General features: G+C 37.8%; 4 protein-coding genes across 9 annotated transcripts; 1 reads left to right on the plus strand and 3 right to left on the minus strand.

Moving 5' to 3' along the window:
* Window positions 1–17,174: 17,174 nt before the first annotated feature.
* Window positions 17,175–22,411, minus strand: LOC140819870 (uncharacterized). 6 transcript variants are annotated; one of them, XM_073180117.1, is made up of 10 exons: window positions 20,604–22,408; window positions 20,438–20,497; window positions 20,208–20,345; window positions 20,026–20,117; window positions 19,737–19,949; window positions 18,818–18,910; window positions 18,577–18,684; window positions 18,230–18,493; window positions 17,644–17,760; window positions 17,175–17,554 (listed from the first exon to the last, which is right to left on the minus strand). In XM_073180117.1, the coding sequence occupies exons 4-10, from the start codon at window positions 20,110–20,112 to the stop codon at window positions 17,267–17,269; spliced, it is 1,170 nt and encodes a 389-aa protein (XP_073036218.1). In that variant the 5' UTR covers window positions 20,113–20,117; window positions 20,208–20,345; window positions 20,438–20,497; window positions 20,604–22,408; the 3' UTR covers window positions 17,175–17,266. The 6 variants fall into 6 exon arrangements, 5 of the variants coding, with proteins under 5 accessions (XP_073036218.1, XP_073036219.1, XP_073036217.1 ...); XM_073180118.1 differs by having other exon boundaries at window positions 20,026–20,345; window positions 21,445–22,408; XM_073180116.1 differs by having other exon boundaries at window positions 20,026–20,345.
* Window positions 22,412–22,444: 33 nt separating this feature from the next.
* LOC140819869 (uncharacterized) lies at window positions 22,445–28,526 on the minus strand. The gene is made up of 2 exons (XM_073180115.1): window positions 28,339–28,526; window positions 22,445–24,167 (listed from the first exon to the last, which is right to left on the minus strand). Exon 2 carries the CDS (start codon window positions 24,147–24,149, stop codon window positions 22,458–22,460), a length of 1,692 nt encoding a protein of 563 aa, XP_073036216.1. The 5' UTR covers window positions 24,150–24,167; window positions 28,339–28,526; the 3' UTR covers window positions 22,445–22,457.
* Window positions 24,163–28,312, plus strand: LOC140819871 (choline-phosphate cytidylyltransferase 2-like). The gene is made up of 3 exons (XM_073180122.1): window positions 24,163–24,980; window positions 27,420–27,530; window positions 27,637–28,312. Exons 1-3 carry the CDS (start codon window positions 24,921–24,923, stop codon window positions 27,772–27,774), a joined length of 309 nt encoding a protein of 102 aa, XP_073036223.1. The 5' UTR covers window positions 24,163–24,920; the 3' UTR covers window positions 27,775–28,312.
* A 37,052-nt stretch (window positions 28,527–65,578) lies between the features above and the next one.
* LOC140819122 (uncharacterized) lies at window positions 65,579–65,944 on the minus strand. The gene has a single exon (XM_073179132.1). It carries the CDS (start codon window positions 65,942–65,944, stop codon window positions 65,579–65,581), a length of 366 nt encoding a protein of 121 aa, XP_073035233.1.
* Window positions 65,945–72,089: the final 6,145 nt, after the last annotated feature.

Consider the following 72,089-nt stretch of genomic DNA (forward strand, 5'->3'; position numbering starts at 1 on the left):
TAATCTGATAGGATTATTGATTATGAATTGATATAATTAAAAACGGGCTATTACGAAACCATATTTGACCAAGCATATGAATTATGATATTGTTTGGGCAGAACTGTTGGCACCCGAGCGGTAAGTAATGACCGCCCGAGCGCCAATGCTCAACAAGAAATGTGCTCGGACAGAATGTATGGCGCCCGAGCGGTAGAATATTACCGCTCGAGCGCCAGGGGCTAATAAGAAAATGTTACGGGCAGAAGGAGTGGCGCCCGGGCGGTAGTTTTTGACCGCCCGAGCGCCAATGGGTAAATTTGAAACTCTTGGACAGAGAGTGCCGCGCTCGAGCGGTACTTTCTAACCGCCCGAGCGCCGGCTGAAAATGGTGAAAATGATTGCCACGTATCATTACATGCAATAGGATATATATATACGAAATCCTTCAGAATTGAGAAGGAAGAAAGAAAAGAATCGTAGAGAAAGGTTGCTGTGAAAGAGCTAAAAATACTTACGCCTTTTCTGTGAAATCCGTCCGTCTGATTTTAAATCTGACTTCAGTACCGAGTTCCTAGCAACGTAGGCTACAACTGGACGTAAGTTTTACTACGTTTTGACATGTCTTGAAATTATGATGTTGTCAGAATTGAATATGATTCATATATGGTGTTCTGGACATGTTAAACATCGTAGAATCGAAGTCAGATTGAGAAATGGACTGATTATGAAATTATTATGAATTTTTAGGGAATATTGATTTATACCAGACATATTTGAATTGTGATTGAATTACAGATTGTAATGGATATGAGTTATGATCGGTAAGTGATGTCTGTTGATTTGGTATTGACGGGGATACTGAGATTGTACCGTTATGCCGTTGGTTTTGAATTAAATCCAGATTGATCAGATTGTTATTGATTCGAAAGGTATATTGATATGAGATTATTGGTATTACCATTGTCAGATTGAGGGATTGACAGAGTTTGGATTTCAGACCGAAACTGCAATGAAAGGTATAAGTCAATGTGTATTGGGACATCGACTCAAGTAGGATGTACTTGAGTTTCCCTAAATCACATACTTACTATTTGTTTATCATTGTATTTAATGATTTGATTTAAATGTTTGTTCTATGGAGTCATAGGAGCATGCATTAGACGAGTAATCTTGTGACAGAAGTACCTGATAGTGGCAGGTAACCACGGGTACATTGCACGATGTCACAAGATATGGCGATAGACCATAGTCTATGACGGATGCGTCTAGACACTGGATGTTGGTTATATCGACTTGGATAGAACTGGAGTCTTTTCTATTACTGTTTGTCGATATAGGAATGCCACATCTGGACACCGGGATCCCTAGGCTAGGATTGAGTCTAGTCTGAATCGTGGAGTCACGAGCATTGTCGACAGATTGATATTGTTTACATTTCTGAGTTTGATTTGTATTACTGTCATATATTCATGCTTTATATTGATTATATGATTGCATGTTCGGTGATTTATACTGGGATTTATTCTCACCGGAGTTATCCGGCTGTTGTCTTGTTTGTATGTGTACTTGACAACAGGTGGGACAGGTTCAGGGTCCAGGAGATGAGGAGAGATCGTGATTAGAGTGGAGGCTCCGGACTTGGATTGTATATAGGGTGTGGACACTTGATAATAGTTGTTGAACCTTAGTTTGTACTTATTTGTAGACGGTACAGGACTTGTACTCTATTATATACTGAGTTGTATATTAGATTGTTGTCACTACGTTCCGCAATTTTAAAAAAAAAATTAGACCCTGTTTTCTTGTTGATTAATTAGTCCCAATGACGATTATGACTATGATTAGCGTCCGGGTCCCCACAACATATAAAATCTTCTGTTTCAAATACCAATCGTCATCATCCGACGTTGGTTTCATAAATCTGTCCATTCTGAACTGTCTTAATAACTATTGTCATACAGTAGTTCATACAGTGACAATAAGTCATAACATCTAGTGCTAACATCCAGCACTAAAGCTGTACCAAGGTCTTCAAATATCTGGATAACACATTTTGACTGCCTGTCAATCTGTGAAACAATCTAAGAGAGAGATCATGATATACTCTGTCACACGTACCAAATCAATCCAATCACAATCTGATATATTCTACTGTGGCATTCTGATTACTCTGACCACTTCTCTGACATCGATCTGTGTCATTTGGTCATGTTTGTACGTTATCTGGTACAAACTAATAAATATAGATTGAACAATCTATCAATCATAATCATATTATATCACGATCTGTAGAAAATGGCGGTAATTTCATTACGAAAGCCATAGAAATGTACTCCCATTTCTATTTAGAACTATACAATTCTGTAATAAATCTTTGATTTCTATCTTTCTGTCTTTTCTGTTAGCGATTCATACATATCAGTACAATTTCTGCCAACATTTCAGTACAAATTCTGTCATAACTGATCTCATCTGTCTATATCACGACTATCTGTTCGAATACAATATATTCTCAATCATCAAACGGAAAACTGAATCCACTATGGTTCATTTCTGTCCTTATCTGTGATTTCATATTCGAACTATTTGATACAAACAAATCAGTTAATAACATAAATGAGAGAAAATATACCTACATGGTATTTGGTTCTGACTATCGATATCAAATTTTGTTGTACAATTCTTACACATTCTGATATCACAAGATAATCAATCTCATACAAAACACAGAATCACATATCTGTTATTCGGTTCTGATTATAAAATCTAGTTCTGAACATTCTGATCACATTCCTGAATTACTGTAACTCTCGAATTCAGTTCTAATTCGATTGAAACTGTATATACTCTCGCTGGTTCACAATAATCTGTAGCATATACGGATTCAAAACAACATCAATATCAAATCAGAGACGAAATATCAATATCCTATACAGATCTAGTGAGTTCAGTGAACTCATAAAACAAGTGTTTCTGATAAATATCTTCATGTCATTCTGATCAACTGGTATATATCACATCTGCAAATAAAATATGCTCCCCAAAACAATATAAGATGTCTCAAATACTGATTTAGAGCAATAACAATACTCAGCAGATATAAAGCAACAGTCGAATAAAATAATCTGTCAAATCAGACAAACTATATCTCTGACAATTCTGACATTTCTAAACTTTCTAGTTTTTCTGATATCGGTATCTTATCAGTCACTGATCGAAATCTCAACGGTATCGAAATCAATCTGTATACTAACTTCAGATAACGCATACTCTGAATACAATCTGTTCCACGCGGGATTCTTATCTGAATAATTTTTGTATACAATCATCACAGTTCTTAAAATATTCAATAAAATCTGTAGATATTCGATTCAATCAATCAAATGCTGCAATTATATCAAAATCTCATGGATATAATGAGCATAAAATCATCAGAACATCTCTGAATATACTGAAACATGCCAAAGAGCAACACTAAATCAGATGTAACTCTTGGTCGGTACTCTTTTACTAATCTTTCAATTCATTCTGTATCATTCTGTAAATTCATTGTTATTCTGTGCTGAACTCTAACATACAATCAATGTCTGATCTCAATTCAATTCTGAACTCTATCTTTCTGATATAACACACAAATCTGAAATCTTATCTGGGCTAATGTCTGCCAACTCGTACATTTCTGGCAAATTTGCCAATGCTACGCTCGATTTCAGTAAATCTACTGAATACATAAGGATACCATTTGTTCCTTTCTGTAACAATCGAGTCATATACGACAATATCAAAGGAATTCTAAATCTAGAATCCTTATCGTGGTATCTCCACTGAGCAGTCATCTCTGGTCTGACTCTTACCATTTCTGGAAAAATTCTACAATATGTCTGTACTTGTTCAGCATATACATATCAATAATGCGTTCAAATCAGAAAACACAAGTACATCATAATCTATTTCTATTTCATTCTCATCTTACTGTAGTATACAATATATACAGAAATCTCTGATATCAACATTTCCTCAACAAGCAAGGACATCAATACTACAGTACATACAAACCCAACAGATACAGCATATTCCCATGCAACTCAGTCAAAGATATTCTTAACAAATGCATTAGTATATATCAATACATATGCAATAGATTCATAAAAAGTAGTACATGTTGTGAATTCTGGATCGGTGTTTTCAATTGAACTCTGTTCCCTACGATTTTTGGGAACGCTTCTGGGGACAGACTTTAGCAAAGTGTCCCGGCTGTCCACAATTATTGCATCTATCAGTCACTCCCTGGCATTGCTCTGTGGGATGTTTTCCTCCGCAAGTTCTGCAATACACTCCAGTATAACTCGGGCTAGAACCACTGGAGCTAGAGGAACTACTCCCCAACTTCTTGAATGGCTTCTTTCGAGCTTTTAGCACCTCTTGCTTCCCACTCGTACTGCCGTGATCATATCGGAGAGGGGATTGCTGTGTCTGGGGTTGCTTCACACACAACCTTGTCAATTGTCTAATCAGACTCGCCTCAGCTCTCTTCGCTCTACTCAAGATATCAGCAAAATTGTAAGGTCGCTGCAAATTCATAAATGCAACTACCTCCGAATTCAACCCTCTGATGAGCTGATTTACTATAGCTTCATCATTCCCAGCTATGTGAGGAGCAAAATGCAGTAGAGTAGAGAATTTGGCGGTATATTCATCAATATTCAACTGACCTTGGCTCAAATTCTCAAACTCTGCTTTCTTGTCCTCTCAGTACGAGACTGAGAAAAATCGTCGATAAAATTCAGTTCTGAATATTTCCCACGAAATCACTGTACCTCTCTGTTCCCACATTCTTCTACTGGTAATCCACCAACTCCTGGCGGCTTCTCGTAACTGATAAGGTACCATTTTTACTCTCTATTCATCTGTACAATCAAGTAAATCGAACAATATTTCTATGTCATCAAACCAGTTCTGACAATCTTCGGACGTTTCGATACCATTCAGAGTAGGCGGCTGCAATAACTGAAATTCTTTCATCTTTACTTCCAGCTGAATTTTTGATGCATCTATCTGTTCAGAAGAAGTACTACCCCTTTCCGGAATTCTCCGAGGCGGTATATCTGAATATCAAACAATATCAATATACAATCTATATAATCTGTCTCAGCCCTCCTCTGATCATATACCTCTGATTCAGACTCGGTTCAGATTCAGTCTTGGTAATTACATGCTGTAGTCAACTCAGATAACAAACAACATGTAATAGGGAAAGCAATAAATCATGCTAGCATACACCATGTCAATCAACATTACAATAAATCTCCTGCTGGCAATCACATGCAAGGAAAGAAAATTCAATCTACCCCGCTCATTCTCTTCTATCTCAGTCTAAAGGATCTATCAGTTCTGACTATCTCTATCTAAAGGATCTATCGCTCTGATACCACCTGTTGTGGGGACCCGGACGCTTATATTTTTCTTAACCTTCTCTTGGGATTTAATTATCCGTTAAGATAAAACAGGGTCTAAAAATTTTTCTTTTTAAAATAAAGTGCGGAAGGTAATGGAATCATGCTATTATACAAATCTGTATAATAATACAAATCTCGTACAACATTTATCTAGTTCAACTAAGGTTCATCTACTATAATCAAGTAATAAAACCTACTCTACAATAAGTCCGAAATCACCACGCTAAACTCGTCTTCTCTCATCATCTTCTCGACCCCGTTCTTGTCCCACCTGTTGTCATGCACACATACAAAACAAGACAACAGCCGGATAACTCCGGTGAGAATAAATCCCAGTATAAAATATGGTAAGCATGCATATAAATAATCTAAATCACAAAACATGCTATCATGAACATATTCAAAAGTAATAGATTTCATAATCTATGAAATCTACTCAAAATAAGCATGCAACTCAATTCAGATAAACATGCAATTTATATCAAATCTTATAAACACAGGCTATTATGTCTGAAAGCAATAAACATGGGTTTCATAGTCTATGAAACCACATCTCTAAACACATGCAGTTTTAGTCAAATCATGTCTAGACTCGACTTAACTATAACTCTAGGGATCCCGGTGTGAATAAGACGTCAATGGTTGTCACCTACCCTCCCACTCGGGGTGACTGTACGTCTTATTCCTAGACTTCGGTCTCAGCTGTATCGAATAATCTACAATAGGACAGTGTTTGCTCCTATGTAACGATAAACCGAACGTCTAGAAGTCTGACTGTTTTTGTCAAACTTTCCTATCTCAAATGCAATGCATAACCATCTGTAAAAAATGCATAATTATCTCAAAAGATTCGAATACAATTCTATAAACAAATCATAATCATATCAAAAGATAAACAATAAGTCTAGTATGTGATTTAATTGGGAAACTCAAATAAGATCTGATTTGAGTTATATCTTCCCAAATATCACATGAATTATACCTTTGTCGTCCCTGTCTGACGAAGACGATGACCTGTATTCAACTTTGTCCATATAAAATCTGAAATGACAATATCGAATACAGCGTATCAGTAAATAACTCAATTCACAATCTGTTCTGATCAATACTCAACTCAGTACATAATCTGATCAATATCTGAATAAGATACAATTCAATTCATGTAATCGATTTCCCCATACCATCTGAATCATAACGAAATCTGATTAATCTAAATCAACTGATGTTTCGACGGCATAATAATACAATCTGAATCACCCCGTCAATCTGAACATCACAAATATAATACTGGACTTTATAATCTGTGTTAATATAATTAATACTCTGAATACTAACACAATTCTGATATAGAATCAAAGTCAATATCTTTCAAAAATCATAACAATTACAGAAACGGTCTGTTCTTTAATCTGACTTTGATTCTATAATGTCTACGGTAACAGAAACACCATATCTAAATCATATTCAATTCTGACAATATCATAAATTCAAATTTTGTCTAAACGTAACAAAACTTACGTCCAGTTGTAGTCTGCGTTGATAGGAACACAGTACTGTACTCGGATTCAAAAACAGACGGACGGATTTCTCGCTCAGTCAAATTACCATCTTCGAAAGCGTTTCCTCTCACTTTTGTTTCCTTCCTTTTCTCGTTTCTGATGGATTTCGCATGCTTATATATGTATATATATATATATACACCCGTTTCATGATACAAGGGCAAGTGGCATTGTGCATGTTCTGCACGTTTCGCACATATGCGCGAACAATGTCGCGCATATGCGCCAGTTATGCAAACTAGCACTTTGTCTTCTCGCGCATATGCGCCACCCTTCTCGCGCATATGTGCCGAACCTACTTCCCCTCCCGCACATGTGCGCCATTACCATCGTGCATATGCGCCAATGCTACTGGACGTTCCGCGCATGTGCGTGCATTCAACTTGCGCATATGCGCGCATGGTTCTGTCTTCCTCGCGCATGTGCGCCGATACAAGTCGTGCATGTGTGCGGGGACTTCTCTTTGCATCTCTTTAATTTTCTTTCATCTTTCCCCGTCCGATCCGTTCCGTCTATAATCATATCAATTATCATCTATGTTTATAATAATCATTTCCAAATCTTTTCAGATTAACCGGATTAATTTCTCAGGCCTTACAATGCCTAGTACAGTCGAGAAGAAGAACTCCCGAGTCTACACGGACCATGCTCCGGACCCCTACACGGAGATTATTTTGCCGAGCACACAAGGACCCGTACCCGGATGCCTACACGGGGTCCGTGTCCTTTAGTTTTAGGCGAGAATAGTTTTTTTCCTATTTTAGAGTTTTTATTATCTTGGCAAGTAGATTGCATATCTTTTTGATTTGGTGTCAATATATAGACGAATTTTATTGATTGTAAACACATTGATTATTATTCATCTTTTATGATATTTTTATCATTGAGAATTCTCTCAAACCAAGCTTAAGTTCGTTATAAATTTTGCGTCGTATCAAATCAAACTTATCAAAAGATTTATCTTTTGTGGCATTTGTCGATCCATTTTCACGAGGGTTGCCAAGGGCGGGTTCTTTGGAGGTTCTCTTGAACGCGATTGTTCCTACCGTTGAGCAATTGTTGCTAGACTGCATGATCTAGAGGCGATTATCACATCTATCTCAATTACTTGTCTCAAAGATCGGGAAAAATCAAAGATCTCGTGGGCGGGATCGCATCACAACCCCAAAATAAAGTCCATAGAAATGTCAATCCAAGTTCTTTTTAAGAATAGCACGCAAAAGTGTTCCCAAAGTTCTATTGACAACTTCAGTTTGTCCATCCGTTTGAGGATGACAAGTAGTAGAAAACAACAATTTTGTGCCAAGTTTAGCCCATTAAGTCTTCCAAAAGTAACTTAAGAATTTAACATCGCGACCAGAAACAATAGTCCTAGTGATGTGAATCTGGCCGGGCAAGGTGTTCAAAGGATTGATGATCAAGGAAGTAGGTCTCGTGATGCATGAAAGTGCGTGGGAAAAGCCCAAAGGAACATCATTCAAGCATTGTTCAAAAGAACCGAGGCTGCACGGACCCGAGCACGGACCAGTACACGGGGTCCGTTTCCTATACACTTGAGGAAGAAAAATCCCGAGCATACACGGACCCTGATCCGGACCCATACACGGGGTCCGTGTCCTTTGTTGCTGGAGAATATTTTGGCCGAGTGTACACGGACCCGTACCCGGAGGCATACACGGGGTCCGTGTCCTATGATTAGCTGCAAATAGTTGCAATGATTTGGTGCTGATTTTGTTACCTAGTTATCTTTTTGTTATCTTTTGGTTTGGTATCTATATATAGACGAAATTTATTCATTGTAAAAAACTTTTGTTTATTATTGATTGAGTTTATAAAATTTTTCTTTGAGAATTCTCTCAAAAAACAAGCTTAAGTTTCGTTATAACTTTTGCGTTGTATCAAATCAAACATATCAAAAGATTTATCTTTTTTGGAATTTGTCGATCGATTTTCACGAGAGTTGCCAAGGACGGGTTCTTTGGAGGTTCTCTTGAACGCGATTGTTCCTATCGTTGATTAGTTGTTGCTAGACCGCGTGATCTAGAGGCGATTATCACACCTATCAATTACTTGTTTCAATGATCGGGACAAATCAAAGATCTCGTGGGCGGGATCTGTTAAAACGTGTTTTACATATAGCAACTTTAGTCCAAGAGTCAAACAGTATAAATAGATTAGCTTTGTTCTTTGTACTGTAATTTTCAAATCATTTTGCTCTAATAAATTTGGTTCTTCATTCGTTGGAAGCTAAGAGCTTCATTTCTCAATATGGTATCAGAGCCACTAACCGCCGAGTTCTGAGATCTTCAGCTCGAGCTTTTTTTCTCTTGATTTTCCTAATCGATCGCAGTGGATCGATTGTTATTTCTCCTTCTTCTCGAGATTCTGATCCAATTTTTTTTTCAAAAATGGCTTCTACCAATGCTTCCCCATGGGGATTGAACAATCATCAAATTGATACATATGATCCTCTGTATGTGAATCCATCTGATACTCCTGGTCTCAATTTGATCAATGAGCAGCTCCTCAGCACTGACAATTATGGAATCTGGAGCAGAGCAATGGTTATTGCCTTACGCGCCAAAAACAAATTAGCCTTCATTGATGGTAGCTGCTCTCGACCTGAATCTGGAGCCACTACTCTATTGCAGTGGGAGCGATGCAATGCTATCGTATTATCTTGGTTAATGAACAGTGTGTCGAAGGAAATATTTGGGGGCATTGTGTACTCCACTGATGCAGCTACTGTTTGGGAGGATCTACGAGAACGCTTCGACAAGGTGAATGGTTCCATAATTTTTACACTACACCGGGAAATCGGACAACTGGTGCAAGGTAACAATTCTATCTCGATTTACTATTCGAAGCTTAGGCAGCTGTGGGATGAATTTGGGTCCCTAGTTGTCCTGCCAACATGCTCTTGTGAAGCAGCAAAGAAATATGTGGAATATATCCAACAACACAAACTACTCCAGTTTCTAATGGGTTTAAATGATAGCTATGTTCACATTCGTAGTCAAGTGTTGATGATGAGCCCCCTTCCTACTGTAACTCAAGCATTTGCTATTATTTCTCAAGAAGAATCACATAGAAGTATATTGAGTCCCATACCATCTCAATCGGGAGTTCCTTCCTCTGGTTTTTTCTCCACACAAGATCGGAGGCGTGGTCCCTCTCGATGTGATCATTGCAATATGCTGGGACATACTAAAGAGATTTGTTTTAAATTGGTTGGATATCCTCCTGGCCATAGACTGTACAGGGCTCCAACTAAAGGGCCAAATCAGAGATACAATAAGGATTGGACTGAAAGAGGAAAACCAATGGCGAAGGCAAATACTTCAGTAACTCCACCTGTCATGGTTGATCAGGTTGACACACCTTCTGGCCATGGAACTTGAAATTCTTTCACTCCAGCTCAATATGCAGCTATACTTAAAATGCTTGAGAAGGATCAACCAGCGGATGATTCGGGCGTGGCCTCGGCTAATATGGCAGGTAACAACTCCCTTTTTGGCTCTAAATGGATAATTGATACAGGGGCCAACGATCACATGGTTGGTCATCACACCTTGCTGCATCATTCTTTGCCATATGCTGATGCCACGGGATCCATTCAACTGCCAAATGGTCATACTACCAAAATCACTCATGTAGGATCAACTGACATAACCAATAACATCACCCTCGATCATGTCCTCTTTGTTCCTGATTTCAAGCATAACCTCTTATCCGTTTCAAAATTTACAAAGCACCATCACTGCTGCGTCACCTTTTATCCTAATGTTTGTGTGTTTCAGGACCTCTCCAATGGGAAAATAATGGGGATTGGTAAAGAGGAGAATGGCTTGTATCATCTAGACAACTCAAGTTTTCACCCCAAGGTTATAGAGCGCCATTTATGTTCTTCAAATACTTCAGTACATTTGTATTCTTCTTTGTTTTCCGCTGTAAATAATCAGGCTTCTCATGACAATAATGGAAAACGTTGGCACCAAAGACTTGGCCACATTTCTATATCTCGAATGAAGTTGCTTTCTTTTTTATCTCATGAGTTTAATATGCCTCATTGTGGTATTTGTCCCCAATCTAAGCACACTAGATTGCCCTTTCCTTCCAAGCGATCATTTGAGTCCAGCCATCCCTTTGAATTACTTCACTTGGATGTGTGGGGGCCTTACAACACACCAACATACAATGGAGAGCGTTATTTTCTCACCATAGTGGACGATTTTTCAAGAGCCACATGGGTCTATCTCCTACACTCCAAGCTTGATGTACTCCCCACTTTCAAAGTTTTTTTGCCTCTCATTCAAAATCAATTCTCTGCCTCTGTAAAATTCATTCGGACTGACAATGGCACTGAATTTTTTCAGTCTGACTGCACCACCCTTCTCAAGTCATTCGGCATTATTCACCAATCCTCTTGTCCTTACACCCCACAACAAAATGGTCTTGTGGAACGCAAGCACAGGCATATTCTGGAAGTGGCCCGTGCTTTGAAAATTCAGGCTTCACTCCCACACAAATATTGGGGTGATTGTGTTCTCACAGCAGTATATCTCATTAACCGTATCCCCACTCCTCTTCTTGCCAATCACTCTCCCTATGAGACCTTATTTCATCGCGCACCCTCATACTCTCATTTGCGGGTGTTAGGTTGTTTGTGCTATGCTTCGGTGTTGCCTCGTGGGGACAAGTTTGGAGCCACTGCATGTGTGTTTCTTGGCTATTCATCTACTCAAAAAGGTTATCGACTTCAAGACCTTGCCTCTCATAAATTCTTTATTTCTCGAGATGTCCAGTTTCATGAATCCATTTTCCCATTTTCCCACATCTCTGATCCTCCATCTATTTTCCTTCTTTGCCGATCTTACCTCCTGATGAGGATCATCCTCTTCCTTCTCCTTGCATTCCCGCACATATTCCTCCTCAAGATGCTTCCTTACCCCCACCTATCCGAAGGTCATCCAGAGAGTCTCGTCCTCCCATTTGGACTCAAGACTTTGTGTGCTCCTCCTTACACCACTTACCTTCTTCTCCCCATTCCATCACGAAATCTGTTAATTACTCAAATGTCTCCTCATCCTACAGAGCTTTTCTCTCCCACATCTCTACCATCAAGGAACCACATACCTACAAAGAGGCCGTACTTGATCCTCGTTGGCAAGAAGCTATGGCCCAAGAATTAGCGGCATTGGATGCCAACCACACATGGGATCTTGTTTCGTTGCCTCCTGGTAAGATTCCTATTGGCAACAAATGGGTCTACAAGGTTAAATACCATGCTGATGGACGTGTTGATCGTTTCAAAGCCCGTCTTGTTGCAAAGGGATACACCCAACTTCATGGGATTGATTACAATGACACATTTTCCCCGGTAGCTAAGATCACTACCGTTCGTTGTTTGCTTAGTGTTGCTGCCATTTGTAATTGGCCTCTTTACCAAATGGACGTTACAAATGCTTTTCTCCAAGGGGATCTCGATGAGGAGATTTACATGGCCTTGCCCGAGGGCCTTCGAAGTCACAGGGGGGATTCTACTAGACTTCGAAGTGAGGGGGAGATAGTGTGTCGGCTAACAAAGTCTTTTTATGGTCTCAAGCAAGCTTCGAGACAATGGAACATGAAGTTTGCTCGACATATGGAGCATGCTGGTTTTAAACAATCATCACAGGATCATTCCTTATTTGTAAAACAGGAACATGACTTCATAACCATTTTATTGGTTTATGTTGATGACATAGTTATAACTGGGAATCATGAGCCTTCAATCTCAAGTCTAAAAGATTATTTGCATTCAAAAATAAAGATAAAAGACTTGGGAACCTTAAAGTATTTTCTGGGAATTGAAGTTGCTAGGTCGAAGGATGGAATCTGTTTGAATCAAAGGAAATATGCCTTGGAACTCATCTCGGAAGCAGGACTTGCTGCTGCTAAGATTTCTAACACGCCCATGGAACAAAATCTGAGGCTCACTACAAAAGAATATGATGACAGCAATGGACAGGAGAGTTCACTTGATCCATTACTTGATGATTCTGGTTCTTACCGAAGATTGATTGGGAGGTTGATATACCTTACAGTCACACGTCCAGACATATGCTTTTCAGTACAATTGCTGAGTCAATTCATGCATAACCCCAAAACATCACACATGGAAGCTGCTATAAGAGTTTTGAGATATTTGAAAAGTGCACCAGGACAAGGAATCCTACTGTCTTCACAGAGTTCATTCAACTTGACAGCGTTTTGTGATTCTGACTGGGGCACTTGTCCTATGAGTAGAAGGTCAGTGACTGGATATTGTGTCAAATTGGGTGAATCGCTGATATCTTGGAAAACAAAAAAACAGCCCACGGTCTCAAGATCCTTGGCAGAGGCCGAGTACAGGGCAATGGCAAACACAACTTGTGAAGTGGTTTGGATTGTTTAGGTCTTAAAGGACATGGGAATGAAATTGAATCTTCCAGTCAAGCTATATTGTGACAGCGTGGCAGCATTACATATTGCGGCTAACCCATTATATCACGAACGAACAAAGCATATAGAAATCGATTGCCACCTAGTTCGAGAAAAGATTCGGGACAAGTTAATCAAGACATCGCATATACATACGGAGCAACAACCAGCAGATTTGTTTACAAAGGCATTGAGCAAGAGCCAACACCAGTATCTGTCTTGCAAGCTTGGAATATTTGATCTATTCCATGCTTGAGGGGGAGTGTTAAAACGTGTTTTACATATAGCAACTTTAGTCCAAGAGTCAAACAGTATAAATAGATTAGCTTTGTTCTTTGTACTGTAATTTTCAAATCATTTTGCTCATAATAAATTTGGTTCTTCATTCGTTGGAAGCTAAGAGCTTCATTTCTCAATAGGATCGCATCAGGTGGTATCAGAGCTCAAGGTTTTTGATTCAAGTAAGAGTATCCATTCAATTCTTCATAGAATTTTAAATGCCGATTTTCGTGTAGCGATTTCTACGGATTTGTCGAATCTACAAAAAAGAAATATTCGCGGTTACTGTTCCTCGCCGACACTGTTCATCTCGGATTTACTATTCTGTCGGAATTACTGTTCATCTCTTCCGGTTTTACTATTCTTGCCGGAGTTACTGTTCATGTCAGGTACTGTTCATCGAGTCGGAAATTACTGTTCATCTGCCGTAATTACTGTTCATCCGACGGTAATTACTGTTCATCTGCCGGAAATTACTGTTCATCCTGTCTGAAAGTTACTGTTCATCGCGATTACTATTCATTGCCGGAGTTCGCGAGTACTGTTCATCGTGATTACTGTTCATTGCCGGAATTACTGTTCATCGCCGGAAGTGTTGGATCTGGTTTTCTACACGCCCAAACGCAGCGGAAGATTTAAAATTTTTATTTTATTTTGAAAAACAAAATAATATTGCTTTGGACGGTCGTATGATTTAACAAATTAAACATGCATAGGATGTTAGAAATTATACCTTTGTGAATTTAATTCACTTGGACACCAACCGATCCGGTATTACAGATCTGACTCTTGATGATTACCTACGAACTTTCTTCAAAGAAATCCTCCTATCAAGTCCACGACTAGATAGTATGTTCCTCTTCAAATTTGCACTAGAAAATATGGAAGATATTTGCGTAGGAGAGAAAATAATTGAGAGAGACTGCCCAATAATTTTCTTTCCCAAAACCAAGTGGCCGATTTCTTGTTTTGAGTGGAGGCTCACGAAAACCTTTTGTTGTGGTGGCTAGGTTTTTGTGTTTTCAAATATTATTTATAATAAAATAATAACCTAATTACATAATTAACATTAATGGGCTTGATTTAATTAATTGGACTAGTCCAACTAAATTAATTAATTCAATCAAGGTCCATTAAAACTTTAAATTATTTATTATGTTTAGACTTGTACTTCTACAAGCCCATTAAACATAATACCCACCATATTTAATTTATTAATTTATCAACTCAACTTTGAGCTTAATAAATTAAATACATTATAAATTCAACACTTGAATTTATTATTTAAATTAAATTTTGGAGGTAAATCTCCCACTTGCCCTAGAGCCAACTACCCATTAACTTTAATCCCATTGCTTCGCGATGCTTCTCAAACAATGGTCCTGGCAAGGGCTTCGTAAGTGGATCGGCAACGTTATCTGCAGAGGGGACTCTTTCGACTGATATGTCTCTCCTTCCCACAATCTCCCGGATGATGTGGAATTTCCTCAGTACATGTTTGGATCGCTGATGAGACCTTGGTTCTTTTGCTTGCGCAACGGCACCAGTGTTGTCGCAGTACACCGGGACTGGATCAACTCCATTAGGAATAACGCCCAACTCTTGGACAAAATTCCTCATCCAAACTGCTTCTTTCGCTGCAGCAGATGCAGCAATGTACTCAGCTTCAGTGGTGGAATCCGCAACGGTGTCTTGCTTGGAACTTTTCCAAGAGACAGCCGCACCATTAAGCATGAATACAAAACCAGAGGTCGATTTCGAATCATCTACATCACATTGGAAGCTAGAATCAGTATAGCCTTCCAATTTTAATTCTCCACCCCCATAAACCATGAAAAAATTCTTGGTCCTTCTTAAGTACTTAAGAATGTCTTTCACGGCCTTCCAATGCATTGGACCTAGGGTTCGCTTGATATCTGCTTGTAACACTCAAAGCGTAAGCAACATCAGGACGAGTCGATATCATACCATACATAATACTACCAATAGCTGACGCATATGGAATACGTGTCATCATCTCTATCTCTTCATCAGTTTTGGGACACATAGCTTTAGATTGAGTAATACCATGACACATTGGTAAGTATCCTCTCTTGGACTCTTCCATAGAGAATCGTTTTATGATGGTATCGATATATGTTGCTTGGGTGAGCCCCAACATCCTTTTTGATCTATCTCTATAGATTTGTATTCCTAATACATAGGATGCTTCACCCATATCCTTCATGGAGAATTTACTGGCTAACCAAACTTTAGTTGATTGCAGTAATCCTACATCATTCCCAATGAGCAGGATATCATCAACATAAAGTACTAGGAATGTCACTGCACTCCCACTAACTTTCTTTTACACACACGGTTCCTCAGGATTTTTAGCAAAACCAAACTCTTTGATAGTGCTATCAAATCTGAGGTTTCAACTCCTTGATGCCTGATTGAGACCATATATTGATCTCTGAAGTTTGCATACCTTATGCTCACTTCCTACTGATGTGTATCCCTCATGTTGAGACATATAAATTTCTTCTTTGATGTCTCCATTGAGGAATGCAGTCTTTACATCCATTTGCCATATCTCATAGTCATACCATGCTGCTATGGCTAGTAGTATTCTAATGGACTTAAACATAGCTACTGGTGAAAAAGTTTCCTCATAGTCAATTCCTTGCCTTTGAGTGTAACTTTTTGCAACCAGTCTTGCTTTGAAGGTCACTACCTTCCCATCCGCCCCAAGCTTTCTTTTGTAGATCCACACTACAAGAAAAGTGGGTTTCCGCAGCGTGCAATGTGCGTCGTGGAAAGCTATTCGCAGCGTGCGTCGCACGCTGCGACGCACGCCGCAAAATTGAAAGCCGTCTTTAGTTTCGACTATTCGCAGCGTGCGGTTTACGCCACGGTTTATAATGATAACGACGTACAGAGTGTGCTATTGATAGTTCTCTTTCGGCGGCGTGCACAGCGCGCTACGACTAAAAGCATTAACGACGTGCAAAACACGTTGTCGATATTTATCTTTTGGTAGCGGGCATCGCACGCTATGGTTAAGATTATCAACGGCATGTAAGGCATGCTGTTGTTATGTTGAAGAATTGGCAACGTGCATTGCAGGCGGCGGTTAAAAGTATCCAAGGCGTGCATAATATGCCGTTGATAATTGATCTATTGGCAGCGTGCAAGTGCACACTGCGATTAAAAATAGTGATTTATTTCCAGGTTCCAATGCAAGCGCTAATTGACATATTCAACATTGTACAAAGCGTGCTATCGATTTGGTTTATTAGCACGTGCAACACATTAACGTTATTTTTATTATTATGAACCAAAATTGAAACAATTATATCGAATTTATCACACCACATCCAACCAATTACCAGAATAAAAGCATGTAATAAGATAAAAAACTAAGTAATTAATGTAAATTCTCCTTTATCCAATAAAACAAAAAACTTGATAAAGTAAACAAAATACTCAGTAATATGAAGGTTTGATGCAATATTGTCTCCAATTCTAGAACCAATAGGAACTGTATCAGTCACACAAAACGATAAATTTAGAAAACCATGCTACTGTGCTTCCAACAGCATCATCCAAAAATATCATTTCAGAATTCGGTCGAATCAAGTCTACCTGCTCCACAAGAACTTTATCAACCCAAACTTTCCAACAAGACCCACCAAGAGGAACGCGATGCACTTTTACCGTTGAATCTGTGGATGCAATTCGACCTTCAGCAACAACTCCATCACCACACCAATGAAGCAACTTACATTTAGTATTTTCAGGGATATCTCCATGACTCACATTCTTTAAATTTGACTGCATATAAACAATACAAAGTATTAATTATTCCATATCTATTTTATAACAATTGTGGTTTAGATAACACAAACTTTTAAGATAGTTACCCGAGATGCAGCTTGATGTTGGTTCACATTATCACCAGTACCATTTTTTTTGGGACGATTGATATCACAACCGCTACCAATATCATTCCCAATCCCAATACTGCCACCACTACCAACCTACATATTGAGATAAAGCAAAAAATATCTCAAACAACAAATCTCCAATGTAAGAAGCTTCATTAAATTACTTCTGCTGTGAGGTCACTAGAAAATCTACTGTGGAGAATAAGCACATTGACAATCACTTGCACAATAAATAGATCATTTTTTTAACATCAGCAATCAGCATGGGTGCTCTACTAGAGTAATCCAGCTGAATCAGGAAAAGTATACGAGATGTGAAATTATCAAAGTATACATCATGGAAATTTTATGTATTTATTTGTCAAGAAAAACAAATGAACCTCTAAAGGCAGTGAATTTTACTCAGACAAATCCCAGAAGGCATTAATAAAATAAATCTTAAAGGATAATAAAGACCAAAAGGTAGTTGACAGAAAAGCAAGAAGAAAACAAATGGTTTACATCATTCAGCCATAAAGAGCACACAATAACACAAGCGACAGAACTTTGTTTAATTACTAACTTGTTCTTGCTCATTTTGTTGCCTCATATTTTGGAAAACAATGGACCTCATTTGTTGCACTTCTTGTTGAAGGTTGTGCATCATACTTTGAAGTTGTTTAATAGTTCCATTTTGTTTCAAAGATGCTCCAACTTTTGAAGGTGTAACTCCAAAGCCCATTCCTCGCACTCTACCTCGAATTTCCTTCCCAAATACAAGGCTAATTGCATCCTCAGCAATGTTAGCAGTGTTTTGAGATTCAGGTGCACATTCTTCTATTTCTTTCTGCAAATTACAAACAAATAATTTTTGAGAAAATAATGAATTTAAGTTGACCAGTTTTTTTCTGACAGAAATAATTTTACTACCATTTTTTCTCCAACAGCTTCACCACTAGGTTGTCCATTTTTCTTCTTATGGCCTTCCACCCATACTTTTGTTCTTGTAATTGGTATATCAGCAGAACTTGTTTTCTCCTTGAGTATGAGGCATATAGAAATATATGAAAAATTCATTAGGAACATAATTCAAAAAATGTATCATTACAATTAAAAATAAGAAAACTTTGAAAAGAACTTTTCATAAGTTTTGTCAAATAATAATAATTACCATAATGTGAGCTAAACAGGCATAACCTCTCCTGCTCATTGTGTGGTTGTGTCTTTGCTTTTCCCTCATTGCCTTAAATTTTCCACTCTTTTCCTGAAATTAAAAAACATATAACATATTCATATATAATGGATTAGTCACATGATTACTAAATATTAAAGAGCTAGAATACTTGGCACACGAGCTCTACAGATAAGGTTCAGTTTAAGCTTATTGGTATCTAGGTTGCAATTTTTTGTTTATTTTGATATATTGTGAAGGGTCAATTACTGACAGCCACACAAAAGCTAAAAATCATCCAAAATTTATAAACAAATCCCTATCCAAAATTTGTGGGAATCTTGAGATGTGAAAAACGAAATGAAACACAGATATGTATTCACCCAAATATTATTTGATATTGTCTTGTGGTTGTTGACTGTATTTTCTTTGGTTTGCCACAGCTATGAAGATTGGGGGTGAATGAATTAATTGTGGAGGAGTACTCCTGGAGACAATATCAAATAATATTTGGGTTAGTGTATCCACAAACTTAACCTATAAATATTTAAAACCTTGTCCCCAAGATTAGCTGCACTGTTTTAGCAAAGAGAGTATATCTGATGTGATCTTAACAACAATAGCTAGAAAGACAGGAAAGATTTATATTTGAACCTCAGCAAATTTGAACTTCTATATGATTACAAAACTAGCATGAAATATGGCTCATTACCGTATGCAGTGATCCTTAGCCTAATTTTATATAAACAGATTCCACTTTCTTAGTTTTCATTCTTCTATCCTTTCCTCTAGTAAACTGTTCATACACCAACCATGCAGTAACCAAACAGTAACCACAAATCACACTTTGCTTAAAAAACTCAAATGTATGCATGTATCAAAAAAGTGAAGAAATCCATAACAATGAATTGATACTTACTTGAAATGCTGGTGATAGTGTCTTCTTTACAAACAAGTCCCATTGGTTTTGATCCATAAATTCGGGCTTCAAAAGACAAAGATCTCGTGAAGCCACTCGACCATCATGAACTTCTCGTATAAGTATTTGGAGTTTGGATTTTCTATCACGCCACAATTTACCTAACTTTTGAAAGATTGAATGTTTCTCCCACTCCTCAACTTTATAGTTCAACTACACATTAAAAAGCATAAAAATATTTTTACATTTTGTTATAAAATAGGAATACAAAAACAGTGATAATCATTACCTGAAGACAACGCCACATCTTATTCTTCATTTCCTCGTTTAAGTCATTCCATCGATCTAATGTATATGGCACAAATTCTTTTACCATGCAACCTAGAAAAGATGCGTACTTGACCGAATTATCTCCAATTGCCTGTCCAAACTCATTACGTTCCAGATCTTTGGCTGTTGTTGGCCACTAACCAAATTAAACTTTGATGAACCTCGTCCTTTTTTCTTATTAGTTTTGGCGTCATCAATTAGCTCTTTATCACGCAAATATTCTGATGAATTAGGTGGAGTGTTGGAGTCCCCTCTCGATAGCTTATTAGCTATATTTTCCTACAAAATATCACAAAGACATATTAACATGTAAGATTGAGACTTTATTAAAATTAAAATAATCATAAATTAACAAAATAATAAAATATCACCTGAACTTCATCTACAGATACCTTGCTGCGTTTTTGGCCCAATCTGCTCATTTTTTAATGCTATATACGAAGAAATAATCAAACACGTAATATAACATGATAATTCGCTGAAAATAAATTGAAAACGAACAAATATATTGCAACAGTAAATAAAGTGTAATGGAACCTTTTAAATTAACTATAAAATCTAAAACCGAAAATTTCAATCACGGATCAGTCACGTCAATTCCCTCACACTCATTTCTCGCATACGGTTCTTTCTCAGTAATGTTAATCTCAAGTGTGGACACATCAAGAGGTGTTGATGATGTATAGGCTTCCTCTTCAAGCAAATTCATGTTATGCATACCCCGAGGCGGCGCTTTCAACAACACATACCAGTTTGATTCGTCATTGTCTCTAGAATAGAATACTTGTTTTGCTTGTGACGCTAAAATGAAAGGATCGCCTTCAAAAGTTCTTAGACCTTGGTGTAAGTTGACCAGTGTAAAACCATCTTCCATTTTGATTCCAGTTTCATGATTTGCCCAATCACACCTAAAAACGGGAACTTTGAAAAAATAGTAGTCTAGTAAAACAATATCTCGTATAACTCCATAGTATAATACTCTTCCAACAGTATGTGAATAATCATTCGCACTAGACTGACAAACAGTATCTGCTTCAATCGAAACACCACTATCTTGTGTCGACCTTTCAACATCAATTGTGTGGAATCGATATCCATTTATAATATAACCCATATAAGATATAACATGTTTTCTTGGACCATGTGCTAGCCATTGAATTCTGTCTGATGAGTTATCACAAACATGTTTTGATAACCATGGAGCAAATGTTTCCATATGTCGCTTTTGTAACAATGTTTCATTAATTAAGAAACGACGATCTGTTTGTTTAAGCTCCTCAATGTGCATCCTATTTAAAATCATTAAAGGGTGATTATTAGAATATATGAATTATGTAATAGACAAAGGCTAATATGATATGTAATTAACTATACTCACTGTAAGTAAGGCTCAACTTCAGCAGTATTGAACAACACATATCGATGCGCAGCTTCCAACACATGGTCTTCTAAAATTTTTTCTTTTCCTTGAGAAATTGGGCGACCTTCCACTAATCCATTCTCCATATCCTGATTCCGATTAGAACGGATACCAATACTCGCCGCTTTTTCTATATAAGCACTACAAAATCGCATTCGTTCTTCTGCAAGGTAACACTCAGCTATGCAACCCTCTGGCCTTGCTCGGTTCTTCACATACTCTTTAAGTGTTTTCATAAATCTAAATAACAAAACAAATTTCACATGAAACTAATGTTTGTAGAAAATATAAATTCTTTGTATAACATAATATTGGTCTAAAAATAAATTAATATCTATTACCTTTCAAATGGATACATCCAACGGAATTGGACAGGCCCACACGAGCGAGCCTCTCTTGCTAAATGAGTTGTCAAATGAACCGAGATAGTGAAGAAAGCGGGTGGAAAATACATTTCCAACATGCATAGAGTTTCAGCAATATTCTCCTCGAGTTGTTCTAAACGGTTCCTGTCTAACACTCTTTGACATAATTCATTGTAAAATGCACACAATAAAAATAGAGCACTACGTGGACCTTTAGGTAAAAGACTTTTCAATGCTACTGATAGCAATTGTTGCATTAGAACATGGCAATCATGAGATTTCAGCCCAATAAGCTTATGATCTTCTAAAGAAACACAGTTACCAATATTTGAGCTATAGCCATCAGGTAACTTTATTTTCTTCAATCTAGAGCAAAATATATTCATTTCTTTTTTAGACAATGTGTAAGGTGCAGCAGGCAAGTGAAACATATTTTCCCCTTTCTCTTGAGGATGTAATTCTTTTCTGATGTTTAAGTGCATCAAATCTTTGCGAGCATTCACACCATCTTTGGATTTTTTCTTCACGTTTAACAATGTGCCTATGATATTTTCGCAGACATTCTTTTCGCAGATTTCATAGTATTAGTTCAGGATTCATAAAAGTTTATGAACAAAAATACAAATTTATAAAACTTGATGAATAGAGAGCAAAATAACTCACACTCCAGTATGGCAAACTGAAAAAAATTGACTTCTTCTTCCACATTTGATCTGATTTTTGTACATTTTTTGAAATATCATGTGTTTTCCTCTTTCTCTTTGCATTAATGATATTCTGACTCTTTTTCTTTTTCCACCAGTCATTTTCAATGACTTTTACCGCATTCAAAATTTCTAAGCCAGTCAAAGTCCTCGGTTTTCCTTTTCTCTCTTTTTTCCATTTAAACCACTTCTTTTTCTCACGAAACGGATGATCAGGAGCAAGAAATCTTCGGTGGCCTAAGTATGAAACCTTTCTACAATACTTAAGCCACATAGAACATACGTCTTCACCACATATTGGGCAACCAAATTTCCCTTTTGCGGCACATCCAGCTAGGTTTTCATAGGCTGGAAAATCATTGATTGTCCACATCAAGATAGCCTTCAGATTGAACATTGACTTGCTAAATGCATCAAATGCCTCCACACCTATGTCCCACAACTCCTTCAAATCCTCCACAAGAGGTTCCAAGTACACATCTATATCATTTCCCGGTTGCTTTGGACCTGGTATTAGTAATGTTAACATAAGATTTTCCTTCGACATGCACTTCAGTGGTGGAAGATTGTAATTTACGAAGATAACTGGCCAACAACTATATCTGGAACTAAGGTCACCAAAAGGGTTGAATCCATCAGTTGCAAGACCAAGACGAAGATTTCTAGGATCTGATGCAAAAGTAGGCCACTTGTGATTTATTGTATCCCAAGCTACTGAATCAACTGGATGACGCATCATATGATCTTGACTTTTGTGATTGGAGTGCCAAATCAAATCTTCAGCCATTTCTTCTGATTTAAACATCCTTTTAAATCTTGGTATCACAGGAAAATACCTTAGCACCTTTTCAGGAACTCCTTTACGAACTTTGAAGGTAAATTTGTCCACCTTCCATCTTGAGGAACCACATTTGGGACATGAGTCTAATTCTTTGAGCTCTTTTCTAAATAGACAACAATCATTTGGGCAAGCATGAATCTTCTCATATCCTAAATCAAATGGTTTCAACAACTTTTTCATTGAGTAAACATTTTGTGGAAGTGTGGTTTTTTCTGGAAGCATGTCACCTAAGATCTTAAGGAGCTCATTGAAACTACTGTCAGTGTGACCATTGGTAGACTTGTAATTGTATAATGTGACAGATGCTGACAACTTTGTATAAGTCGTACATCCAGGGAAGAGAGGAGTTTCTGCATCTTCTAATAAATCAGCAAACTCATAATCTCTTGCGTCAGACGTAGTGTGTCCAACCTTTTCATCTGAGACAAATACATCCCTATATAAGTGAAATTCCTCTCTACTTTCATCCTCCGCTTCTTGAACTCCTCCTAAACTACCTTCACCTTCAAATTGTGGGGTATCAGTTTCACCATGGAAGAACCAAATTGTGTAAGAAGGATCGAACCCCTTGATAATTAAGTGCTCATAAACTTTTTCAAATGTCATATACTTCTTATTTTTACAACGTATGCAAGGACATAATATCACGTCACGTGTTTTGGCGTAGTCCTTGGCTTGTGCAAGAAATTTTTGAACCCCTTCTTCATACTCGGGTACAAGTCTTGAAGGCAAATGAATCCATTCTTTATCCATTTCGTAAATGACCCAAACCTTAACATTCAAATTAATATATGACGTCAAATAATTTTCATTACTTCATAAATAAAATGAGAAAATGAATAAAAATATAACCTAAAATTCTGCCATAAAAATTTAAAACTAGCCACAAAACTGTTAAAGTAGATTTAATTCAAATCACAAAATAAAATTATATGAAAATATGAACTATATGTCTTATTTTTAAAATTCGCAAATTTTTAATGCACTTTTCCTTATCAAATTATATGATCGAATTTATCAAATTAACTTATTACTCATGTGATATTGTTACTTGCAATTGTTCTTAAAATTCAATAACAATATCTTTGCTGTTCGAAAAACACAAAAGTCATGCAGTACATATCTAAAACTCCTAGTTAGAACAATTACAAATACGGGTAAATCGAGAAAATAACATAAACAGTTCTCTCAAATTTTCTATTTTTTGTTCTTATAATTATTCAATTTTGAATTATTGTAAAGTAGGTTATACAAGAAAGGAATTAATGTGTTTTTTTTCTCGCAGTTAATGTTGTGCCGCAAAAAACCAGATTTCTTGTAGTGGTAGCTATACAAGAAAGGAATTAATGTTAGCTATGTCAAGGCATGGTGATTCAGATATATTTTTTCTGCTTTGTTGTATATTGATTCTTATACAGCTTAATTCATCTTTGTTCTGGTATTTAATTACCACAAAACTAATGTGGAATATTTTAATTTTGGCAGTTGCTAAATTCTTATATCGAACATGTGCAGGAAAAACGAATGAGTGTGAATTTTAGACTGAAGAAGCTGCAAGAGAAAGTTAAGGAGCATCAAGAAAAGGTAGGGGGAAGGTGTAAGGCCCGAGATTATATCATTTTAATCCGAGATTATTTAATTACGAATTTTGGAAGTATGAATTAAATTCCATAAATTTTGTGATTAATTAGGATTGAAATGGAATTAAAAAGAGTTTTGAGGACCAAATTGTAAATAGTGAAGAATTCAGGGGCTAAGTGCAATATTGGATTTAGTGGGACACTTGTCACCACCATATAACTTGATATATATACAACTCATTCTTCACGAATTCAGAAGCAAGATCAGCGAGAATTCCCTTCAAATTCCCTTAAGCTTTATTTGAGTTTAATTTGAGATTTTGTTCGATCCGATTATCAGAATTTGAATCCAAACGCAGTTCTGTACTCCTCTCGCTAAGAGCTACTACAGGACGTAAGTTTTATTGATTTCTGGTATCATTTGAAAATATGATGTTGTAGGAATTTGATATAATTCGTGTATGGTGTTCTTGACATGTTAGACACCGTAGAATCGAAGTAAGATCAGAAAACAGATTGATTCTGGAATTGTTATAATTTTCTGATTATATTGATTGGGAATTGAATATATTTGGATTATAGAATGATTACAAATTGTATTGGATATGGGTTATGATTTGTAATTAATATTTGTTGAGATGGTATTGACGGAAATATTCAGATTGTTCGGTTATGCCGTTGATTTTGAATTAAATCAAGATTGATCAGATTGTTATTGATTTGAAAGGTATAATGATATGAGATTATTGGTATTGTCATTGCCAGACAGATTGTGAGTTCAGGACTTCAACTGAGCCAGAAACCGACGAAAGCAAGGTATAAATTAATGTTGAGTTGGGATTGCACAACTCGAGGGAGGTTTGACTCGAGTTTCCCTAAATCACATACTTTACCTTATTGCATTGATATTTGCATTAAGTTGATTGATGTACTTGTTCTCTTGATATTAGATGACAGGTATTAGACGAGTTATCTTGTGACAGAAGTGCCGGATAGTGGTGGTATCGCCACGGCACATTGCACGATGTCTCAAGATAAGATATTGGCGATAGAGCTACAGTCCTTGACGGTTAGGTCAGGACACTGGATGTTTGGCTATATCGAGTAATGGAATCTATTACGGAATTCGATATAGGAACACCATATTTGGTTATATCGAGTAAAGGGTATTGGAATTCTTCTATTACGGAATTCGATATAGGAATACCAGGGCACTGGTTATATCGAGTAATAGAGATTATGGTTCCATCCTTTACGGAATTCGATATAGGAATACCACATCTGGAAACCGGGATCCCTAGACTAGGATTGAGTCTAGTCTAAAACGTAGAGTCACGAGCTTGAGTGACAGTTATATTGATTGATATTGATTGATGTTGATTATGTTCCTGAATATGGTTCATGTCCTTTTATGTTCCTGATATTGGTACATATTTAGAATAGAAATTATTCTTGATACTGATCATGTTCCAGATGTTGGTCCATGTTTAGAATAGAAGTTATTCTTGAGATTGATTATGTTCCTGATATTGGTACATGGTTAGAATAGGAATTATTCTTGATATTGAGTTATGTTCCTGATATTGGTACATGCCTAGAATAGGATTTATTCTAGATATTGAATTATGTTCCTGATTAGGGTATATGTGTAGAATATGATTTATTCTTGTTATTAATTTATATCATGATGTTGATATAGGATATGATTTTTGTTATATGCTCTTATATGATTTATATGATTGCATGTATACATGATTTATACTGGGATATTTATATCTCACCGGAGTTATCCGGCTGTTGTCTTGTTTGTATGTGTGCATGACAACAGGTGGGCTAGAATCAGGGTCGTGAAGAGAATGAGGCTGGACTAGATAGCGTGGAGATCCGGGCTTCAGAAGCAACTTAGGATTCAGTACTGATATGTAGTTGAACCTAGTTGAATTATTGTAGATCCTACAATAATTGTATATTATGTATGATATGTAATTTGAATTTAATTACATTATGTTTCCGCTGTGTAATTTAGAAAAAAAAATTTTAGACCCTGTTTCTTATGAATGATTTAATATTTCTAAAGACGATTAAGGAATGGATTAGCGTCCGGGTCCCCACAACAGGTATTTCTAAAGACGATTAAGGAATGGATTAGCGTCCGGGTCCCCACAGAAGGTATTCTAGTGATGGAAATGTTGGCTTATTTATCTCCTCATGACTTTATTGTAATATGCAGGTTTATTTTTTTACTGCAATAATATTGAAAATATATTTTTAACAAAAAAAGTATGATAAAAAAGTAAGAGAACAGCTGATCCATGATTAGCTAATCCATTTGGTTTAAGCATTGAACTTAGCTAATCCATGATTAGATTGTTATCTGCTATCCTTTGTTGTTCACTTATAATGCTAACCAGCTTGTTTACATTTTCGAAACTCCATCTGGCAGATACAAACTGTTGCAAGAACAGCTGCCATGCATCCCAATGTTTGGGTTGAAAATGCTGATCGCTGGGTTGCCGGATTTCTTGAGATGTTTGAAGAAGGTTGTCATAAAATGGTAAGCAGCAGTCTTAGCAATTCATTGGGGGTGGCATTCAAATTCTCTAGTTTATGAACTCAGATACATCAACTCTCTCGTATCATTCCAAACATTTATTTCTCAGGGAACGGCCATTAGGGATCGAATTCAAGAGAGCTTAAGAGGACAACGGGCAAGGCGTTTCTTGCCCTATGATAGCAATGAGAGCGACAGTGAAGACTATTATCAAGATTCAAGACGATTTATAGGCAGAGTATTATGAACACTATGACAGTGATGGGACGAAATGAAGGTGTCATTTTAAGAACAACATGACAGTTTAACAAATACAATGGAACGAATCAGTCATATTCATTCGAAAAGTAAAATCACCACAGCCAAAGCATCACCAAATTCAACGAAAAAGAGACTAAGATTACAAAAAATCAATCATACAGAAATAACAAAAACTCCAACGTTAGACAGCTAAAAATCATCCGAAAAACACAACAAAACAGATCATAAATCGATTACTATTAATTTTAAAAAAGGAAAATTTACCTGCGAAATTGGAAACTTTTGAGTAAGCAGAGGTATAAATCGAGCGATAACCGCTAGAATTGGGAATAAATATTAATAAATAAGAAACACACAATAATGACAGGAAACTCTTATTACACCCACAACAATGTTGTATCTATCATACAAGTATGGCTTTTCTTCCATACATAACATTAATAACTGGAGCGATTAAGTTATTTTAGAAGGAAAAATTTGTCTATTTTTCATTCTAAAGAATTGCATACAAAAAAATTCTCGATGGAGATATTGAGAAAAGAAAGCTTACTTGCGTGAAGCGAGAAGCCACAGCGATTGAGTGAAGTGAGAAGATCGATTGAGTGATTCCGAGAAGCACTGAGCGATTGAGTGAAGGAGAGACGATCGATTGAGTGATTTAGAGATTTGGGAAATAGAGAAGGGCGTGGGGGTGTGAAAAAATTTGGGAAATAGAGAAGGGCGTGCGCTTACAAAGAAAATAGAGAGGCGCGGAGATGTGAAATAAAGTTGGGAAATTGGCGCAATTTTATTTCAATATTATTAATAGCGGTCAGAGAACACTGTAAATAATAATTTCCACCGCACGCTTTTAGTTCGTTGTTAAAAAAATTATTTACAGCGTGCAACAATTGCACGCTATTGTTTGAGCTAATATTAACAGCGCGCATACGTGTGCACGCTGTCGTTTATATAATTTATTAACGGCACACATAAATGCGTGCTGCGGATATTACTATCTGCAGCGTGCTTTTAATGCACGCCGTTATTTCTGTCAGTTGTACAATATTAACAGCGCACATATGGGTGCACGTCGCTAAAAGTACTATTCGCAGCGTGCTTTTAATGCACGCTGTTGATGACGTGCTGCGAAAAATCATTTTTCTTGTAGTGCCATTTGCATCCTATGGGAACGATTCCCTCAGGTGGATCCACTAATGTCCAGACTTGGTTTGAATACATGAAGTCCATTTCTGACTGCATGGCTTCAAGCCATTTGGTTGAATCAGTATCAGATAATGCTTCTTTGAAATTCATTGGATCACATCCAACACAAGACTCATCATGGCCTTGTTCATGAAGAAGCGTATATCTTGCAGGTGGTCTAATAACCCTATGAGACCTTCTAGAAGCTTGTACTTCAACTACTGGTTTGTAGTGACCCGTTCCAGAATCACCTACTAAGCCAGAACTAAGCATGCAATTAACCTAATTAAAATAATCAGAGATAACAGCGGAAATATGGTTAACAACAATAGTTATACAACCCAATCGAAATCCAGAATACTCAACTAACTGAAAGTATCTGCTACAATCATATCAAATCAAATGGAAAACACTGAAAACTAAACCAACCAGCTACTCAATGTACTCCTCCTGCTCCTCCTGAGCCATCCAACCTGAGGCCTGCCCCGTGGGAATGGGGTGTCCAAGATAAACAAAACCGAGGACGTGAGCGATAAGAACGCCCAGTACAAAAGCATGAGTATACAAACCTATATGAAATGCACATGCTATGATATGATACCAGGGTAGTCAAGAAACAGGAGTAATCAAAGGATCTCAAAATGCTCAGTCTAGAGGCGCCAAGTGGATAGTGCCGCGCGGTCCTACCTCTGGGTCACTGCATCCACTACAAGAATAGACGTGGACCTAAAATGTCCCGGATCACCGAAGCCCTCCCGACCCGTCGGCCACTGTGTACTCTCGGTGTCCATGCGTCCACAAGACAAGACAGGGCTGAGCGGCCCCAAGATATAGCTTATCTCGAAAGAGATACAGCTCAACAGTAAAGGCTATCTCGAAGGAGATACGGCTCAACATGAAATGCAACGTGCAGTAATAAACGTGACATAATAGCATGCATCATATGACATATATCAATGCACCACATAATCATGCAACACATATATGAATGTATACTCAACCAGGATATCTCGGATAGTACTTTCGTACCTCTATCACAGCAAGCCTAGCCTTACGCAACACCGCTAATCAGGTCTAGAACAAGCCTACACATCAAAAGCATACCCAATGAACAATACTACCATGCTTGACTAGCAAAACCAGTACTCCCTAGTACTACCAAAGGTTTAGGGTTTACCTTCGTCCGTCGACAGCCCTTTGATGTTGATTGCCTCGAAACTCAGGCGTCGCTACGCTACCAATCCTGGCAGCTCCTGGCTAACGCTCGACCGACAAACTAACACTAGAAACCTTCCAAATCTCTCAAATAGGAGGCACACTCAAGAATTTGCAATGCAAAATGAGGAAATCCAAGCACTATTTATAGGCTATGTTCGGATCCACCGAACTCACTTCGGAACGTCCGAACTCCTACGTGTCCACCAGCTCTTGACACCTCATGATCGGATCTACCGAACATACACTTCGGACCGTCCGAACTTGCACGTGTCCAGCTGCTCTTGACACCTCATGATCGGATCCACCGAACTTACTTCGGACCTTCCGAACTCTTCGGTGCTTCCGAACCATCTTCAGTCCGTCCGATCATGACCACGGTCAAAGTTACACATTAAACCTTCTTAATCACCATTAATCCGTTAATTACCCAATTTAGAATTCGGGCTACTACATTCTCCCCCCCTTAAAAGATTTCGTCCTCGAAATCAAGCTTAGAGGATGAACAAAACGAAATAACAACATAATCTCAAAATCCTCGGTTCATCAAATCCATGAACACTGCTGGCGCATTCGTCAATCCGAATGGCATACCTAGAAACTCGTAATGCCCATATCGAGTACGAAATGCAGTCTTGGAAATATCATCTAGACCAACACTACCTGTGGACGAATCAATCACATGAGGTAGCCTTCCCCGCCCGACTCTAAAGCACGACAGGCTTTCAGAGCAGAAACCACTGGCATCGGAGGTCGCGCTCCCTCACCATAGAAAAACCAACTAGAGCTCTCAGTCGTACGAAACTGAACAAGCTTCTGGTAACAATCCACAGTAGCTCGGTAGGTAGTCAATAGGTTTATACCTAGAATACAATCAAAATCTTCCATCTCCAGGATCATAAGATTCGCAGTCAACTCGTTACCCTCAAAATCTAAGGGACAACCCATCACTAGACGCTTAGCTAACATCGAATGACCCATCGGGGTAGAAACAGAAAGAAAGACGTCTAGGGAAACAAACGGTAACCTATGACACTTAACAAATCGTCCTGGTCACCCCAACGACCTACACTCCCCTGACTACTCTCGTCACCAAAGTGGTCAGCCATCGCTATAAGAATGAGGAAAATGGTAAAATGGTCAACGAAAATCCCAAAACAGAAATCTATATCCCAAAATCGTATGCATGCCCTGATACCATAAATGTAGTGACCCGTTCCAGAATCACCTACTAAGCCAGAACTAAGCATGCAATTAACCTAATTAAAATAATCAGAGATAACAGCGGAAATATGGTTAACAACAATAGTTATACAACCCAATCGAAATCCAGAATACTCAACTAACTGAAAGTATCTGCTACAATCATATCAAATCAAATGGAAAACACTGAAAACTAAACCAACCAGCTACTCAATGTCCTCCTCCTGCTCCTCCTGAGCCATCCAACCTGAGGCCTGCCCCGTGGGAATGGGGTGTCCAAGATAAACAAAACCGAGGACGTGAGCGATAAGAACGCCCAGTACAAAAGCATGAGTATACAAACCTATATGAAATGCACATGCTATGATATGATACCAGGGTAGTCAAGAAACAGGAGTAATCAAAGGATCTCAAAATGCTCAGTCTAGAGGCGCCAAGTGGATAGTGCCGCGCGGTCCTACCTCTGGGTCACTGCATCCACTACAAGAATAGACGTGGACCTAAAATGTCCCGGATCACCGAAGCCCTCCCGACCCGTCGGCCACTGTGTACTCTCGGTGTCCATGCGTCCACAAGACAAGACAGGGCTGAGCGGCCCCAAGATATAGCTTATCTCGAAAGAGATACAGCTCAACAGTAAAGGCTATCTCGAAGGAGATACGGCTCAACATGAAATGCAACGTGCAGTAATAAACGTGACATAATAGCATGCATCATATGACATATATCAATGCACCACATAATCATGCAACACATATATGAATGTATACTCAACCAGGATATCTCGGATAGTACTTTCGTACCTCTATCACAGCAAGCCTAGCCTTACGCAACACCGCTAATCAGGTCTAGAACAAGCCTACACATCAAAAGCATACCCAATGAACAATACTACCATGCTTGACTAGCAAAACCAGTACTCCCTAGTACTACCAAAGGTTTAGGGTTTACCTTCGTCCGTCGACAGCCCTTTGATTTCGATTGCCTCGAAACTCAGGCGTCGCTACGCTACCAATCCTGGCAGCTCCTGGCTAACGCTCGACCGACAAACTAACACTAGAAACCTTCCAAATCTCTCAAATAGGAGGCACACTCAAGAATTTGCAATGCAAAATGAGGAAATCCGAGCACTATTTATAGGCTATGTTCGGATCCACCGAACTCACTTCGGAATGTCCGAACTCCTACGTGTCCACCAGCTCTTGACACCTCATGATCGGATCTACCGAACATACACTTCGGACCGTCCGAACTTGCACGTGTCCAGCTGCTCTTGACACCTCATGATCGGATCCACCGAACTTACTTCGGACCTTCCGAACTCTTCGGTGCTTCCGAACCATCTTCGGTCCGTCCGATCATGACCACGGTCAAAGTTACACATTAAACCTTCTTAATCACCATTAATCCGTTAATTACCCAATTTAGAATTCGGGCTACTACATTCTCCCCCCCTTAAAAGATTTCGTCCTCGAAATCAAGCTTAGAGGATGAACAAAACGAAATAACAACATAATCTCAAAATCCTCGGTTCATCAAATCCATGAACACTGCTGGCGCATTCGTCAATCCGAATGGCATACCTAGAAACTCGTAATGCCCATATCGAGTACGAAATGCAGTCTTGGAAATATCATCTAGACCAACACTACCTGTGGACGAATCAATCACATGAGGTAGCCTTCCCCGCCCGACTCTAAAGCACGACAGGCTTTCAGAGCAGAAACCACTGGCATCGGAGGTCGCGCTCCCTCACCATAGAAAAACCAACTAGAGCTCTCAGTCGTATGAAACTGAACAAGCTTCTGGTAACAATCCACAGTAGCTCGGTAGGTAGTCAATAGGTTTATACCTAGAATACAATCAAAATCTTCCATCTCCAGGATCATAAGATTCGCAGTCAACTCGTTACCCTCAAAATCTAACGGACAACCCATCACTAGACGCTTAGCTAACATCGAATGACCCATCGGGGTAGAAACAGAAAGAAAGACGTCTAGGGAAACAAACGGTAACCTATGACACTTAACAAATCGTCCTGGTCACCCCAACGACCTACACTCCCCTGACTACTCTCGTCACCAAAGTGGTCAGCCATCGCTATAAGAATGAGGAAAATGGTAAAATGGTCAACGAAAATCCCAAAACAGAAATCTATATCCCAAAATCGTATGCATGCTCTGATACCATAAATGTAGTGACCCGTTCCAGAATCACCTACTAAGCCAGAACTAAGCATGCAATTAACCTAATTAAAATAATCAGAGATAACAGCGGAAATATGGTTAACAACAATAGTTATACAACCCAATCGAAATCCAGAATACTCAACTAACTGAAAGTATCTGCTACAATCATATCAAATCAAATGGAAAACACTGAAAACTAAACCAACCAGCTACTCAATGTCCTCCTCCTGCTCCTCCTGAGCCATCCAACCTGAGGCCTGCCCCGTGGGAATGGGGTGTCCAAGATAAACAAAACCGAGGACGTGAGCGATAAGAATGCCCAGTACAAAAGCATGAGTATACAAACCTATATGAAATGCACATGCTATGATATGATACCAGGGTAGTCAAGAAACAGGAGTAATCAAAGGATCTCAAAATGCTCAGTCTAGAGGCGCCAAGTGGATAGTGCCGCGCGGTCCTACCTCTGGGTCACTGCATCCACTACAAGAATAGACGTGGACCTAAAATGTCCCGGATCACCGAAGCCCTCCCGACCCGTCGGCCACTGTGTACTCTCGGTGTCCATGCGTCCACAAGACAAGACAGGGCTGAGCGGCCCCAAGATATAGCTTATCTCGAAAGAGATACAGCTCAACAGTAAAGGCTATCTCGAAGGAGATACGGCTCAACATGAAATGCAACGTGCAGTAATAAACGTGACATAATAGCATGCATCATATGACATATATCAATGCACCACATAATCATGCAACACATATATGAATGTATACTCAACCAGGATATCTCGGATAGTACTTTCGTACCTCTATCACAGCAAGCCTAGCCTTACGCAACACCGCTAATCAGGTCTAGAACAAGCCTACACATCAAAAGCATACCCAATGAACAATACTACCATGCTTGACTAGCAAAACCAGTACTCCCTAGTACTACCAAAGGTTTAGGGTTTACCTTCGTCCGTCGACAGCCCTTTGATGTCGATTGCCTCGAAACTCAGGCGTCGCTACGCTACCAATCCTGGCAGCTCCTGGCTAACGCTCGACCGACAAACTAACACTAGAAACCTTCCAAATCTCTCAAATAGGAGGCACACTCAAGAATTTGCAATGCAAAATGAGGAAATCCGAGCACTATTTATAGGCTATGTTCGGATCCACCGAACTCACTTCGGAACGTCCGAACTCCTACGTGTCCACCAGCTCTTGACACCTCATGATCGGATCTACCGAACATACACTTCGGACCGTCCGAACTTGCACGTGTCCAGCTGCTCTTGACACCTCATGATCGGATCCACCGAACTTACTTCGGACCTTCCGAACTCTTCGGTGCTTCCGAACCATCTTCGGTCCGTCCGATCATGACCACGGTCAAAGTTACACATTAAACCTTCTTAATCACCATTAATCCGTTAATTACCCAATTTAGAATTCGGGCTACTACATTCTCCCCCCCTTAAAAGATTTCGTCCTCGAAATCAAGCTTAGAGGATGAACAAAACGAAATAACAACATAATCTCAAAATCCTCGGTTCATCAAATCCATGAACACTGCTGGCGCATTCGTCAATCCGAATGGCATACCTAGAAACTCGTAATGCCCATATCGAGTACGAAATGAAGTCTTGGAAATATCATCTAGACCAACACTACCTGTGGACGAATCAATCACATGAGGTAGCCTTCCCCGCCCGACTCTAAAGCACGACAGGCTTTCAGAGCAGAAACCACTGGCATCGGAGGTCGCGCTCCCTCACCATAGAAAAACCAACTAGAGCTCTCAGTCGTACGAAACTGAACAAGCTTCTGGTAACAATCCACAGTAGCTCGGTAGGTAGTCAATAGGTTTATACCTAGAATACAATCAAAATCTTCCATCTCCAGGATCATAAGATTCGCAGTCAACTCGTTACCCTCAAAATCTAAGGGACAACCCATCACTAGACGCTTAGCTAACATCGAATGACCCATCGGGGTAGAAACAGAAAGAAAGACGTCTAGGGAAACAAACGGTAACCTATGACACTTAACAAATCGTCCTGGTCACCCCAACGACCTACACTCCCCTGACTACTCTCGTCACCAAAGTGGTCAGCCATCGCTATAAGAATGAGGAAAATGGTAAAATGGTCAACGAAAATCCCAAAACAGAAATCTATATCCCAAAATCGTATGCATGCTCTGATACCATAAATGTAGTGACCCGTTCCAGAATCACCTACTAAGCCAGAACTAAGCATGCAATTAACCTAATTAAAATAATCAGAGATAACAGCGGAAATATGGTTAACAACAATAGTTATACAACCCAATCGAAATCCAGAATACTCAACTAACTGAAAGTATCTGCTACAATCATATCAAATCAAATGGAAAACACTGAAAACTAAACCAACCAGCTACTCAATGTCCTCCTCCTGCTCCTCCTGAGCCATCCAACCTGAGGCCTGCCCCGTGGGAATGGGGTGTCCAAGATAAACAAAACCGAGGACGTGAGCGATAAGAACGCCCAGTACAAAAGCATGAGTATACAAACCTATATGAAATGCACATGCTATGATATGATACCAGGGTAGTCAAGAAACAGGAGTAATCAAAGGATCTCAAAATGCTCAGTCTAGAGGCGCCAAGTGGATAGTGCCGCGCGGTCCTACCTCTGGGTCACTGCATCCACTACAAGAATAGACGTGGACCTAAAATGTCCCGGATCACCGAAGCCCTCCCGACCCGTCGGCCACTGTGTACTCTCGGTGTCCATGCGTCCACAAGACAAGACAGGCCTGAGCGGCCCCAAGATATAGCTTATCTCGAAAGAGATACAGCTCAACAGTAAAGGCTATCTCGAAGGAGATACGGCTCAACATGAAATGCAACGTGCAGTAATAAACGTGACATAATAGCATGCATCATATGACATATATCAATTCACCACATAATCATGCAACACATATATGAATGTATACTCAACCAGGATATCTCGGATAGTACTTTCGTACCTCTATCACAGCAAGCCTAGCCTTACGCAACACCGCTAATCAGGTCTAGAACAAGCCTACACATCAAAAGCATACCCAATGAACAATACTACCATGCTTGACTAGCAAAACCAGTACTCCCTAGTACTACCAAAGGTTTAGGGTTTACCTTCGTCCGTCGACAGCCCTTTGATGTCGATTGCCTCGAAACTCAGGCGTCGCTACGCTACCAATCCTGGCAGCTCCTGGCTAACGCTCGACCGACAAACTAACACTAGAAACCTTCCAAATCTCTCAAATAGGAGGCACACTCAAGAATTTGCAATGCAAAATGAGGAAATCCGAGCACTATTTATAGGCTATGTTCGGATCCACCGAACTCACTTCGGAACGTCCGAACTCCTACGTGTCCACCAGCTCTTGACACCTCATGATCGGATCTACCGAACATACACTTCGGACCGTCCGAACTTGCACGTGTCCAGCTGCTCTTGACACCTCATGATCGGATCCACCGAACTTACTTCGGACCTTCCGAACTCTTCGGTGCTTCCGAACCATCTTCGGTCCGTCCGATCATGACCACGGTCAAAGTTACACATTAAACCTTCTTAATCACCATTAATCCGTTAATTACCCAATTTAGAATTCGGGCTACTACATGGTTCTTGGGAAATGGGTTCAACTTCTATAGTTGATGGAGTATCTTGAATTTCTTCAAGTTCTATCATCTTGCCTTTTCTATCTAATAGAAATTCCTTTTCCAAAAAGGAGGCATTTCTTGAAACAAACACTTTTGCTTCATTGGGATGATAGAAATAATATCCAACAGAATTCTTTGGATATCCTACAAAGTAGCACAAAGTGGATCTACTATCCAATTTGTCTCCCACTGTCTGCTTCACGTAAGCAGGACATCCCCATATTCTCATGTAAGAATATTTGGGAAGTTTTCCCATCCATATCTCGTATGGCGTCTTATTCACTGCTTTTGTATGGACCTTATGAAAGGGGATCGGTTACGGTGACCGGAAGAGCAACGGAAGTTTTAAAAAATCGAATTTTTAAGCAAAAATTTCGGCCACCATAATATTTTGTGCAACAAATACAATAAAACACAAAAATGACATTCATAGTGTGTTAAGAAATGTACCTATCAATCACAAGGATTGATGTATTACTCCAACTAAGGTGTAAACACCTTAGCTCTTCAATGGTAGACAAATCTTCAAGCCTCCTCCTCCAAGTCCTTGAATCTTTCCTTCAAATTAGGCCCACCACCAACTAGGTAGATCCCCTCAAATTTTGCACTAGAAAAATAGGAGGATTTTTCAAAGAGAAGTATTTTTCATTCCTCAACACTTGAAGAAGAAAATTGAGAGAAAAATGGAGGAGAGAAGTGTATGTAGTGTTCGGCCATTAGCATGCATAAAATGGGGGAAGGGAGACTTGTCTTGGATGTGGGAAAAGATGGTGAGAATTCCAATGCCAAGCCTTGATATTTGAAAAAGTTGTCTCCAACTCTTCACCTCCCATGCATGCATATATTATATGTTTTTTAACAAATTAAAAAACCATGGACTAAATTTAATTATCTCAAACATATTTGAGACTAATTAAACATTACTTGAATTTACCCAAGTCCCACTAGTTAAATAATTAATTTAAATTGAGCTCTACAAGACTCAATATAATTTAATTAATTCAACACTTGAATTAATTAAATTATTTAGACTCTACTAGGTCCACTAGTGTTTAATTAATTCAACACTTGAATTAATTTAATTTAGTCCATAATAATGTCTATGAAAATCACAATTTTCAAATACATTATTCACTTGGCCAACTTTTAATTTAGGAACACTTCCATAAATTAAAATTTACATTTCTCTCATAGAAGTCATACTTCTATTTTCTTTACACTTATAAACTCATTTATAAGTTGTTCAACACATTGAACTAGTTTCTCCTTTATAGAAGTCATACTTCTAATTTTCCTTACGCTTATAAACTCCTTTATAAGCCGTTCAACACATTGAACTATTTTACTTCTCAGCGGGATCTAGAAAGCTAGTACTTGTGTGGCCCTCAATGGTTCATTGATACAACTAGCCGTGGGTTCACATCTCCATGTGATTCGGACTAAACATGTCCTTATATGAGCATACCCCAATTGCTCTATTCTTACTTATCAACTCCTTGATAATAAGAACGTCAGAACTCAAGTCTGATATTACCCAACCAATCATGTTAAACGCCTAGCAGCATCGCTTACATGATTCCCTAGGTATCAAATGATAGTGCCTGCAAGAACCATTCAATTATGGTTAGCGTACAGTACAGTCCCTTCAACACATATATCCCGACCGATTCGACAACCATTGGTTTATCGAGAGTTGTCAATGAATCGATACTATGTGTCATTTCGTAGTTGCATCGATGGTGTAATCTATGAAACCCCTTTCATAATTACCACCATACTCTGGCCAGAGATTTCAACCTACATACACATGATAAAACATAGGATATCCATACCCGAAGGTAAGCGGTGAATCCCCGACTATAATGCATCGACTCCTATATGTTTCGACATAACACCCAACCTTGCCACCTGATGACCCCATGAGAGTCGGTAAACAAGTCAAAGTGAAACGCTAGCACATAGAGTCTCAATGTTGTCCCGGGTCATAAGGACTAATGGTGTACAACCATAAACTAGGACGTTTCCACTCGATAAGTGAGAACCACTTGGAAAGTCCTTTAAGGAGGGTTGTTCAGTGCACTCTACCAGGAGCACCTATCTGCATGCTCGGACATCACAATGTCCTCTACCAATGAAACATAGTACTCACATCGCAGATACTAGTCTCTAACTCGAGCGGCCTATATCCTTCTTAGTGGCGGCTGAATCGACTAGGAACCGTTTAGAATATACAGTATTACAAATATGAGTTTCATGATACTCATCATATGAGCATCTCATATTCTTTCTACTATTTGTATATTCAAGGGCTTTATCTATGCAACTAGCATGGGTATACAGATAAAGATGTGCCAAAATAATAATTTCAAATATTACTAAAATAAAGATTGCTTATACATAGAGTTTCATTGTGAACACTCGGCCAACACTTGGCTCGACGGGCACCTACTCCAACAATCTCCCACTTGCACTAGAGCCAACTACCCATATGCTTCAAACCCATTGATTCGCGATGCATCTCGAATAATGGTCCAGGTAAAGGCTTAGCTAGTGGATCAACAACATTATCTGCGGAGCCGACTATGTCAAAAGACACTTCTCTACTTTCCACAATCTCTCCGAGGATGTGGTACTTTCTCAATACAAGTTTGGACTTCTGATGAGACCTTGGCTCCTTTGCTTGAGCTAAAGCTCCCATGTTGTCACACAACACTGGGATAGGAGCAACTCAATTAGGAATGACGTCCAACTCTTGGACAAAATTCCTTATCCAAACAGCCTCCCTTGCTGCATCTGATGCAGCAATGTATTCGGCCTCTGTGCTGGAATCCGCAGTATTGTCTTGCTTGGAACTCTTCCAAGAGACAGCAGCACCATTGGGCATGAATACAAACCCAGAGGTTGACTTCGAGTCATAGATATCGCTTTGGAAGCTAGAGTCGGTATAGCCTTCCAATTTTAGTTCTCCACCCTATAGACCAAGAACAATTTATTGGTCCTTCTCAACTACTTGAGGATGTCTTTCACAGATTTCTAGTGTGGAAGACCAGGGTTCGATTGATATCTACTCACTACACTTAGTGAGAAAGCCACGTCAGGACGTGTAGATATCATCCCATACATGATGCTACCAATCGCAGATGCATAAGGAATGCTTTGTCATCGCCGCTATCTCTGCATCAGTCTTGAAAGACAGACTTGGATAGGGACACGCCATGACACATTGGTAGATGTCCTCTCTTGGACTTATCCATCGAGAACCGCTTCACCATGGTATCAATGTATGTGGACTGGGTGAGACCAAGCACTCTTTTCGATCTATCTCTATAGATCTGTATCCCAATACAAAAGATGCTTCACCCAAGTCCTGCATCGAGAACTTACTCGCCAACCAAATCTTAGTTGATTGCAACATTCCTACACCATTCTCAATGAGTAGAATGTCATCAACATAAAGCACCAGGAATGTCACAACACTCCCACTGATCTTCTTATACACACAGGGTTCCTCAGGATTCTTAGTAAAACCAAACTCTTTGATTGTACTATCGAATCTGAGGTTCCAACTCCTAGATGCCTGCTTTAGACCATAAATAGATCTTTGAAGTTTGCATATCATATGCTCACTTCTGATAGATGTAAACCCTCCAGGTTTGAGACATGTAAATTACTTTCTTAATATCCCCATTAAGAAAGGCTATCTTGACATCCATCTGCCATATCTCATAGTCATACTATGCAGCTATGGCGCAATATCCTTATAGACTTGAACATTGCAACTGGTGAAAAAGGTTTCTTCAAAGTCAACTCCTTGTCTTTGAGTATATCCTTTTGCCACCAATCGCGCCTTGAAGGTCAATACATTCCCATCCGCCCCAAGTTTCCTCTTGTAAATCCATTTACACCCTATGGGAACAATTCCCTCAGGTGGATCAACGAGATTCCACACTTGGTTCGAATGCATGGAATTCATCTCAGATTCCATCGCTTCAAGCCACTTGGATGAATCGGCATCAGATAATGCTTCCTTGAAGGTCCTTGGATCACATCCATGGTTAGGCTCATCATGGCCCTCTTCAAGAAGCAGACCATACCTCATAGGTGGTCTCGAGACTCTCTCGGATCTTCTAGGAGCTTGTATCTCCTCTTTTGGCTCTTCGGGTGTGGGTTCTACAATTGTGGGTGTCTCTCGAACCTCTTCGAGTTCTATCATCTCCCATTTTCTATCCAATAGAAATTCCTTTTCCAAAAAGGTTGCATTCCTAGAAACAAACACTTTTGTTTCTTGGGGATGATAGAAATAATATCCAACTTAATTCCTTGGATATTCCACAAAGTAAAATAAAATGGATCGACTATCCAATTTATCTCCCACTACCTGCTTCAAATAAGCAGGGCTCCCATATTCTAAGATAAGAATATTTGGGAGGCTTACCCATCCATATCTCATATGGTGTCTGCCTTTGAATGGACATTTAGTGGAATATCTTTCAATTTTAAGTTGTAGAGATCGTTTTCATGTTGTTCAGTACCAATTAAACATTCATTCTTGTAAATGTTGCAAACACCTTTGCTAAATAGACAAGAATATCCATTTTTATCACCATAGAAATGGAAACATTGTTTTCACCAAAAAGGTACAAACAAAACATCTCTTAAAATTAACTTAAAATCATTGTTCAACAATAAGTAAACATTTCTTAAGGTCTTGGCAGCAACTCTTGCTCCATAGCCATTCCCAAGAAGGTCTCACCTTCTCTAATCCTCTAACTTCTGCCCATCACCTGCAACACATTACAGAGATGTGATGCACATTTGGTATCCAATACCCAAGAAGTAAAGTTAATTGAAATGTTTACTTCTATTTAGAACATACCGTTTCCAGAACTCTTCTGGGCCAGATATTCCTTGCAATTTCGCCTCCAATGTCCAGGCTTCTTGCAGTGATGACAAACATCACTAGTATTGTCAGCCTTAACTGGTATGGCTCCCACAACGGGATTCGGAGATTGCCTCATCAAGGGCACGTTCTTCTTGGGATGTTGGAAAGAACTCTTCTTTCCTTTCCCATGTGGATCAATCTTCGTACCAGATGAAGAACCCACATAAAGAACCAACTTCTCTTTCTTGATGGTTGATTCAAACGTAACAAGCATATTCACCAACTCCTCAAGGGTCGGCTCCATCTTGTTCATGTTGAAGTTCACCACAAAAGGATCAAATGAGCTAGGCAGCGATAAGAGCAACACGTCGGTGGTCAACTCCGAAGGCAAGATCAAATCCATGCCAACGAGCTTGTCCACGAGCCCAATCAAGTTCAAGCCATTCTCATGGACCGAGGCCCCATCTCGTATGCGCAAAGTTATTAGCTCCTTGACGGTAGCATGCCTAAGAGGTCGTGTTTGCTCACCAAAGAGCTCCTTGAGATGCAAATGAATGTCAGCAGCACTCTTTGCACCCTCAAAACGCCTCTGCAGCTCATCATTCATAGAAGTCAGCATATAACACCTGGCTATCAAGTCATGGTCACACCATTCCTTGTAAGTCTGCAATTCCTCAGGAGTGCAGTCAGTCGGAGCCTCAACAGGGGGCGACTCAGTCAGTGTATATGCTACCCTTTCCGAATTCAAGACGATTTTTAGGTTTCTTAGCCAAGTGAGGTAATTAGGTCCAGTTAATATGTGTTTGTCGAGTATTGCAGATATCGGATTGCGAATCGAAGACATTGTCAAAGTTGTACTGAAAAGTAAGAACAAATAAATGTTGATGACTATTTTAAAACATTTGGTAAGATATAAAGTATGGACTTTAACTTTATAAATATTCACTCCCACTGTTTTGACATCTTTCACTACCCTCTAGTGAAAATGGAAAACTCCTTTCCTCAGTAGGTACGTAAGGTCCAATTAGCGAATTATGATCCCGAATAATATCAGCCAATCACAATTCCTAAAAGGTAGTTTCCAATTGCATCACAATGAAACCCTTAACGTAAACTTTTGTCTCACGTTTGATTAGGACCCAATATTGACGTCGTTCATCTTTACGTGTCAAGCCTTACCCATCGATGTTGAACCTTAATGGATGATCGCCATGAGTTCCCTCAATTATCTGAGCCAAAGTCATGGGAGTTCCACGTAGTTCACATCACCATGTCAAATGGATGTCACAGCTTTCCGGTACTAAGGGCCCCCCCAATAATATGAGCCGAGCCCCGAGTACGGGTAGCGATTCGTCATGCACCCATTTGTCGATGGAAGACATGGAAATTATAAACAAATTTATAATTCCCCTTTTCGGGCTTGATATTAATTTTGAATCTTATTCAAAATGAGGGTTTTTAATTTTGAAAAGTCTCATCATTAATTTTATTTTAAAAGCTCGCCATGTTTGATCGTATGTTTGCCGGATTCATGCAACTTTGTTATTATCATAATAATAACGCACATACTCATTATTTATAACATAGCATGCATATATTATAAACAGTAAACAAACAAGGATGATCAATCGCCCCAATACTAACGGACCGTGTGAGCTAAACACGGGCCTAGGTCCAATCCTAGGGAAATGCACGGATGCAAATGCAACTATTACATAAGCTTCCAATATTTACATGTCTTCCATCTTCATAATCATCGTGGCCACCATCTTCCAATCTTGATCATCCACTATACTAATATTTACAAATAAATATCCATGGCAAATAGGGATACATCTCATGGGGTGGGAACGGGTCATAAACCAAGCCCACTTTATAAATTGATAATTATTACAATCATTCAACACAAATATCCTAGCATACACCTATCAAATTAGGCTTGGGCTTTTGATCATCCTTCATGCATAATATCACATATCATACACCATCAATTAATTATCACAATAATTAATTGATCCAATATTATATATCTTGATCCAATCACTAACCGCCACGATTATAAACTAAATTAACAAAGTATACAAACACCTTTGTCTACTTTCAAATTAATTTATTTATATCACAATTTACTACAAATAATTAAAGTCAAACTTCAATTATTTATTTTATGAGAAAAATTTGCAACTTTTGTAATTTTAAACTTAAGGGCCCAAAAACTCATTTTTCACCAAAAACATTTTCGGCCCATTTAAAATTCACAAATATGTTAGCCATCCAATGGCCCAACAACTCAAGGCCCATGATACTTTGATATTCCAAAACACTTTTGGAAAACCTAGTCGTCATCGCCGTCGCCGGAGCTCCGTCGCCGGATTTCCGGCCAACATGCCAATTTTTTTTTAATTTAAAAAGAAGGGGCTGTTCGGGCAGCCCCTCGGGCTGCCCTTGCTGCCCGAAACGGGCAGCCCCACGGGCAGCCCGAGCTGCCCAAAATGGGCAGCAACATGCTGCCCAAAAACACCCCAAAAATCGGCCCTCGATTTGTTGTTTTGGTTGTCTCATGCGGTTAGAAATCGATCTCAACATAATATCTTGTAGTTGCTACACAAAATCGTAACCATAGCTCTGATACCACTTGAAAGGGGATCGGTTACGGTGACCGGAAGCGCAACGGAAGTTTTAAAAAATCGAATTTTTAAGCAAAAATTTCGGCCACCATAATATTTTGTGCAACAAATACAATAAAACACAAAAATGACATTCATAGTGTGTTAAGATATGTACCTATCAATTACAAGGATTGATGAATTGCTCCAACTAAGGTGTAAACACCTTAGCTCTTCAATGGTAGACAAATCTTCAAGCCTCCTCCTCCAAGTCCTTGAATCTTTCCTTCAAATTAGGCCCACCACCAACTAGGTAGATCCCCTCAAATTTTGCACTAGAAAAATAGGAGGATTTTTCAAAGAGAAGTATTTTTCATTCCTCAACACTTGAAGAAGAAAATTGAGAGAAAAATGGAGGAGAGAAGTGTATGTAGTGTTCGGCCATTAGCATGCATAAAATGGGGGAAGGGAGACTTGTCTTGGATGTGGGAAAAGGTGGTGAGAATTCCAATGCCAAGCCTTGATATTTGAAAAAGTTGTCTCCAACTCTTCACCTCCCATGCATGCATATATTATATGTTTTTTAACAAATTAAAAAACCATGGACTAAATTAAATTATCTCAAACATATTTGAGACTAATTAAACATTACTTGAATTTACCCAAGTCCCACTAATTAAATAATTAATTTAAATTGAGCTCTACAAGACTCAATATAATTTAATTAATTCAACACCTGAATTAATTTAATTATTTGGACTCTACTAGGTCCACTAGTGTTTAATTAATTCAACACTTGAATTAATTTAATTTAGGCCATAATAATGTCTATGAAAATCACAATTTTCAAATACATTATTCACTTGGTCAACTTTTAATTTAGGAACACTTCCATAAATTAAAATTTACATTTCTCTCATAGAAGTCATACTTCTATTTTCTTTACACTTATAAACTCATTTATAAGTTGTTCAACACATTGAACTAGTTTCTCCTTTATAGAAGTCATACTTCTAATTTTCCTTACGCTTATAAACTCCTTTATAAGCCGTTCAACACATTGAACTATTTTACTTCTCAGCGGGATCTAGAAAGCTAGTACTTGTGTGGCCCTCAATGGTTCATTGTGTGGGGACCCGGACGCTAATTAATTCCTTAATCGTCTTTAGGAATAATTCAAACAATTATTATAAACAGGGTCTAATTTTTTTTTCCTAAAATACACAGCGGAAACATAATGTAATTAAATTCAAATTACATATTAAACATAAACATACAATTATTGTATCATCTACAATATTCCAACTAGGTTCAACTACATGTCCGTGCTGAATCCTAAGTTGCTTCTGAGTCCGAATCTCCACGCTATCTAGTCCAGCCTCATTCTTGTCCTGACCCCGCTTCTATCCCACCTGTTGTCATGCACACATACAAACAAGACAACAGCCGGATAGCTCCGGTGAGATATAAATATCCCAGTATAAATCATGTATACATGCAGTTATATAAATCATATAAAAGCATATAATAGACATTCATAACATGTATCAAAATCAGAACATGAATCAATATCAAGAATAATTCCTATTCTAAACATGTACCACAATCAGGAACATAATTCAACATCCTCAATATCAATTGATATAACTGTCACTCCAACTCGTGACTCTACGTTTTAGACTAGACTCAATCCTAGTCTAGGGATCCCGGTTCCAGACGTCGGTCTGCATATATCGACTAACAGTAATAGAAAAGACTCTAGTTTTATCCACGCCGATATAGTATCGATTAACAGTAATAGAAAAGACTCCAGTTCTATCCACACCGATACAATATCGATTAACAGTAATAGACGAAACCCTTATTCTATTCACATTGATATATTATCGATTACCAGTAATAGAGCAAGCCCTGATTCTATTCACATTGATATGATATCGATTACCAGTAATAGAACAAAGTTCGATTCTATCCACATCGGTATAACATCGATTAACAATAATAGAAGGAACGATGAATCTATCCACATCGATATAATATCAATCAACAGTAATAGAATAAGCTATACATCTATCCACATCGATATAATATCAACTATCAGTAATAGAAGAAGTTTCAGTCTACCCACATCGATAATCCATTATCTAATGACAGACTTTGGCACTACCGCCAATACACCATCCTATGACATCGTGCAATGTGCCCGTGGCGATCCCACCACTAACGGCACTTCTGTCATAAGACTACTCGTCTAATACCTGTAATCTATAACTCAAGAAAACAAGTATATCAATCAGTTCATTGCAAATATCAATGCAATAAGTAAAGTATGTGATTTAGGGAAACTCGAGTCAAACCTCACTCGAGTTGTGCAATCCCAACTCCACATTAATTTATACCTTTATCTTCTCACTCAGAAGAAGAAGAAGTCCCGACTCTGTCTCGGTCCATTCCCAATCTGGTAATAACAGTTGAATAGGTATGATATCAATACACAATTCAATTTAATACCTGTTCTGATTAATACTCAAATCAAAACACATAATCTGATTAATGTCAATTGACATACGGTATCACAATCCAATCTAAATCAATACCGAATCTGATCAATATCAACCCACTGATGTTTCGACGGTATAACAATACAGTCTCGATAACCCCGTCAATCTAAACATCACAGATATAATATCAGAACTCATAATAGATATCGATATCAGTCATAAACTCAATAACAATACGTATCTGATATGAATTCTCAGTCAAATCGATTCCAAAAATCATAACAATTCCATAATCAGTCTGTTTCTCAATCTGACTTCGATTCTATGATGTCTAACATGACAAGAACATCATATATGAATCCTATTTAATTCTGACAATAGCATAATTTCAAAACATGTCAAAACGTAGCAAAACTTACGTCCAGTTGTAGCCTACGTTGATAGAAACTCGGTACTGAAGTCGGATTTAAAATAAAACGGACGGATTGTTCATCAATTACAAAACTTCACGATTCTCTCTCCTTTTTCCTTTTTCTGAATTCACGTTTGTTGATATGTATGTATATATATATATATATATACACATTCGTTGCATACAAGGCAAGTGGCACATTTTCATGCTGCATGACTCGCGCTCGGGCGGTCATAAGTTACCGCTCGGGCGCGGCAATTTCTGTCGAGATACTAGGTTCAACATCTCTTGGCGCTCGGGCGGTACTATTCTACCGCTCGAGCGCCAAACATTCTGTCCAAGAAGTAAGATTGGCGCTCGGGCGGTTCTTTTCTATCGCTCGGGCGCGAGATGTTCGGCCTAATATCTTGAGATGTTCGGTTCAACATCTCGGCTTAAAATAAATCCACGCCCAGCTTCGTCATTTAAGTTCGTATACCCTCAATCATGTCAATTGATCAATAATTCATTCCAGATTAATCTTAAATTACGGTAATTATACCCAAATCATTTCAGATTACGGTAATAAAATTCTTGGGCCTTACATTTCTCCCCCTCTAAGATATGATTTCGTCCCCGAAATCACAAACACTCAACTCGTGTTATACAAATAATCAGATCATATCTCAAATCAGATATAAGAAGGAGACTTACAGAAATTACAATGATCTCATATCAATGAAATCACTCGTGATAGAATCAATTTCAGAACAATGGCTATACAACATCCGTATATACCCATCAATTAACTCATAACAATCAATATCCTTATCTGTTAAACCCAGTCAAAGACATACTCAATCTTCGGCTTTAAATACCAACAGTCATCGTCCGACATTGGCTTATTAGTCTATGTATTCTGAGCTATCCTCATTTCTTCTAAATCAGTTTCACTTTTCTTATCAGATTTCTGATCTTATCAAATCCAATCTAAGGCATCACCGCAATATCATTCCCATACAAAGGAAATCCGCAGTTCTCATGGTACAATACCTCAACTCAAGCTATTTCGATACTCATCTGATAGCTATTATTGTACCATCATTCACAAGTGACAAGGAATCATGTCAATTAGTGCTAAAATCTAGCACTACATTTTCTGGATATCCTCCAGTATCAGGATAGTTCACTCCGACTATCCGTCAATCTATAAATCATAGATGAAATATCATCTCATGCACTCTGCCAAAAGTACAAAATCAAACGAAAATCACAGTCTGATAAAATCAATCCTGGCATTTAATACAATCTAACCCATTTTCTGACATACTTCTTAGTCGTCTGGTCATATTTGTACGTCATCCTGTACAATATAACATAGGCAGATTTGAACAATCGTTCAATCATAACTACCTACTGGTACCATCTTGACAAAATTTCGGTGATTCCATCACCAGATCCATAGAAATGTACTCCCATTTCTATTTAAGAATCAATAATCAAGATAATCAACCTCTTTGTTTCTATCTTTCTGTCTTCATCAGTCAGCGATTTAGACATTTCAATACAATTCTGACATAACTGATTTCATTTGTTTATATCAAAACTGTCCATTCGAATTATCACACATTTCTTGTTCCAGAATAACACTGAATCTACTACTGTGTGTATCTGACAATACCTGTCATTTCAAATTCGAATATCTGACACAACTAAATCAGCTAATAATATAAATTAAAGAAAAATACCTACCTGGTATTCGGTTCTGACTATCAAAATCAAGTTCTGAACAGTCTGATCAAACTTCTGAACTGCTTTAATTTTCAAAATCAGTTCTAACTCGACTGAACTGTATATAAACTCAATGGTTCATATCAATCGGTATCAAACACGGACTCAGAATGATAATAATATCGGATCAGATTCAAAATATCAATACGCAATACTGATCTAATAACTGCATAAGATGCAATCTCCGACATTTCTGACATCTCAAAAATTCTGCCATATTCAATGTCGTTCTCAGCCACTGATCACAGTCTCACTGTGCTACAATCAATCAGTATACCATCTTCAGATATCACATACTTTGAATACAATCTGTTACCATAGAGATTCATATCCGAACAATTATGTATACCACAATCTCAGTTCCCAGAATATTCAATTCAATCATACGCTCCGAATATATCAAAATGTCATAGATAAAACGAGCATAATGTCTTCAGAATATTGCTGAACACAGGGTTCATCAACCCATAATCGGAACTGAAGTACTTTCCAGAGAAACATATAATGAAATGTAACTCTAACTCTTAGACAATAATTCTTTCAACTGATTTTTCAATTCTTTCAATTCAATCAGTATCAGTCTATAAGAAATTCTAAAATGAAACCAATACCTGGTATCAATCAAGACTGAAATCACTCTCTCTGATACAGGATAGACTTGAAATCTCATCTGCAAGAATATAGCAAACTTCCTGCTACTAATAAATCAATCCCTGATAGGCTCATCTTCAGTAATCAACTGAATATATAAGGAATAATTCCATTCCTTTCGATAATCATCGAATCATAGATAATACAGATATCAAGGAGTTCAAAATCAAGAATCCTTACCGTATATCATTCATTTCTTGGCCATTTCAGGTCCGAATCTTACCATCTCCTGGCAAGACTCTATAATTGCTCTGTACTTGTTCGATATATCAATATCAATCATGCTGTCATCATCCGACAATACAAGTACAACTTATCCTAATTCGATCCCATTCTCAACTTACTGCAGTATATAATATCTCACAAAATATCACTGATATCAATTTCTTTCCCCATAAGGTAAAGAAACAATACTACAGTAGATACCGAACCAACAGGTAAAGCATATATAAGTGCCACCCAATCAAGGATAATCATAATGATTGCATTAGTATATATATATATCAATACATATGCACCATAATCCTAAAGGAACAGTACCTGCCACTATATCATCAAGTGTGTCCTGGGTCTGTTCCTCGATCACCATGTCCAGATGATCAGCTCCCTGAAATCCTCGGGAACCTCTCAGTTCTAGTACTCCTTTGGTTGTAATCCCCCAACTTCTGACAGCTTCTCGTAACTGAGGGAATACCAGTTTATGTAATGCCCGAGATTTAATCATTTTAATCAGACGTTGATTAATTGACGTAATGGAAGTCATAAGAACTCAAATGACGAAGCCGGGCGTTGGTTTATGTTAAGCCAAGATGTTGAACCGAACATCTCAAGATGTTAGGCCGAACATCTCGCGCCCGAGCGGCAGAAAAGCACCGCCCGAGCGCGCATGTATAATTTTTGAGGGCCGAGAGTGCTTCGCCCTAGCGAGCAACTTTTGACCGCTCGAGCGACAGGAGATGTTCAGCCGAGGATCTCGACCGAAACTGACTCGCCCTAGCGGTAGGTTTTGACCGCCCTAGCAAGAGACGTGCAGAACATGCACAATGCCACTTGCCCTTGGGTTATGAAACGTGTATGTATATATGTAAATATATATATATCAGCCTATTCCTTCAGAGGGAAAAAGACGAGAGCTTCAAGGGAAAAGCTTTAAGGGTTCTTCGATATTTATTTTGGAATTTGCGAGAAATTTGTCCGTCCGATTTTGAATCCGACTTCGGTACAGTGTTCCTATCAACGTAGGCTACAACTGGACGTAAGTTTTACTACGTTTTGACATGCTTTGAAATTATGATGTTGTCAGAATTGAATGGAATTCATATATGATGTTCTTGACATGTTAGACATCATAGAATCGAAGTCAGATTTAGAAACTGAATGATTATGAAATTGTTATGATTTTCGGAGTAGTTTTGGAGTCGATTTGATATCAGAATTGAGTTGTTATTGATTATGAGATATTAGAATTGATATCTGACTAATATGATATGGCTGGATATATTGAGATTTCGTCGTTATGTTGTTGAAACAGAATTTGATTAAATTCTGATTATATCCAGTATTGGTTGGATGGTGTATTGATATTATACCCTCAATATCGTTATTGTCAGACTGAGTATTGACAGGCTTGGGGTTCGAGACTTCGACAGAGTCATAGTATCAGAAAGAAAGGTATAAATTAATGTTGAATTGGGATTGCACAACTCGAGTGAGGTTTGACTCGAGTCTCCCTAAATCACATACTTTTACTTATTGCATTGATATTTGCAATTGATGAGACTTATGATTATGGTCTATTGATTTATAGCTACTGTATGATAAGATTGATATTTGTAGCCTATTGATTTATAGCTACTGCATGTAATGACTGCTGACTCGCTAGTCATTGACTGATTTGCTTGGATACTGAATGCATGTATTGATTACTGAGTCGTTGAGTCATAGGCTGATTCGCCTAGTCACCGGCTGATTCGTCGGGTTATAGACTGATTCGTCTATTTATTGGCTGATTCGCCTAATTATAGCTGATTCGCTATATATTGACTGATTCGTCTAAACTTAAGCTGATTCGCTTAATTACAGGCTGATTCGTCTGGTTATTGGATGATTTGCCTAATTCTTGACTGATTCGTCAATTCTGCGGCTGATTCGCCCAGATACTGAATATATGAATTATATCGATGCCGTTTAGGGATTGAGTCATTCCTATCGACTGAGATTCGGTATATTATCATTATTCAGACATCGGGATCCCTAGGATAGAGTTGAGTCGAGTCTGAGACGACGCGTCAGTTCAGTCGAGTCTGAGACGACGTGTCGGTTGAGTCGAGTCTGATATGACATGTTGATTTACATTGTTTATACCATTCATGATTATTGAATGTTTGATATGGATTTATGTTTCTGATTTGAGACATGTTATGAATAATTCTTATATGCTTTCGTATATGCTTTTATATGATTGCATGTATACATTGTTTATACTGGGATATTCATATCTCACCGGAGTTATCCGGCTGTTGTCTTGTTTTGTATGTGTGCATGACAACAGGTGGGGCTGGATCAGGGTCAAGAAGAGGATGAGAGAAGATTAGATAGCGTGGAGATCCGGGCTTCGAAGCAACATAGGATTCAGCACTGATATGTAGTTGAACCTAGTTGAACTCTTGTAGATAACAAAAGATTTGTATGTTCATGTTTACTATGTAATTTGAGTAAATTACATTACGTTTCCGCTTTGTATTTTAAAAAAAAAAATTTAGACCCTGTTTTATAACTGATTAATTAGTCCCAATGATGATTAAGAACTTGATTAGCGTCCGGGTCCCCACAGTTTAACTCTCTGTTCATTTGTACAATCAAGTAAATCGAACCGTATTTCTATGTCATTAAACCAGTTCTCATACTCTTCAGACGTCCCGATACCACTCAGAATCGGCGGCTGAAATAATTGAAACTCTTTCAATTTTAATTCCATCGGAGTCTCTGATACATGTATCTGGTCAGACGAAGTACTACCCCTTTCTGAACTTCTTCTAGGAGGTATATCTGATGATCACAGGAGTCAGTAATCACAGGAGATAACTCAATCTCAGTCCCTTTCTGATCAGCTTACCTCTGATCAAGAATTGGTTCTGATTCATTTTCAAATCAGATATCTTACCAAATCAATTCAGATATTCAGGTAACGTACATTTAAACGCAATAAAACATGTTGGCATGCTAGCATACTCAATGTAAATCAACATAATACTATATCACATGCTAGCAATCAAAAGCAGGAAAGAAAACTCAGTCTACCCCGCTCACTCTTTTCTATCTCATTGCTAAGGAACCTACAGTTCAAGGACCTAAGCTCTGATACCACCTGTTGTGGGGACCCGGACGCTAATTCATTCCTTAATCGTCTTTAGGAATAATTCAAACAATTATTATAAACAGGGTCTAATTTTTTTTTCCTAAAATACACAGCGGAAACATAATGTAATTAAATTCAAATTACATATTAAACATAAACATACAATTATTGAATCATCTACAATATTCCAACTAGGTTCAACTACATGTCTGTGCTGAATCATAAGTTGCTTCTGAGTCCGAATCTCCACGCTATCTAGTCCAGCCTCATTCTTGTCCTGACCCCGCTTCTATCCCACCTGTTGCCATGCACACATAAAAACAAGACAACAGCCGGATAGCTCCGGTGAGATATAAATATCCCAGTATAAATCATGTATACATGCAGTTATATAAATCATATAAAAGCATATAATAGACATTCATAACATGTATCAAAATCAGAACATGAATCAATATCAAGAATAATTCCTATTCTAAACATGTACCACAATCAGGAACATAATTCAACATCCATCAATATCAATTGATATAACTGTCACTCCAACTCGTGACTCTACGTTTTAGACTAGACTCAATCCTAGTCTAGGGATCCCGGTTCCAGACGTCGGTCTGCATATATCGACTAACAGTAATAGAAAAGACTCCAATTCTATCCACGCCGATATAGTATCGATTAACAGTAATAGAAAAGACTCCAGTTCTATCCACACCGATACAATATCGATTAACAGTAATAGACGAAACCCTTATTCTATTCACATTGATATATTATCGATTACCAGTAATAGAGCAAGCCCTGATTCTATTCACATTGATATGATATCGATTACCAGTAATAGAACAAAGTCTGATTCTATCCACATCGATTAACAATAATAGAAGGAACGATGAATCTATCCACATCGATATAATATCAATCAACAGTAATAGAATAAGCTATACATCTATCCACATCGATATAATATCAACTATCAGTAATAGAAGAAGTTATCAGTCTACCCACATCGATAATCCATTATCTAATAACAGACTTTGGCACTACCGCCAATACACCATCCTATGAGATCGTGCAATGTGCCCGTGGCGATCCCACCACTAACGGCACTTCTGCCATAAGACTACTCGTCTAATACCTGTAATCTATAACTCAAGAAAACAAGTATATCAATCAGTTCATTGCAAATATCAATGCAATAAGTAAAGTATGTGATTTAGGGAAACTCGAGTCAAACCTCACTCGAGTTGTGCAATCCCAACTCAACATTAATTTATACATTTATCTTCTCGCTCAGAAGAAGAAGAAGTCCCGACTCTGTCTCGGTCCATTCTCAATCTGGTAATAACAGTTGAATAGGTGTGATATCAATACACAATTCAATTTAATACCTGTTCTGATTAATTCTCAAATCAAAACACATAATCTGATTAATGTCAATCGACATACGGTATCACAATCCAATCTAAATCAATACCGAATCTGATCAATATCAACCCACTGATGTTTCGACGGTATAACAATTCAGTCTCGATAACCCCGTCAATCCAAACATCACAGATATAATATCAGAACTCATAATAGATATCGATATCAGTCATAAACTCAATAACAATACGTATCTGATATGAATTCTCAGTCAAATCGATTCCAAAAATCATAACAATTCCATAATCAGTCTGTTTCTCAATCTGACTTCGATTCTATGATGTCTAACATGACAAGAACATCCTATATGAATCCTATTTAATTCTGACAATAGCATAATTTCAAAACATGTCAAAACGTAGCAAAACTTACGTCCAGTTGTAGCCTACGTTGATAGGAACTCGGTACTGAAGTCGGATTTAAAATCAAACGGACGGATTGTTCATCAATTTCCAAACTTCACGATTCTCTCTCCTTGTTCCTTTTTCTGAATTCACGTTTGTTGATATGTATGTATATATATATATATATATATATACACATTCGTTGCATACAAGGCAAGTGGCACGTTTTCATGCTGCATGACTCGTGCTCGGGCGGTCATAAGTTACCGCTCGGGCGCGGCAATTTCTGTCGAGATACTCGGTTGAACATCTCTTGGCGCTCGGGCGGTACTATTCTACCGCTCGAGCGCCAAACATTCTGTCCAAGAAGTAAGATTGGCGCTCAGGCGGTTCTTTTCTACCGCTCGGGCGCGAGATGTTCGGCCTAACATCTTGAGATGTTCGGTTCAACATCTCGGCTTAAAATAAATCAACGCCCAGCTTCGTCATTTAAGTTCGTATACCCTCAATCATGTCAATTGATCAATAATTCATTCCAGATTAATCTTAAATTACGGTAATTATACCCAAATCATTTCAGATTACGGTAATTAAATTCTTGGGCCTTACATTTCTCCCCCTCTAAGATATGATTTCGTCCCCGAAATCACAAACACTCAACTCGTGTTATACAAATAATCAGATCATATCTCAAATCAGATATAAGAAGGAGACTTACAGAAATTACAATGATCTCATATCAATGAAATCACTCGTGATAGAATCAATTTCAGAACAATGGCTATACAACATCCGTATATACCCATTAATCAACTCATAACAATCAATATCCTTATCTGTTAAACCCAGTCAAAGACATACTCAATCTTCAGCTTTAAATACCAACAGTCATCGTCCGACATTGGCTTATTAGTCTATGTATTCTGAGCTATCCTCATTTCTTCTAAATCAGTTTCACTTTTCTTATCAGATTTATGATCTTATCAAATCCAATCTCAGGCATCACCGCAAAATCATTCTCATACAAAGGAAATCCGCAGTTCTCATGGTACAATACCTCAACTCAAGCTATTTCGATACTCATCTGATAGCTATTATTGTACCATCATTCACAAGTGACAAGGAATCATGTCAATTAGTGCTAAAATCTAGCACTACATTTCCTGGATATCCTCCAGTATCAGGATAGTTCACTCCGACTATCCGTCAATCTATAAATCATAGATGAAATATCATCTCATGCACTCTGCCAAAAGTACAAAATCAAACGAAAATCACAGTCTGATAAAATCAATCCTGGCATTTAATACAATCTACCCATTTTCTGACATACTTCTTAGTCGTCTGGTCATATTTGTACGTCATCCTGTACAATATAACATAGGCAGATTTGAACAATCGTTCAATCATAACTACCTACTGGTACCATCTTGACAAAATTTCGGTGATTCCATCACCAGATCCATAGAAATGTACTCCCATTTCTATTTAAGAATCAATAATCAAGATAATCAACCTCTTTGTTTCTATCTTTCTGTCTTCATCAGTCAGCGATTTAGACATTTCAATACAATGCTGACATAACTGATTTCATTTGTTTATATCAAAATTGTCCATTCGAATTATCACACATTTCTTGTTCCAGAATAACACTGAATCTACTACTGTGTGTATCTGACAATACCTGTCATTTCAAATTCGAATATCTGACACAACTAAATCAGCTAATAATATAAATTAAAGAAAAATACCTACCTGGTATTCGGTTCTGACTATCAAAATCAAGTTCTGAACAGTCTGATCAAACTTCTGAACTGCTTTAATTTTCAAAATCAGTTCTAACTCGACTGAACTGTATATAAACTCAATGGTTCATATCAATCGGTATCAAACACGGACTCAGAATGATAATAATATCGGATCAGATTCAAAATATCAATACGCAATACTGATCTAATAACTGCATAAGATGCAATCTCCGACATTTCTGACATCTTGAAAATTCTGCCATATTCAATGTCGTTCTCAGCCACTGATCACGGTCTCACTGTGCTACAATCAATCAGTATACCATCTTCAGATATCACATACTTTGAATACAATCTGTTACCATAGAGATTCATATCCGAACAATTATGTATACCACAATCTCAGTTCCCAGAATATTCAATTCAATCATACGCTGCGAATATATCAAAATGTCATAGATAAAACGAGCATAATGTCTTCAGAATATTGCTGAACACAGGATTCATCAACCCATAATCGGAACTGAAGTACTTTCTAGAGAAACATATAATCAAATGTAACACTAACTCTTAGACAATAATTCTTTCAACTGATTTTTCAATTCTTTCAATTCAATCAGTATCAGTCTATAAGAAATTCTAAAATGAAACCAATACCTGGTATCAATCAAGACTGAAATCACTCTCTCTGATACAGGATAGACTTGAAATCTCATCTGCAAGACTATAGCAAACTTCCTGCTACTAATAAATCAATCCCTGATAGGCTCATCTTCAGTACTCAACTGAATATATAAGGAATAATTCCATTTCTTTCGATAATCATCGAATCATAGATAATACAGATATCAAGGAGTTCAAAATCAAGAATCCTTACCGTATATCATTCATTTCTTGGCCATTTCAGGTCCGAATCTTACCATCTCCTGGCAAGACTCTATAATTGCTCTGTACTTGTTCGATATATCAATATCAATCATGCTGTCATCATCCGACAATACAAGTACAACTTATCCTAATTCGATCCCATTCTCAACTTACTGCAGTATATAATATCTCACAGAATATCACTGATATCAATTTCTTTCCCCATAAGGTAAAGAAACAATACTACAGTAGATACCGAACCAACAGGTAAAGCATATATCAGTGCCACCCAATCAAGGATAATCATAATGATTGCATTAGTATATATATATCAATACATATGCACCATAATCCTAAAGGAACAGTACCTGCCACTATATCATCAAGTGTGTCCTGGGTCTGTTCCTCGATCACCATGTCCAGATGATCCAGCTCCCTGAAATCCTCGGGAACCTCTCAGTTCTAGTACTCCTTTGGTTGTTATCCCCCAACTTCTGACAGCTTCTCGTAACTGAGGGAATACAAGTTTAACTCTCTGTTCATCTGTACAATCAAGTAAATCGAACCGTATTTCTATGTCATTAAACCAGTTCTCATACTCTTCAGACGTCCCGATACCACTCAGAATCGGCGGCTGAAATAATTGAAACTCTTTCAATTTTAATTCCATCGGAGTCTCTGATACATCTATCTGGTCAGACGAAGTACTACCCCTTTCTGAACTTCTTCTAGGAGGTATATCTGATGATCACAGGAGTCAGTAATCACAGGAGATAACTCAATCTCAGTCCCTTTCTGATCAGCTTACCTCTGATCAAGAATTGGTTCTGATTCATTTTCAAATCAGATATCTTACCAAATCAATTCAGATATTCAGGTAACGTACATTTAAACGCAATAAAACATGTTGGCATGCTAGCATACTCAATGTAAATCAACATAATACTATATCACATGCTAGCAATCAAAAGCAGGAAAGAAAACTCAGTCTACCCCGCTCACTCTTTTCTATCTCAGTGCTAAGGAACCTACAGTTCAAGGATCTAAGCTCTGATACCACCTGTTGTGGGGACCCGGACGCTAATTCATTCCTTAATCGTCTTTAGGAATAATTCAAACAATTATTATAAACAGGGTCAAATTTTTTTTTTCCTAAAATACACAGCGGAAACATAATGTAATTAAATTCAAATTACATATTAAACATAAACATACAATTATTGTATCATCTACAATATTCCAACTAGGTTCAACTACATGTCCGTGCTGAATCCTAAGTTGCTTCTGAGTCCGAATCTCCACGCTATCTAGTCCAGCCTCATTCTTGTCCTGACCCCGCTTCTATCCCACCTGTTGCCATGCACACATACAAACAAGACAATAGCCGGATAGCTCCGGTGAGATATAAATATCCCAGTATAAATCATGTATACATGCAGTTATATAAATCATATAAAAGCATATAATAGACATTCATAACATGTATCAAAATCAGAACATGAATCAATATCAAGAATAATTCCTATTCTAAACATGTACCACAATCAGGAACATAATTCAACATCCATCAATATCAATTGATATAACTGTCACTCCAACTCGTGACTCTACGTTTTAGACTAGACTCAATCCTAGTCTAGGGATCCCGGTTCCAGACGTCGGTCTGCATATATCGACTAACAGTAATAGAAAAGACTCCAGTTCTATCCACGCCGATATAGTATCGATTAACAGTAATAGAAAAGACTCCAGTTCTATCCACACCGATACAGTATCGATTAACAGTAATAGACGAAACCCTTATTCTATTCACATTGATATATTATCGATTACCAGTAATAGAGAAAGCCCTGATTCTATTCACATTGATATGATATCGATTACCAGTAATAGAACAAAGTCCGATTCTATCCACATCGATATAACATCGATTAACAATAATAGAAGGAACGATGAATCTATCCACATCGATATAATATCAATCAACAGTAATAGAATAAGCTATACATATATCCACATCGATATAATATCAACTATCAGTAATAGAAGAAGTTATCAGTCTACCCACATCGATAATCCATTATCTAATGACAGACTTTGGCACTACCGCCAATACACCATCCTATGACATCATGCAATGTGCCCGTGGCGATCCCACCACTAACGGCACTTCTGTCATAAGACTACTCGTCTAATACCTGTAATCTATAACTCAAGAAAACAAGTATATCAATCAGTTCATTGCAAATATCAATGCAATAAGTAAAGTATGTGATTTAGGGAAACTCGAGTCAAACCTCACTCGAGTTGTGCAATCCCAACTCCACATTAATTTATACCTTTATCTTCTCGCTCAGAAGAAGAAGAAGTCCCGACTCTGTCTCGGTCCATTCTCAATCTGGTAATAACAGTTGAATAGGTATGATATCATTACACAATTCAATTTAATACCTGTTCTGATTAATACTCAAATCAAAACACATAATCTGATTAATGTCAATCGACATACGGTATCACAATCCAATCTAAATCAATACCGAATCTGATCAATATCAACCCACTGATGTTTCGACGGTATAACAATACAGTCTCGATAACCCCGTCAATCCAAACATCACAGATATAATATCAGAACTCATAATAGATATCGATATCAGTCATAAACTCAATAACAATACGTATCTGATATGAATTCTCAGTCAAATCGATTCCAAAAATCATAAAAATTCCATAATCAGTCTGTTTCTCAATCTGACTTCGATTCTATGATGTCTAACATGACAAGAACATCATATATGAATCCTATTTAATTCTGACAATAGCATAATTTCAAAACATGTCAAAACGTAGCAAAACTTACGTCCAGTTGTAGCCTACGTTGATAGGAACTCGGTACTGAAGTCGGATTTAAAATCAAACGGACGGATTGTTCATCAATTTCCAAACTTCAAGATTCTCTCTCCTTTTTCCTTTTTCTGAATTCACGTTTGTTGATATGTATGTATGTATATATATATATACGCATTCGTTGCATACAAGGCAAGTGGCACGTTTTTATGCTGCATGACTCGCGCTCGGGCGGTCATAAGTTACCGCTCGGGGCGCCGCAATTTCTGTCGAGATACTCGGTTGAACATCTCTTGGCGCTCGGGCGGTAATATTCTACCGCTCGAGCGCCAAACATTCTGTCCAAGAAGTAAGATTGGCGCTCGGGCGGTTCTTTTCTACCGCTCGGGCGCGAGATGTTCGGCCTAACATCTTGAGATGTTCGGTTCAACATCTCGGCTTAAAATAAATCAACGCCCAGCTTCGTCATTTAAGTTCGTATACCCTCAATCATGTCAATTGATCAATAATTCATTCCAGATTAATCTTAAATTACGGTAATTATACCCAAATCATTTCAGATTACGGTAATTAAATTCTTGGGCCTTACACATTGATACAACTAGCCGTGGGTTCACATCTCCATGTGATTCGGACTAAACATGTCCTTATATGAGCATACCCCAATTGCTCCATTCTTACTTATCAACTCCTTGATAATAAGAACGTCAGAACTCAAGTCTGATATTACCCAACCAATCATGTTAAACGCCTAGCAGCATCGCTTTCATGATTCCATAGGTATCAAATGATAGAGCCTGCAAGAACCATTCAATTATGGTTAGCGTACAGTACGGTCCCTTCAACACATATATCCCGACCGATTTGACAACCATTGGTTTATCGAGAGTTGTCAATTAATCGATACTATGTGTCATGTCGTTGTTGCATCGATGGTGTAATCTATGAAACCCCTTTCATAATTACCACCATACTCTGGCCAGAGATTTCAACCTACATACACATGATAACACATAGGATATCCATATCCGAAGGTAAGCGGTGAATCCCCGACTACAATGCATCGACTCCTATATGTTTCGACATAACACCCAACCTTGCCACCTGATGACCCCATGAGAGTCGTAAACAAGTCAAAGTGAAACGCTAGCACATAGAGTCTCAATGTTGTCCCGGGTCATAAGGACTAATGGTGTACAACCATAAACTAGGACGTTTCCACTCGATAAGTGAGAACCACTTGGAAAGTCCTTTAAGGAGGGTTGTTCAGTGCACTCTACCAGGAGCACCTATCTGCATGCTCGGACATCACAATGTCCCCTACCAATGAAACATGATACTCACATCGCAGATACTAGTCTCTAACTCGAGCGGCCTATATCCTTCTTAGTGGCGGCTGAAGCGACTAGGAACCGTTTAGAATATACAGTATTACAAATATGAGTTTCATGATACTCATCATATGAGCATCTCATATTCTTTCTACTATTTGTATATTCAAGGGCTTTATCTATGCAACTAGCATGGGTATACAGATAAAGATGTGCCAAAATTATAATTTCAAATATTACTAAAATAATATTGCTTATACATAGAGTTTCATTGTGAACACTCGGCCAACACTTGGCTCGACGGGCACCTACTCCAACACCTTATTCAACAACATTGCCGCAGTTTCAAGCGCAAAGCCCCAAAACGATATAGGCAACTCAGTGAATCCCATCATAGATCTAACCATGTCCATCAAGGTTCGATTTCGACGTTCAGAAACACGATTCAATTATGGTGTTGCTGGTGGAGTCCACTGTGAATCGATAACCATTGGTTTATCGAGAGTTGTCAATTAATCGATACTATGTGTCATGTCGTTGTTGCATCGATGGTGTAATCTATGAAACCCCTTTCATAATTACCACCATACTCTGGCCAGAGATTTCAACCTACATACACATGATAAAACATAGGATATCCATACCCGAAGGTAAGCGGTGAATCCCCGACTACAATGCATCGACTCCTATATGTTTCGACATAACACCCAACCTTGCCACCTGATGACCCCATGAGAGTCGGTAAAAAAGTCAAAGTGAAACGCTAGCACATAGAGTCTCAATGTTGTCCCGGGTCATAATGACTAATGGTGTACAACCATAAACTAGGACGTTTCCACTCGATAAGTGAGAACCACTTGGAAAGTCCTTTAAGGAGGGTTGTTCAGTGCACTCTACCAGGAGCACCTATCTGCATGCTCGGACATCACAATGTCCCCTACCAATGAAACATGGTACTCACATCGCAGATACTAGTCTCTAACTCGAGCGGCCTATATTCTTCTTAGTGGCGGCTGAATCGACTAGGAACCGTTTAGAATATACAGTATTACAAATATGAGTTTCATGATACTCATCATATGATCATCTCATATTCTTTCTACTTTTTGTATATTCAAGGGCTTTATCTATGAAACTAGCATGGGTATACAGTTAAAGATGTGCCAAAATAATAATTTCAAATATTACTAAAATAAAGATTTCTTATACATAGAGTTTCATTGTGAACACTCGGCCAACACTTGGCTCGACGGGCACCTACTCCAACACCTTATTCAACAACATTTCCGCAGTTTCAAGCGCAAAGCCCCAAAACGATATAGGCAACTCAGTGAATCCCATCATAGATCTAACCATGTCCATCAAGGTTCGATTTCGACGTTCAGAAACACCATTCAATTGTGGTGTTGCTGGTGGAGTCCACTGTGAGATAATCCCATTCTCTTTTAGATAACCCAAAAATTCAGCACTCAAGTATTCTCCACCTCGATCAGATCGAAATGCCTTAATACTTCTTTCTAGCTGATTTTCTACTTCAGATCTGATTTCTTTGAACTTTTCAAATGCTTCAGATTTGTGTTTCATCAAATAAACGTACCCATACCTCGAATGGTCATCAGTAAAGGTAATGAAGTAGGAATGCCCAAATTTTGTGCTAACACTTAGCGGGCCACAAATGTCCGTGTGGATTAAATCCAGTAGACCATGCGCACGTTCCACGTTTCCATTGAAAGGATTTTTAGTCATTTTTCCTTTTAGACAGGACTCACAAGTTCGTAGAGAATTTATGTCTGACAAGTCAAACATGCCTTCTCCCACTAGCTTGTGCATCCTTCTTTGAGAAATATGACCTAGTCTAGCGTGCCATATTTGTGCGGGATTTGGATCTTCTATTTTTCTTTTGTTTGTTGTTGCTTTTGTATGCGCTTGGACATTGTTTAACGGAATATCTTTTAATTTTAAGTTATAGAGATCGTTTGTTAATTCTCCAGTTCCAATCAAACATTCATTCTTGTATAAATTGCAAACACCTTTAGCAAAAACACAAGAATAACCATCCCTATCAAGCATAGAAATAGAAATAATGTTTTTAACCAATTCAGGAACAAATAAAACGTCTCGCAAAAACAACTTAAAATTATTGTCCAAAATTAAAGTAATGTCTTCAATGGCAGTGGCAGCAACTCTTGCTCCATTTCCTAGTCTTAGAAAGGTCTCACCATCTCTAAGCCTCCTGCTTCTTCCCATCACTTGCAAATCATTGCATAGATGAGAACCACATCCGGTATCCAATACCCAAGAAGAGGAATTAATAGAAACATTAACTTCAATATAAAACATATCATGGCCAGAACGCTTCTGGGCTAGATACTCCTCGCAATTACGCCTCCAATGTCCAGGCTTTTTGCAGTGGAAACAGACATGCTCTGACTTGTCAGGCTTTGTGGGCCCCGGATTTGCTTTCTTGTATGGCTTTTTGTTGGGCTTGTTCTTCTTTGGAGGGGCAGAACGCTTCTTGCCTTTATTTGGGGCTCCCTTTTTCGTACCGGACGAAGAACCCACTAGAAAAACAGGCTTATCCTTTTTGATTGTGGCCTCATAACTAGTAAGCATATTGACCAACTCTTCAAGGGTGGCCTCAAGCTTATTCATATTAAAGTTAACCACAAATCCATCGAACGAAGAGGGCAGAGACAGCAAGAGAATATCAGTCGAGAGCTCACTAGGGATAACCAAGTCGAGTCCCACCAACTTCTCGATGAGCCCAATCATCCTAACACCATGCTCATGGACCGAAGCCCCATCTCGCAAGCGTGTAGTCATGAGTTCTTTAACAACAGCATATCTCTCTGAACGAGTTTGTACAGCATACAATTCACTACAAGAATAAATGGCTATTGTGACACTTTTTTGTAGACACTTTTAATTAAATGTTGTTACAAATACTTAATAATGACACTTGTAAAAAAATAATAATTTGTAAAATAAAAAAACATATTAGATTAGTTATCATGACATTTTTAATTGATGTCATCTTTTATATGGAGGGAAACAATTACTTTTCCCACATCGTAAAAAATCGTTAAAAACTAAAAAATTTCACTATAAATAAGTGTGAGAATATTTGAGTTAGATAAATATTGGAGGAGGGAAAATAATTGTCTCCCTCCATATAAAAAATGACATCAATTAAAAATGTCAGGATAACTAATCTAATATGTTTTTTTATTCTCACATTTATTTTATCTAATTTCCCTCCACCTATATTTATCCAACCCAAATATTCCCACATTTGTTATTGTCACTATAAATAACATACACGACACTTTTAGTTGTCATTATAAATGATTTTAACTGACATATAAATTTGTCATTGTTACTATAATAACAAGGCATCTATAAATGTATTTAAATATGAGTTTTCCTGACATTTAAAATTGTCATTATATGAATTATTAGTAACACGTATGAAGTTGTCATTAACATCTTATAATGACATTAAAAAATATCAGTAAGTTTAAGACGACATTGGAATAGATGACATTTGTTGGAGGTGTCACTAAAACTTAAATGCCACTAAATATTGAATATGATGACATTTATGAATGTCACCATAAGCATGTTTTCTTGTAGTGATTCTTTCAGATGGAAGTGAATGTCAGCAGCATTCACAGCCTCCTCAAACCGCTTCTGCAGTTCATTCGACATAGAAGCCAACATGTAGCTCTTAGCTTGAATGTCATGGTCCCACCATTTTTCAAGCTCAGCCAATTTAGTCGGAGTGACATTTGAAGGTGCTTCCTTCGGTGGCTTCTTATCAAGCACATACAGAATCTTTTCCGAGTTCAGAACAATCTTTAAATTTCGAAACCAGTCATTATAGTTAGGGCCAATCAACTTGTTTTGATCGAGAATGATTGAAAGCGGGTTACGAGTAGACATCGTATATATACTGAAAATGAAAACAGATAAATGTTACTGATAATTTTAAAATAATTCTAAGATATAAAATATGGATTTCATTTTATAAATTACCCTCCCACTATTTTGACATTTCCACCACCCTCTGATGAAAATAGGAAATCGTATTTCCTTAGTAGGCACGTAGAGTCCAATTAGACAATTATATTCCCGAATAATATCAGCCAATTATAATTTCTAAAAGGTAGAGTCCAATTGCATCCCTATGCAACCTCCACGTGTTTTGCCTCACGTTTAATAAGGACCCAATAATATGACGTCGTTTATTTTCACGTGTCAAACCAACCCATCAATATTGAATTGTAGTGGACGGTCGCCATGAGTTCCCCAAATAATATGAGCCAAATTCATGGGAGTTTCACTCAATTCACATCATATGTCCAGTGGAAGTCACAGCTTTCCGGCGTACAGGCCTCCCCAATAATATGAGCCAGACACTGTCCGCGGGTAGCGATCAACATGCAACAACGGTTGATGGAAGGCAAGGAAAAATCAAACTCTTTTAATTTTTACTTTTCGATTTGATATAAATTTTGAATCATATTCAAAATGAGGGATTTTAATTTTAAAATTGTCTCATCATTTTAATTTAAAAATCGCGTGCCACGAGTTTGTATGTTTGCCGGATTCATGCAACTATATTATATAATAATATACATACATGCATACTCTATATATCACATATATCATAATATGACATTCAACAATAAATAAGGATGATCGATTGCCAACACTAATAGATCCATGTGAGCCATACATGGATCCAGGTTCAAACCTAGGTGAATGCAGGGATGCAAATGCAACTTATTACAAAAGCTTCCAATATTTTACATGTCTTCATCTTGATCATCGGGCCCACCATCTTCCAGTCTTGATCTCCCACTATTTCTAATTATTACATTTGAATAGCCATGGCACATAAGGGATACATCTCATGGGGGTGAGAAAGGGCCATAAACCAGGTCCACTTTAATAATATCAAATATTATAAAATTAAATAAAAACAGTAAAATATCCTAACATACACCTAACACATTGGTCAAGGCTCTTGATCATCCTTCATGCATTTAATATCAAATATTAACATCAATTTAATTAAACAATTTAATTAATTGATAAATCATATATCTAATAATTTATCACTAACCACCACAATTATTAAAGAATTTAATAAATTAAATAAACTCCTTTATTTAATTTTCAATTAAATCAATAATAATTGATTTCTTATAAAAACTCATTTTTACTATAAATAATTAAAATCATCTTCTAATTATTTATTTTTCAATAAAATTATTAATTTTCCAAAATAAAATTGATTCAATTTCAAAAATATCATGTGGGGACCCGGACGCTAATCATCTTCTAATCATCTTTGTGATTTAATTATCTGTTCTGATAAATAGGGTCTAAATTTTTTTTTTTTAAATATAATACTGCGGAAGGTAATGGCATCTAAATAATATCCATATCTGTATAAAATATACATTTCTGTATAAAAGTACAATAATATACAACAATCTAATCTAAGGTTCAGTTACTAATTTCAAGTAATAAAACCAAGTCTACTGTAAGTCCGGAATCACCACGCTAAACTCGTCTTCTCTTATCCTCATCTTGACCCCGATCCAGCCCCACCTGTTGTCATGCACACATACAAAACAAGACAACAGCCGGATAACTCCGGTGAGAATAAATCCCAGTATAAAACATGGTAAGCATGTATATAAACAAACTAAGTCATAAAACATGCTATCATGTATAGAAACAATCTATTTCATAGTCTATGAAATTAATTAAATAAGCATGCAACTCAATTCAGATAAACATGCATATAAACAATCTTAATCATAAAACATGCTAACCCAACTGAAAGCAGTAATGATGGGTCCCATGATCTAGGAGCCACATCCATGTAAGCATGCAGTTCTAATCAAATCATGTCTAGACTTGACTCGATCTATAACTCTAGGGATCCCGGTGTGAATAAGACGTCACTGTCTGTCACCTACCCTACCAATCGAGGTGCTGTACGTCTTATTCCTAGACTTCGGCCTGATCTGTATCCGCATCTACAAAGGGGCGGTGATCTTCCCCTAAGCTGAGATATCGCCGAACATCTAGAAGTCTGCCTGATCTCCAGACTGTCCTATCTTAATGCATGAATACACAATCTGTAAACAAACATAATCATTCTAATGCAATGCCACAAGATCTGTAAACAAAGCATAGCAAGATTTGTATACAAGTTCTATCAACAAATCTATAAACAATCATATCAAAACATAAATAATTGTCTAGTATGTGATTTTATTGGGAAACTCAAATGAGATCTGATTTGAGTTATATCTTCCCAGATATCACATGAATTATACCTTTGTCGTCCCGGTCTGACGAAGATGATGATCTGTATTCAACTCTGTCCATATCAATCTGAAAAGACAATATCGAAGACGCTGTATCAGTAAATAACTCAATACACAATCTGTTCTGATCAATACTCAACTCAGTACATAATCTGATCACTATCTGAACAAGATACAATCTGATTCATATCAAGAATATCACAATATAATCGACATCCCATCTGAATCTTATTAATCTAAATCAACTGATGTTTTGACGGCATAATAACACAGTCTCAACATCACAATATAATACTGAAACTCATAATCGGTGTCAGTACAATTCATACTCTGAATACTAACACAATTCTGATACAGAATCTCAGTTAATATCGTTCAAAAACCATAACAATTACAGAAACGGTCTGTTCTTTAATCTGACTTCAATTCTATAATGTCTACGGTAGTAGAAACACCATATCTGAATCGTATTCAATTCTGACAATAGTCTAATTTCAAATCATGTCTAAACGTAACAAAACTTACGTCCTTGTGTAGCTCGTAGCGAGAGGAACTCAGTACTGTACTCGGATTCCAAATCGGACGGGCGGATTTCTCACAAAAGGCGTAAGGATTTTCGCGAAGCTTCCTCGGCCCTTTCTTCAATTCTTCTCTCTAAAGAATGGCAAAGTTATATATGTATACTTATATGTATACCACGTTGCATGTTATAAGAAACGTGTCTTGTTTCCTTTAACTTCAGCGGCGCTCGAGCGGTATTAAACTACCGCTCGGGCGCCGAACATGCTGTCCGGATGCTTAAATCGATATACAATGGCGCTCAGGCGGTAATTCTTTACCGCTCGGGCGCCAGAGTTTCTGTCCGAATCTCCACTATATGATGCATTGGCGCTCGGGCGGTGCTTTTCTACCGCTCGAGCGCCGAAGGTTCTGTCCAAATTCTTGGCTAACCATGCAACGACGCCCGGCCTTGTCATTCAAGTCCATATAATCTTAATCATGTTAATTATCAACAAATCGCGTCTGATTATCATACCCATTGTTAAATCGTTTTGGATTAACATGATAAATTTCTCGGGCCTTACATTTCTCCCCCTCTTAGATCTGAGTTCGTCCCCGAACTCGCAACAATCGATTCAGAAGAAATGTATACAGAGTTCAAAGCAGAACTTATCTCAATGAATCCGTTCTGAAATCTCAATTTCACCGTACTGGCTATACAACATCTGTATATACAACATCCGTATATACCAACCACAGCTCATGACAAATCACTGCCATCAGCTGTTATCAAATTTGTTTATCCCATTCAAGGATATATTTACTCTTGTCTTCCAATACCAATCGTCACCATCCGACATTGGCATGATAAGTTTGTCTAATCTGAGCTATCTTTATTCTGTTCTGAATCAGGTATCTTTTCTTTGTCATACCTCTGACTGTATTAGCTCCTATCCCAAGTATCTCTGAGATATTATTCTAATTCAAAGAATCTACATTACTCACTGTACAATGTCTAATTTGTACCTATCCCATTACCCCTCGGGTAATCTGATAAATATCCTCATATCATAACTCTGATAGTGACAATCTGTCATATCCCCCAGTGCTAACATCCAGCACTGCAGCTTTCTGGATATCTTTCCATATCTGGATAGTACACTCTGGCTATCTTCTAGTCAATCTGACCATTTCTTTGACCATTGACATCGATATTTGTCATCTGGCTCTGTTTGTACGTGATCTGGTACAAACTAATAGATATGGATTGAACAATCTGTCAATCACAATCATATAGATTGAACAATCTATCATTCACATCACCCTCTGGAAAGTATTGCAGTGATCTTATTACGAAATGCATCGAAATATACTTTCCTTGTCTAATCAGAAATATACACATTCTTTAATAACTCTTCTGATCTCTATCTTTCTGTCTTCTTTTATTGGCGATTCAGACATTTCTGTACAATTTCTACCAAAAATTAAGCCTAAATTCTGCCATAACTGACTGAATCTGTCTATATCAACACTGTCTGTTCGAATACTGTGCATTCTCAGTCATCAAACTGAAAACTGAATCTACTACTGTCTGTTTCTGACACCATCTTGTCATTTCAAATTCGAACTATCTGATATAAACAAATCAGTTAATAATATAAATTAAAAAAAAAATACCTACCTGGCATTCGGCTCTGACTATCGATATCAGTTCTGTTATACAATTTTCAAACATTCTGATCTCATTTCTGAACGGTTGTAACTCTTGAAATTAATTCTGATACAATTGAACTGTATATATTCTCAACGGTTCATAACAATCTGTATCATAAACGGAGTCAGAACAACAGTAGTATCCAATCAGATACAAAATATCAGTAACCTATACATATCTAGTGAGTTCATTGAACTCATAAAACAACGATTTCTGGTAAATGTCTTGATATCAATCTGATCAACTGCTATATTTCATCTGCAAATAGAATATGCTCCCGACAATATAAGATATCAGAAATACTGATGTAGAACAATAATAATACTCAGCAGATATATAACAATAAGAGAATAAGTTAACCAGAATAAGATAATCTGCAGATAATAAATTTCTGACATTTCTGGCATTCCTGACCTTTCTGTCTTAACTGTCTAAATCAATCAATCTTCAGATACTGTATATTCTGAATAACCACTGTATCAATAACTTCATACCGGATTCCTACCTGATCCATTTCTGTATACAATAATCACAGTTCTCTGAATATTTAACACAGTCTTTAAATATTCAACATAATCAATCAAATGCTGCCATATATCAATAAATCATAGATATACCAAGCATAATCTTCAGAATACCTCTGAACATAAACGCTATTAATTTAGAAACAGAACTGAAATATCTTCACGAGAATACTCAATCAACTGTAATTCTCAGCCAGTATTCAAATCTGTCAATTCTTTCAATTCTGTCTAATCATTCAGTATCATTCTATACATTCAATGTCATTCTTGACTGGATTCTATCATATAAACAATACATGGTATCGATTCAATTCTGAAATCTACCTTTCTGATATCAAACACATCTGAAATTTTATCTAGGCAACCACCAGTCAACTAATACATTACGGGCAAATCTGTCACCGTTAGACTCGATTTCAGCATATCTACCTAGCATTACATGTCAATCATGAAATCGAAATCATATAACACAAGTACATCATAATCTAACCCAATCCCGGGTTCATCTCACTGTAGTATATAACATGTCACAGAGATCTCTGATATCAACATATTCCTCAACAACCAAAGAATCAATACTACAGTATACACAGACCCCACAAATATAGCATATCACCATGCTACTCAATCACAGATACTCATGAAGAATGCATTAGTACACATCAATACGTATGCAATATATCATAAAAGAGTAGTACCTGTTGTAAATTCTGGGTCTGTTCTTCTGTCATTACCACCAATGACTTCGCTCTTTAAGATCTTCGAAAATGTTTCTGAGGACAAACTTTAGCAAAGTGTCCCGTCTGCTTACAGATATTGCACTTCCCAAGCACTCCCTGACATTTTTCTGTGGAGTGTCTCCCTCCACAAGTCCTGCAATACACTCCGGTATAGCTCGGACCAGGACTGGTAGAACTAGAGGAATCACTTCCTAACTTCTTGAACTGTTTCTTTTGAATTCTCAATGGTTCTTTTTCCTTACCACTACGACTGCCAATCTC

The sequence above is a fragment of the Primulina eburnea genome, chromosome 18 (assembly GCF_022965805.1).
Source record: "Primulina eburnea isolate SZY01 chromosome 18, ASM2296580v1, whole genome shotgun sequence".
In the NCBI taxonomy this organism is placed as follows: Eukaryota; Viridiplantae; Streptophyta; class Magnoliopsida; order Lamiales; family Gesneriaceae; genus Primulina; species Primulina eburnea.

Bases quoted from the DNA above. Each gene is read 5' to 3' on its own strand.
- LOC140819870 (XM_073180118.1), bottom strand. From the start codon at position 20,112: ATGGTAAAAGAATTTGTGCCATATACATTAGATCGATGGAATGACTTA. The intron at 19,950-20,025 runs GTAATGATTATC...TTTAATGTGTAG, and splicing joins AGATGTGGCGTTGTCTTCAG to TTGAACTATAAAGTTGAGGA. The intron at 18,494-18,576 runs GTAGTAAAATTA...TGTAATTTGCAG, and splicing joins AAGCTGTTGGAGAAAAAATG to AAAGAAATAGAAGAATGTGC.
- LOC140819869 (XM_073180115.1), bottom strand. From the start codon at position 24,149: ATGGATAAAGAATGGATTCATTTGCCTTCAAGACTTGTACCCGAGTAT.
- LOC140819871 (XM_073180122.1), top strand. From the start codon at position 24,921: ATGAGTGTGAATTTTAGACTGAAGAAGCTGCAAGAGAAAGTTAAGGAG. The intron at 24,981-27,419 runs GTAGGGGGAAGG...TCCATCTGGCAG, and splicing joins TTAAGGAGCATCAAGAAAAG to ATACAAACTGTTGCAAGAAC. The intron at 27,531-27,636 runs GTAAGCAGCAGT...TTTATTTCTCAG, and splicing joins AAGAAGGTTGTCATAAAATG to GGAACGGCCATTAGGGATCG.
- LOC140819122 (XM_073179132.1), bottom strand. From the start codon at position 65,944: ATGTCTACTCGTAACCCGCTTTCAATCATTCTCGATCAAAACAAGTTG.